This window comes from Microtus oregoni, unplaced genomic scaffold (assembly GCF_018167655.1).
Source record: "Microtus oregoni isolate MIOR12 unplaced genomic scaffold, Mior012 000002F_ref0000024, whole genome shotgun sequence".
Taxonomy (NCBI): Eukaryota; Metazoa; Chordata; class Mammalia; order Rodentia; family Cricetidae; genus Microtus; species Microtus oregoni.
Genome location: NW_024543061.1, coordinates 86,513,674 through 86,585,602, shown reverse-complemented (window position 1 = coordinate 86,585,602; position 71,929 = coordinate 86,513,674). Strand labels below are relative to the sequence as shown.

Sequence of the window (71,929 nt, the reverse complement as noted above, 5' to 3'; positions counted from 1 at the left end):
GCTGGCCTCAGGAAGTCTCTGGTAGCAGGGAGCACTCCTGACTAGGCGGGTCCCCAGGAGCACTCCTGCGAGATCAGCCCGTACTCCCTCCACACCTTCAGTCACACAGACATTTTGGAGAAAGTCGTTGCCCTTCTCGGTCCGTTGTTGTTCCTCCGCAACCGTCCTCATCTGCAGAGACTGCTCGTGACTGAGGGTTGTGGGTGTGAGAACCATTACTTCAGCATAGCAGGGACGATGGCAGGAGGTCTGTCAACAGGATCAGCCGTGACTCTCACATGGGGCTAATTCTTTTTCAGAGAATGTGGCCTGTTCCCCACACTGCCAAGCTGTCCATTCTAAGAGACCCCAAGCAAGCTCTTGAGAGTCTCTGCTCAAGTAGACAGAGGAAGGATTTGTGTGTGATTGTCCTCAGGGTGCAGCTCATGTCAAAGTCTGTAAATCACCCGTGCATAGGGACATCAAAGAGAAATACAGAACAGCCATTCTGGGGGCAGAACCCTGTTCATAAGTTATTTCTGGTTATATAATGTGCACATTGCAAAAATCTAGAAAAAAAAAGAATACAAAATCACGAGTATTTCAGGCCCAAATAATCAGAGACGGTCTCCAAGAGACAGCCGGATTTAAGCCCCTCACCACTAAGGTGATTTTTTTATGACTTTGTGTCTCTAGACCTGGTGTTTGTTTGGTGGTTCCCAATGCTGACAACTGTGCCGTTTCTAATTCCTCCCTAATATAGTGTAGTAATGAGCATGCTGGTTAGCACGGCCAGTGCAATGCTGTGAGTGGAACCCAAATCCTTCCCAAGAGCAGCAAGTGCTAACAACTCAGCCATTTCCCAGTCACTACCCCTAGACTGAACTTCTAAAGGCTCAACCAACAGACCCCACTGGCAGCTGTGTGTGAGCCCCGCCCTTCCCTCCAGTCAGATGAGCTCACTGGAGAGCAGAGCATCATGGGAGGGGAAGGGTTCAAGTACTCTAGCCATAAGAATAACAAAGGGGAAAAAAGGCAAAGAAGCTACAGGTGGTTCATATCTAGAGTCCCAGCACTTGGGAAGCTGTGGCAGGGGGATTACCATCAGTTTGAGGCCAGCTCAGGCTACATAGTGAGTTCCTGGCTAGCCAGGGCTACAGCGTGAGACCTTGTCTTATGTTAAACAACCAACAATCAACAAAACAAACAGGCAGAGAAGGATGAGACAGAAACACGTGTGAAAAGCTGTAGCAAGGTGATGTGGAGATGGTTCTGTTGGCATGGAGACGCAGATTTCTGGGTCTCGTTGGCCGGTCAGCCTAGGCTCCTGCATCCAGAGCTCCAGATCAGTGAGAAACTGTCTCAAAAAAATAGTGGGGACCATCGTCTTAGTTAGGGGTTCAACTGCTGTGAAGAGACACCATGACCATGGCAGCTCTTGTAAAGGAAAACGGCTTACCTTCTCAGAGATTCAGTCCATTATCATCATGATGGGACATGGTGGTGTACAGATAGCCATGGAGTTGGAGAAGTAGCTGAAAGTCCTACATTTTGGCTTGCAGGCAACAGGAGGTGGGCTCTGTCTACTGGGTGTGGCTTGAGCATATATGAGACCTCAAAGCCTGCCTCCACAGTGACACACTTCCTCCAACAAGACCACACCTTCTCCAACAAGGCCACACCTCCTGATAGGGTCACTCCCTCTGTGGGTCATTTTCTTTCAAAACACCCCAGCCATCAAGAGGACTCCACAGATAAAGGCTGCCCAGCCTGGTGATCTGAGTTTGATCCCTAGAACCCACATGGTTGAAGGAGAGGACCGATTCCCACTTGCCCTTTGACCTCCGCATGCACACCAGAGAAAATGTGCACGCACCTAAATATTAACTGATTGATTTTAAAGAACCAAAACCAAAGCAGGTGGCAGACACACATCTGCACACTCACGCGTGCACACGCAGAAAAGGAGAGGTGTCTTTAACTTCACATAGTACAGCAGAGGTGAAACAGAGCTGCTTACACACTTGGAGCACTTCGGCTAATGGGGCTCGTTTGCTACATTGTTTCATTCAGTCCTTACCACCACCCTGTGGGCGGACAGTCGCCAAGGGTCCTCACCATTTCTACTTTTTAAATCAGGAAGCTGAGGGTGAGCAAGGACACATGATTTGCCCTGAGTCTCATTGCTAAGATGGGGTAGAAGCAGGATGTAAACTTTCCACATCACGGCTTCACCGATATCTGTGAACAGAAACCTGGTACCCATCCTGCTTTCACAGGCTTGACAACAGCCTGCTGAGCTCCAAGGCAGCCCACTTTCTGAAGCTAATTTCGGAGTCTCACATACAGCGGGAAGACACACGCCACACTAAGCGTGGTCTGCACCACAGCTCACGAGCTTCGTGCTTGCTGGACACACAGAACCTCCTATACTCAGTGATGTAGGAGTGTCTTCTAGCTATCTGTTGCTTTCATTGGTTAATTAATAAAGAAAAATGCTTGGCCTGATAGGTCAGAACATAGGTAGGCGGGGAAGACAGAACAGAATTCTGGGAGGAAGAAGGCAGTGAGGCAGACGCCATCGTTCTTCGACCTGAGATGAATGTAGGCTAGAATCTTTCCCGGTAAGCCACCACCTCGTGGTGCTACACAGATTATTAGAAATGGGTTAACAAGATGTGAGAATTAGCCAATAAGAGGCTAGAACTAATGGGCCAGGCAGTATTTAAATGAATATAATTTGTGTGTTGTTATTTCTGGGGCTAAGCTAGCCGTGTGGGAGCTGAGCCAGACAAAAAGCAGCCTACTGCTCCTGCTCCCTCATCACTACAAGGCAGAACACTTTGGAAGTGCTCATTCTTATTCAAAAGCACCCCCTTCTTCTCCTTGTACCCCATTATTTGTTTTTACTTTTTACCTCCAGGGCTGTTTGGAACTAATCTTCCTTTCTCCACACCCTGCCAAAAAAAATTTGGAATTATCACTAAATGTGCCTTAGTCCAAAGGAACTGATCAACAGCTTCAGAAGAGAGTTGGCTCATGGGATGGATTCACTAGCCCGCTTCCTCCCAGCCCAAACCACCGTCCTCAGAGCTGCTCGCTGGGTAATTTGGGATCTCAAAAATTCACCAAGCATGATCTGAACAATCAGGGATTCCCTTAGCCAGCACAGCTACGAACCAGCGCATGGAGCGGCTGTAGCCTTGTCCTCCCCAATCTTGCTATGGTATACCTCAGAGTCCTGGCAGGCAGCACTTGCTTCCCTGGGCTGTTTGGTAGAGTCAGTGTTCCCTAGCACCCAAGCTAGACAAGGCCTGTGGCTTGTCCTCACCTGGGCAGGAAGGCTTGCAGTTGGGCCTGCTCCTTCTGACATTCTACTTGGAACCCTGCAAGCAAAGCTCCCAACTCCCTCTCCTGGGCGGGAAGACAGCAGTGTGCTGGCCTGTCTCTAACCTGTGCCGCCAGCTTACCTTTTAGCCTCTTGGATTCTCTTCTAGAGCTAGAGCTGGCTCCCATCCCGCTATCTCCTCCTCCGTCAGCTGACCTCAACACCTGGGATGCTGTCTGACCTCAGCTCCTCCCAGCACACTCAACTTTACTGGGGAGCCTCTCTCTGACTTCCTCACAGGAGCACAGACAACGGAGCTACAGCTCTGCACTCAGCAGAAAGGCTGACCTTGCAAGCCATGGTTGCAAGCTATGGTTCTGTTCCCTCCAGTTCCTCAAAGCCTGCTTCCTCGTACTACAAACAACACCCTTCCCTTTCCCAGGACCTCAGTGCCAAGTTTACATTTCCTTCTGTCATTTCCAGCTTCGTTTACGGGAAGCCGAGCGTCCACAGAAAGACCTCACGCCTTTACGCCTCTCAACTCCCAAGCCTTCTCTCCTCCCTTACCCAAATCATCGAGCAGGATGGAGATGAAAGTGGACCGGTTTCTAAGCCTAACATTTTGGTTCCCATCCAGGTTTGATGCCTGATTTTGTCACGTGTCTTCTCTTTTGTTTGGGGGCCAGAGTTACTTTGTCTGGAAGCAGGGTTTGGTAATGGCTACCTAATGACATATTGAGAGGGGAAGGCGATGATGGGGAAGGCACTGGGGGCTGGGCAGTTGCTGGAGCTGCTGGTAGAACCTGGAGCCCACGGGGGCAGAAGTAGTTACTGACTTCTTGGCTTCCCCAGCTGGAGAAGGGGCGGGCTCTCTGCAGACACCCAGAAGTCTCAGCAAAGGAAACCGATGAATGCTTGACGAGGAGCCTCATGTTAACAGGGTGTTTTGAGGATGGCGCTCATTACTTCCTCCACTGGAAGCTTCAAAAGGGCAACTCTTTCCCTGTAGGCTTTACTTTATCCTACCTGGTTCAGAGGTCAGATCCTGTCCCCGGCACCCGACAGTGCCTGCTGGGGCAAACTTTAGTCTTCAGGTTCTTGTTTCACTGTTATACGCTTGTCTTTGGTGGTCTCAGGACTGCTTGTTTCTTTAGGGGAAAAAAGTCTTCTAGTTCAATCGTCACTATAATAGTGGATACTTTTTGATTGTTCACTAATATGCCAGATATTCTTGTATGTATTTTATATCTATAAGTTAATTTTTAAAAAACAATTAACTGGAGAGGGATCTGTGATTCATATCCAAACCCAGATAGTCTGACCTCAAGGCCCATGCCCTTATGCATCACTGAATTGTGGCTGCTTCACACTGAGATCTCATGACGGTGGTGGTGGTGGTGGTGGTGGTGGTGGTGGTGGTGGTGGTTGCAGTCATGGCGATGATAATGATGACTTAGGTTTAGGTTTTTTTGGAAACAGTTTCTCATGTAGCCCAGGCTGGCCTCAAAACCTGTTTGGTCAAGGCTGGTTTTGAATTCCTGATCCTCCTGCCTCTGCCTTTCAAGGTTACTGTTATAGATGTGTGCCACCACACCCAGCAAATAGAATTCCCTCATTTGTGTTCTGTTTTTCTGAGTAAAAGTGACCTTGAACTCATGGCAATCCTCCTGCCTCTACCTCTCAAGCACTAACTGAGATTGCAGGCATGAGCCACCACATCCAGTTTCTCACTGTTACTCAGCAAAACTTTTTGGCATCTCTTGTTGACTCTAAAACATGCAAGCCCCAGCAGCTGGCTTCTTTCCTGCTGGGCCTGGCTCCCAAACGCCTCTGCCTCTGGCTCCCTCTGTGATCCTCTGCTCAGCTACAGCACTGATCAGGGCCAGCTGAGGGGGCTCTACACTACCCAGCAGCAACTTGGAAACTTTCCTCTTTTCAGAACGTGAGTGTTTACCCTCTTCATTTTCCTCCTCAGAGAAGGAACTTTCCACCTCTCACACAAGGACTCCTTTAGACAGACCCTGGTTTGGGGAGATCCCGGTGCTTTAATAATTAGGTCACAACATTGGAAAGTCTGCTCTGGCATCCTACAAGATGGACATGGATGGATGTGGACCACCACAGGCACTGAGAAATGAGTACCTGACCCCCAGGTAGAGTGGATTCTCCCTCCACATCTGGGAAGACCCTGTTTTCATCCCTTCGGTAAAAAAGATCACTGTTTTTAAGGAAACTGGGTTCTGAGAAAGGAATAACAGAGAATGGGGGAGACCGTCTCAGGAGTCTCCCCTAAAATGTGGAAGTCCCTTTACAGAATCAGCTCTAAGAAGAGCCGTGTCAGGGTCAGAACTACGGACATTTCTAGCACATAGGAGAAAATCAGGGTAGACGGTGCCTACAGCATCACGTATTGAGGTTCCCTCAGTTGGTGGCAATCCACCCCTCATCTCTGTTTTCAGAAACCACTGTGCTTCCTGGCTCTAAGGACAGACGCTGAGTAAGGTAGGAGACAATCTGGTGGCACGGCTGCCCACCGCCTAGGAAGACAGGACTGGGGTTGCGGAATGTGAAGGTGGCCTCCAAATGCTGCAGGAAAGTAGGGGGCGGTCAACTGCGCGGGACTGGTGGTAGACTGAAGACTTTCACACGGTGAACGGGACTTAAGTCAGAGAACAGATTGAGTAACTGAATATGGAGGATACGCCAAGGTCAGAAGTCGTAACTTAGGCAGGGCTTGATGAAGAGATGTAGAGGTTTTTGGGGTTGGGTTTTTTTGTTGTTCTAGTTTGTTTTTCTGACAAATTCTGTGCCTTTTACTCATTTGTAAGTCAGTTATCACTTTAACTTAAACAGGAATGAAAGTCATGGGGGACAGAGTTACATAGCTATGGATTAATGCCCGTATGTTTGTCTTTACATACATAATGCATAGCATGTTCTTGTATGTTCTTTCGAGATTAAAAATGACCACTGTGGGCAGCGGCTCAGCGGTTAAGAGCACTGGCTACTCTTCCAGAGGACCTAGGTTCAATTCCCAGCACACACATGGCAGCTCACAACTGTCTGTGACTCCATTTCCAGGGAATACAATACCCTCACACAGACACAGGTACAGGCAAAACAACAACACAATGAAATAAAAATAAATAAAAATTTTAAAGTGGCTATGGGGGGCAGCTGGGGAGATGGCTCAGTGGGTAAGAGCCCTAGCTGTGGGGGCATGAGGGCCTGAGTTCAAATCCCAGCACCCGTGTGAAAAGTCATTCGTAGTTTTGTATACCAGTAACCAGTATTGTAAGGGGCAGAGCCAGGAAGGTCACTGGGCTTCCTTCCCGCCAGGCTCTCTCTAGGTTCAGTGAGAGACCCTGTCTCAGGGAAACAAGGCAGAGAGCGGTAGAGCAGGAAACCCCGACATTCTCCTCTAGCCCCCTCTCGCCTATTCATGCACACATCTACACACCCCAACACACACACACACACACACACACACACACACACACACGAGGAGCTTTTAGGGTGGTTGAAATTTTTATGATTTTCTCTATAGTCCAGATTTTAGAAGGGAAGGGTCAGGAAGACAGCCAAGACACCATAGTGTAAGCAAAGGGTTCTGCACAAGGCACGGCTGACCACGGCAAGCGGCAGGACCTGGTCTAGACAAGGAAGCTGCTGGGAAAGGCAGCAGAAATCCCTGGGCACAGAGGTCGGTTTTCCCAGGCAAGCCCCGGGAGACTCATTTTATTTTCTTTTGTGTGTTTTTTTTTTTTTTTTTGATGTACCAGGGAACTCTAGTGACAGCATGTATCAGGATCTCAAAGGCCATATGACAAGGTCTTATATGACCTCAGGGTTACCCTGGAGAAACACAAGCTTGAAGATAAATGAATACTTGAACGGACGCATAGCGAAATCACTGCATTTCAACTATTCGGGTTTTTGTCTGGATGAACTGCCCATTGGTGAGAGTGGGGTATCAAACTCTCCAAAATTTAAGCTTTAGTAATATTTCTTTTACAAATGTGGGTGCCCTTGCATTTGGGGCATAGATGTTAAGAACTGAAACATCATCTTGGTGGATTTTTCCTTTGATGAATATGAAATGTCTTTCTCTGTCACTTTTAATTAATTTTGGTTTGAAATCTATTTTGTTAGATATTAGGATGGCATACCAGCTTGCTTCTTGGGTCCTTTTGCAACCCTTTACTCTGAGGTGCTACCCATCTTTGATATAGGTGTGTTTCCTGTATGCAGCAGAAGGATGGATCCTGATTTTGCATCTATTCTGTTGGCCCTTGTCTTTTTATTGGGGAATTGAGTCCATTGATATCAAGAAATATTAATGACCAATGATTGTTCATTCCTGTTATTTGGGTGGTGGTGGAGTGCCGTGCACCGCGGCCCTGGTCTGCACTCTATGCGCTAGACCCCAGTTCGCGAGCTTCGGGCAAAGGGCTGGAGGTTGAGAATACACACACAGAGACAGACAGACGCACAGACCTTCAAACACTGATACCAAAGCCCCTCTTTATTAGCACCATGTAGGCTTAAATACACTGCAGTCAATGGCCAACAGGTGAAAACCCCATCCTTTGATCCTCTAAGCTAGGCACAGCTTCTAGTAACTTCAATTAGAAGGTTCTAGACAGGGAAGGGCAGCTGAAGGCCAGGACTCAATTGGTCCCAACAGTGGAGGAGGAGGAGGAGGAGGAGGAGGAGGAGGAGGAGGAGGTGGTGCTGGGTGTGTATTTCCCTATTTTGGGTTTTGATGGTGTGAGATTATTTACTACCTGTGTTCAGGCAACCTTTAATCGTTAGATCACAAGCAAAATATCAAAGCAGCAGTGGGGGTGGGGAGTGGGACATGGTGGGGGGCAGTGGAATGTATCTTTGAGACCTGATCTAGGGAGAAGGGCAGTTCAGCCAGCAGGCAGGTCACTCACCTATTCTTCTGAGTGGTGTGGTCTGCACACCACACACGTGACTGCAGGTTTAGAAGTTCCTACCCTTACAGTGTTGCTCCTGAGAGGCTGTAGTGTAACGGTTTCTTCAAGGCTGGACACAACTATTATCCTCCTGGATCAAAGCAGCTGTTAGCAAATGAGGCCTTTTAGCTCTCCTTCACAGAGCAGAGGAGGCTCTCTCACAAGGCCTCTCTCCCTGAGGCCAGGTGAGTGTTTTTGATTTGCCTCTTCAAGGTGCGGCTTTCTGTGAGCTGCACGTGGGGGGTACAGGACTCCTTGGTGGTACAGCTGCCTGAGAATTGCCCGTGCTACCAAAGTGACATGAATGAGCTCGCTGGTTCACCAAGGTGTACTTGGATGGCATCCTCCTGGTCTGTTGGTGCCCTCTTTATCTTGGATGACTAGACCTGGGTATTTTGATTCCCCTGGGCAGAAGTCACACAGCAAATATCACGTGGTCTCCCGTCTCTTTCCTTCTCCTTTGTCTCATGCTGTGGATGCTCCCGTTCCTAAAACCCAGACCTGCCCACACATCTCCTGCCTGTGTCCACAGACAGACGGACAGACAGATAGCTAGTGTGACGGCTGCTTCATTTCATTGTCAGTTCAATGAGGCTTAGCATCACCATGGAAACACATGTCTGGGCATGACTCTGAGGCTGCTTCCAGAAGGGTTTAGAAGAAGGAAGACCCATCCTGTGTGTAGGCGGCACTGTCCTACGGGCTAAGGACTGCATAAAAAGAAGCAAGCTAAGTATGGCTCATCTCTTTCTGATCCCTAAATAAAGATGCAGTGTGGCCAGAGGCCTCGCAGTCCTGCCATGCCTTCATCGTGAAGGACGGTATTTTCTCAAACTGTAACTCAAAATAAGCCCAGTCATTCTGTTGTCTCTCGCTAGGTATTTGAACACAGCAATAAGTAATGAATTCAACAGCTAAGTGTAGGCAGATGACAGATAGACAATAGATAGATAGGCAGGTCTACGACAGATGGGTAAGACATGCCATCTCTAGGTGTGGTGGCTCATATCACTTGAGAGGTCGAGGTGAACTTAAAAGCTAGTCTCAACTACAGCTTGACTCTTTCTCAAAGTAAAAAACAACAGCATAAATGTCCCAGCCCCTCTCCATTCTCAGGGTGTGGACTACGAGACAAGATTACAACAGTGAATTGGTCTTCTTGGGAAGGCCACTGCCAAGGAGAAGATCCCAGCGAGGGTACCAGGAGCCACTGTACCGTGATGCTGACAGTGAACAGGGAGACTGAGAACAAAGAACTCTCGGAGGATGGATCTCACATTGGGCACAGTCGCTCAGGCCCAGGTGTCCCTGCCTTATCTAGAGTTTAGCCACTGCTAACCCACAGTCCTCCAAGAAGGGTGCTCTTGTGTGTGCCTGCGGCTAAGACATGTTTCTTCCTTATTTTCTTCACGAAGGCCCTGAACTCTCCATCCAGCCCTGTCTCCAGAAGCTTCCAAACATTTTCCCGTAGGAATCCCTCTGCATCTTCTTTTGGGGCAACTCCAGCTGTGACAACTGGAACAGAATAACCTGCAGTAGATGTGGTTCAGAGAGGAACCGGCCACACAGACTTACCCTGGCTGAGCGTGGGAGTACATGACCTCCTAGCACTCAGAGGGCTGAAGGAGGGAGACCGAAAGTGAATCCAGCCTGGGCTCTACCGTGACCTCTTTGAGGTCACCCTGGTCACATGTCAAAACCATGCCTTAAAAAGACAAAACAAAACAAACAAACAAAAAATAACAACAAACAAAACCAACAACAACCCCTACCCAGTGCTGTGGAATATTAATTTAAGATGTGTTGCAATTGCTTTTGCTGTGGGACATTTGTTTAATGATGCAAAGATGTGTTGCATTCCTTCATGCTGCATTTGTGTAACTCTGTGAAGCTCTGCTGCTGTGCCTGTCTAAACCCCTGACCCATCTAATAAAGAGATGAACAGCCAATAGCAAGGCAGGAGCAAGGACAGGTGGGGTTGGCAAGCAGAAAGAATAAATAGGAGAAATCTGGAGGGAAAAAGATCAAGTAACTAGAAAAGGAAGAGAGGGAGGAGTGAGAAAAGAAGGGACCAGCTATCCAGCCACACAGTCATACAGTGATGGAGGAAGGTCATTGGTTAAAAAATAAAGAAACTGCTTGGCCCTCATAGGTTAAAACATAGGTGGGTGGAGTAAGCAGAACAGAATGCTGGGAGGAAGAGGAAGTGAGCTCAGAGGCCATGCTCCCCTCTCCCGGGCAGACAACATAGCTCAGCTCTCAGGGGCAGACGCGATGACGCTCCAACCCAGGATGGACATAGGCTAGAATCTTCCCGGTAAGCGCACCTTGGGGTGCTACACACATTATTAGAAATGGGCTAGTCCAGGTGCGAGAGTTAGCTGAGAAGAGGCTAGATATAATGGACCAGTGTTTAAAAGAATACAGTTTGTGTGTTGTTATTTCGGGGCATAAGCTAGCCAGGCGACCAGGAGCTGGGGCGGCAGGAACACAGCCCACAGCTCCTTCAACAATACAGTCACCCAGTCACCCAGCCACATAGCCACACAGCCACACAGTCACACAGCCACACAGTCACCCAGTCACCCAGTCACACAGTCACACAGTCACACAGCCACACAGCCACACAGCCACACAGCCACACAGTCACACAGTCACACAGTCACACAGTCACACAGACACCCAGCCACACAGCCACACAGTCACACAGTCACCCAGTCACCCAGTCACACAGTCACACAGTCACACAGCCACACAGCCACACAGTCACACAGTCACCCAGTCACCCAGTCACACAGTCACCCAGTCACACAGACACACAGCCACACAGTCACACAGACACACAGTCACACAGACACACAGTCACACAGCCACACAGTCACACAGTCACCCAGTCACACAGTCACACAGTCACCCAGTCACACAGTCACACAGTCACACAGCCACACAGTCACACAGACACACAGTCACACAGTCACACAGTCACACAGTCACACAGACACACAGTCACACAGTCACACAGTCACACAGCCACACAGTCACACAGACACACAGTCACACAGACACACAGACACACAGCCACACAGCCACACAGTCACACAGTCACACAGACACACAGACACACAGTCACACAGTCATACAGTCACACAGACACACAGACACACAGTCACACAGACACACAGACACACAGTCACACAGGCACACAGACACACAGTCACACAGGCACACAGCCACCCAGTCACACAGCCACACAGCCACACAGTCACACAGACACACAGCCACACAGTCACACAGACACACAGCCACACAGTCACACAGACACACAGTCACACAGTCACACAGTCACACAGTCACACAGTCACACGGCCACACGGTCACACAGACACACAGTCACACAGACACACAGACACACAGTCACACAGTCACACAGACACACAGCCACACAGACACACAGCCACACAGACACACAGTCACACAGTCACACAGTCACACAGTCACACAGTCACACAGACACACAGTCACACAGTCACACAGTCACACAGACACACAGACACACAGACACACAGTCACACAGACACACAGACACACAGTCACACAGACACACAGACACACAGTCACACAGTCACACAGACACACAGTCACACAGTCACACAGACACACAGTCACACAGTCACACAGACACACAGACACACAGTCACACAGACACACAGTCACCCAGTCACACAGACACACAGTCACACAGTCACACAGTCACACAGACACACAGTCACACAGTCACACAGTCACACAGACACACAGACACACAGTCACACAGACACAGAGACACACAGTCACACAGACACACAGACACACAGTCACACAGCCACACGGTCACACAGGTACACAGTCACACGGTCACACAGACACACAGGCACAAAGCCACACAGTCACCCAGCCACATGGTCACACAGTCACACAGACACACAGGCACACGGTCACACAGTCACACAGGCACAAAGACACACAGTCACCCAGCCACACGGTCACACAGACTCACAGTCACCCAGCCACACGGTCACACAGTCACACAGTCACACAGTCACACAGACACACAGGCACACAGACACACAGGCACACAGCCACACAGACACACAGGCACACAGTCACACAGTCACACAGACACACAGCCACCCAGACAGACAGTCACACAGACACACAGGCACAAAGCCACACAGTCACACAACCAGACACAAGAGTAAGAAGGAAAGAAAAGATATACAGAAATAGAAAAAAGTAAAAGCCCAAAAGCAAAAGGTAGGTTTGATAATTTAAGTTAAAAAAAGCTGGCTAGAAATAAGCTAAACTAAGGCTGGGCATTTATAAGAATTATAAGACTCCACATGTTTATTTGGGAGCTGGGTGGCGGGCTCCTAAAAGAGTAAAGAGCCACCAATGACAATCCAGAGCCAGCAAGATGGCTCAGTCAGATAAGGTACTTGCTGCCAAGCCTGATGACCTGAATCCAACTTCCTGCATCCACGTGAAGGAAGAGAGCCAACTCCCGCAGATCGTCCTCTGACCTACACACACACATGCTGTGGACTGTATACTCACACACACACAGCTGTGGACTGTATACTCACATACACACAGCTGTGGCCTGTATGCTCATGCACACACATGCTGTGGACTGTATGCTTACACACACACACACACACACACATACACGTGCTGTAGACTGTACGCTCACACACACATGTGCTGTGGACTGTATGCTCACACACACATGCTGTGACCTATGCTCACACACACACATGCTGTGGCCTATGCTCACACACACATGCTGTGGACTGTATGCTCACACACACACATGCTGTGGACTGTATGCTCACACACACACATGCTGTGGCCTATGCTCACACACACACGTGCTGTGGCCTGTACGCTCACACACACACGTGCTGTGGCCTGTACGCTCACACACGCACATGCTGTGGACTGTACGCTCACACACGCACATGCTGTGGACTGTACGCTCACACACACACATGCCGTGGCCTATGCTCACACACACACGTGCCGTGGCCTGTACGCTCACACACACACATGTGCTGTGGACTGTATACTCACACACACACATGCTGTGGCCTATGCTCACACATACTCACCCATACAAAGTAAACACATGTAATTTAAAACTTGAAAACAAAAAGGTGTGGGGAGTGCTGGAGGGACGGATTAGAAATTAAAAGTGTTTATTGCTCTTCCCAGGGACCAAAGTTCTGTTTCCACCATGTGTTGGGCACCTCACAAGCCCAACACCGCTCAGGGAATTCTGGTGTTCCCTCACGGCCTGGCGCATAGGAAATACACACACACACACACACACACGCACACACGCACGCACACACACGCACGCACACACACACACACACACACAATTTTTTAACCCATTCACATGACACTCAAATTTTAATGGTAAAATGATTGCTATCATCTTGGTGAAAGCATAAATTACGCTAACTACCTGCCTTACCAAAGGCCTAGCACAGGCACTGTGTCTTTGAGCCAGCCGGTGCGCCTCTCGGGAGGCCAGGGGTCTTCATAATGAGATTAACAACTGCAGTAATTGGTGGAAACGGTGCCGAAAATAAGCTAAAATGAACATTAACTAAGACAAAGCAAGCCTTTTCTGGTTCCCTTCAACAGTTGCCACCCTCACTTGGCTGTGTCTCCCTGGGGCGGGAGACAGAGGAGCCCAGAAAGCATGGCTGACCTACAGGGCCTCTGCAGAAGGAAGGGTTTGCAGCCGACCTCACCCGGCTTCCTCTCACGCTTTCTGCTTGTGACTGTTCAGTTCATTTCCACGAGGCCGCAGGCAGGTTTTAAACTCTGGGGGCTGGAGGGCACTGCTGGAGTCAGCATTTCTGCTCTTTGATGTTTGGATATTTGTGTCATTTTTAGGGGCTGTGTGTGAGGGTGTTCCATTCTCTAGCTGAGCTTTAATGTGGAGGTTTTCAGAGCTCACACACAGCCACTGAAGCCCAGAGGGGGAGCAGCTTTTACCTGGGCAGGGTCTGGTTAGAACTCTCTTGCTAAGTCTGTGAACCCCAGATAACATGTTACAGAATCCTGGCCACGTAGGAAGAACGTCATGGGATAACGTGGTACAGAATCCTGGCCATGTAGGAAGGACGTCATGGGATAACGTGGTACAGAATCCTGGCCACGTAGGAAGAACGTCATGGGATAGCGTGGTACAGAATCCTGGCCATGTAGGAAGAACGTCATGGGATAGCGTGGTACAGAATCCTGGCTACGTAGGAAGGACGTCATGGGATAACATGGTACAGAATCCTGGCCACGTAGGAAGGACGTCATGGGATAGCATGGTACAGAATCCTGGCCACGTAGGAAGGACGTCATGGGATAGCATGGTACAGAATCCTGGCCACATATGAAGGACGTCATGGCATACACTTCCCATTCAGTCAGTTCCTAGAAGCTGCGCTCCGAGGTCCCGGGTGGTATTGACAGCTGGAGTTCAGCTCCAGAACCTCACCTGCTCAAGAACCTGCCCCAGACCCCAGGTTTTCTCCTGGGACACTGAGGGATCTAGGCGTCTCCTTGGACATTGAGGGATCAGCCTGAAACACCCAGGGACAGTGGCTCTGAAGCCACTGACATCAAACTCCAGGACCAACCCAGTTCACAACCACAGGCCTAGGAAGAAAGTTTCAAATTCTCAGACTAGTCCATCCCTTCTACGGCACGGTGTGAGGAATATGTTTATCACCGAGGTCCTCCCTGCCCTGCTCTGTCTTCTGCTAACCTGAGCCGTTCCTTATAAACTACAGGCTCCACACCAGCTACGAATTTTTTGTTTGTTGTTTGTTTGGTTTTCAAGACAGGGTTTCTCTGTGTAGCTTTGGAACCTGTCCTGGAACTCACTCCGTAGACCAGGCTGGTCTTGAACTCACAGAGATCCCTCTGCCTCCCAAGTGCTGGGATTAAAGGCGTGTGCCACCACCGCCCGGCCTAGGCCTTCTTTATTAGGACTGCATCTAGTGTATGAATCCAGTTCCTCTTGGCTCACAAATATTCGTCAAGGAGAGGGCCAGATACTAACAGTGGGGAGGAAGAGGTTCCCATTAAGAACACACCAGCTCAGGAAGACAGACCCAAGAAGGTTCTAGAAGAGAAGACTAAGAAAGAGCATTTGGCAGAGTATGGCTGGGCACAAGGACAAGGATGTCCTGTTATTCCTCATTGGCCCTCACTGTTCAGATTCTATATCTGCAAACTGACTCACAGAAGAAAGACCCTGGCTGCTTTAAGGAACAACAGGGGCCACCCTGCTGTACACACCCCTGGCTGTATGCAGCCCACTGACAAGCTGTCTGCCTTCTTCCTTCAGCTTTCCTGCTGGAAACCCGTTTCTCTCCCTGGCCTAATCAGTGCCACGTATTCTTTGTTGTTTTCTGTAGCTTTGTGTCTGGAAGCTCAACGCTGGGCTGCTGGCTAGTGTCCCTGGGGTGAAAAGGCAGAGATAAAGCACCCAGCATTGTTGGCCAAGGCCAGTGAATCCACAAAGTGTGAAGCTGGGCGGGGTGTTGCTGGCCTGTGCTCCCAGCATTTGGGTGGTGGAAACAGGGTGAGAAGAATTCAGAGTCATTCTGGGCTACGTGGTGAGTTCAAGGATAGCCCTAGATACCCATGTACTAACTACATCTTTGAATGATAACTTATGTAAACCAAGGCTATGGGTTGATCTGTAGGTGACAAAGTGAGCAAAGGGACACAGGGGCCCTGACTCCGCAGCTCCTCAGGGACGGACCCTTCTTGGAGGTGGGAAGAACAGGTGAGTGAGAGCTGACTGCTCTCTGACCATCTGGAAGGACAAGTTCTCAAGTGGGATGTCACACGTCAGAAGCCAGGTCACGGCTGCCCCTTGGTCAGCCCAGGGTAAAGAAGCTGGGGTGAGGGGTACTGAGAAATTGTAGTGCTCCCCTCAATCCCAAGGACAGGGTAAGAATGCTGGAGCAGGGGAGAACACCAGTTATGACCCTCAGCACAGGACAAACAGGCTGGCTTCCAGGGCAATGACCTTCGTGGACTTGTGAGACCCAACTTAACCCTGTGTTCCTCCTCGTGGTTCCCAGAGATAATAGCAGCACTTTCGGGAAGGTCAGCTGAGAGGAAGCCGTCCTGGTAGGTGTCAGGACGTGACCTAAAACTGGCCAACGAGCAGAGAGAGAGAGAGAGAGAGAGAGAGAGAGAGAGAAAGCGAAAGAGACAGAGAGGGGCCTTTACACCTTCTCATGTCACCGTGTTATCTAGAACCTTCCACCAACACTTGCCGTCTTGAGCACAACTGATTCCATAACTTACTGCTGGCTGGGAAGTTCTTTGTAACCGAGAGCTGCTGCCTCATCCCCTGCTTTGCTCTCTGGAAGCCGAGAGCGCAGGATACCCTGCTTATCCAAATGTTTATGCAGAGACCCAGATGAAGCATCTGCTTCCATTGAAGTTACAAGAGCTATCTTTATGGCCATCATGACTCATGCAGCAGCCTCTGCCTCTTAGGGCCGAGTGTATGGACACGAATCATAGCGAAATCCTCCAATTAACACGGTGCTTGAGGAGAAATGTGACCAGATGGAGCCATGCAGCTGACTGACCCACACGCAGCTCGCAGGGTGACAGGCCTGGGACAGTCTCAGGGCTTCAAGGTGAAGGGTCAGTAAGACTAGAGAACCTTCCTGCATGCAACCTGACCCTGCAGCTGGCCCTGCTAAGCAGACTCTCCTGTTCAAAGCTTACCTGCCGGCTGTAGCCTGGTCAGCCAGTGCTGGGCTTGCTAGCAAGCATGACGCCCTGGGTTCTAAACCTGTCACCTCATAACCTGGCATGGCGGTGCACACTTGGGAGGTGGAGGAAAGATGAGAGATCAGAAGTCTATGGTCATCTTGGCTACGTAGCCAGCTTCAGGCCAGTCCAGGCTGCATAAATGAAAACAGATAAATGAAGAGTTTGTTTGTTTGCTGATCCACATCATACAAAGGCTGAGGAGAAGATTAAAATATTAATTCCAGAGACCCAGGGCATAACAACTGGCAAAGGTGCCCTTAAAAGAGAGCGTCTGGAGTTCAAGCAGTCTTGTTATTCTGACCCAAAGAGGAAGCATCGAGTTCACTCTCCATGTTTCTCTGGTTTTGCTTTGCTGCAACAAGAGGGAAGCAGGGCAGGGAAAGGCAATCGCTTCAACCCGGCCATAACTCACGAACAGCAGTGGCTGCACTCGGAAGTCTCTCTGCCTTGGAGACCCAAGGGGGTGGACCTTTGTACTTACAGTATACCTGCTTAGGTGTGTTGTTCGGAGTTCCTACTGTTATGTCACTAACTCCAACACTGAGTTTGAACATCACACAAACCACATGTTGAGGTTGAGACTCACTGTCCCTGTAGGGCTCACAAGTGGGGACACTCGTGCAGGCAGCAGAGTGTGGGGTGCACCCTGTTTACTATTAGTGTTGTTGTTTTTAGTCTCTGGCCTCTTTACGCTGTCTTTTTGCGGGGCTTGCCACCCAGCTCCCAAGTAAATCACACACGGAAGCTTATTCTTACTTCTAAATGCCCAGCCTGAGCTTGGCTTTTTTTCTAGCTAAATTCTTATCTTATATTATCCCATCTATATTTTGCCTCTGGGCTTTTATCTTTCTTTATTCTGTATGCCTTTCTTTACTTCTTTCTCTGTGGTTTGCTGGGTGACTAGGTGACCGGTCCCTGACCTCCTCTCCTTGTTCTCTTGCTCATGCCTCATTTTTCCTTCTATTTCCCCTCTCTGCCTGCCAGCCCTGCCTATCCTTTCTTTTCCTCATTATTGGTCATTCAGCTCTTTATTAGACCATCAGGTGTTTTAGACAGGCAAAAAATATCACAGCTTCACAGAGTTAAACAAATACAAGCAACACATCTTTACATCGTTAAACAAATGTTCCAGAGCATAAAGAATGTAACCTTAAAATAATACTCTACAACACACAGTGAGTGTGTTGACCCTCCTGGGTGAGGAGAGTTGGGTCAGGCATAATTGACTTTGACTCTCTTGTTTCTGGGGTCTGGCCCTGATTGTAGCCGTGGTGATGAGAGGCCTGAAGCACTTTGTTCTGTGACCAGTGTGTAGGCTCAGGTGCTTCACAGGGAGAGGATAGGTGGGAGCCATGGCACCCACTCTGTGGGGCTCGCACAAGGCTGTATTAACTCTGTTGGTCAGGCAAGGTAAGGGGTAGGAGGACCTCAAAGGAGCTGGGGAGTGAGACCTACGCTGTTCCTCAAGCTGTTGCTACCTAGGAGGACCTCAGGTGAATTCTGCACCATGATGGCTGAGACTTTTCTCAGCCCAGCTCTTAGAGGTAGCAGAGAGAGAGAGGGGAGAGAGAGAGAGAGAGAGAGAGAGAGAGAGAGGGAGAGAGGGAGGGAGAGAGGGAATAAGAATAAGAACTGGGCAAAGTCTCACAAAACTTCCCCTGGAGGGGCTGGAGAGATGGCTCAGAGGTTAAGAGCACTGACTGCTCTTCCAGAGGTCCTGAGTTCAATTCCCAGCAACCACATGGTGGCTTACAGCCATCTATAATGAGACCTGGCGCCCCCTTCTGGCTTATAGGCACACGTGGAAGGAATGCTATGCACATAATATAATAAATAAATAAATATTTAAAAAAAAAAAAAAGAAACTCAGAAAAACTTCCCCTGGAATGACTTCTCAGGGGTAAAGAGGCAGCCACAGACTTGCTTCCCTCCGCTCCTTCACGGTGTTCAGGGGAAGAGTCACGGTGTTCAGGGGAAGAGTCACGGTGTTCAGGCAAAGAGTCACGGTGTTCAGGGGAAGAGTCACGGTGTTCAGGGGAAGAGTCATAGCAGTGACAGCTGGCTCTATTTATCAGTAAATTGATTGGCTTCTCCGAGACAATGTCCTGCTAAGTAGCTGTGACTGGCCTGGAACTCACTATATAGAACAGGAGACAGTCCTTCGTGGTGAGGAAGTCAAGGCAGGAACTTTAGACAGTCACAGCACATCGACAATCAAGAGCAGAGAAAGATGAGTGTGTGTATGCTGGCCTGTGCTTAGGATGGATTTCTGCGCTCCTACAGTTCATAATCCCCTGCTTTGGGGAAGGGGCTACCCACACTCAGGTGAGCCCTCCTCCTCAGATCACTACGGAAATGCCCATTGGCCAACACAATGAAGACACTCCTTCACGGAGCCCTTCTTCCCAGGCAGTGCTAGGCTGTCAAATCAGCAAAGCTGCCCATCAAGGGGAAGGGGTGTGTGTGCTGGGCGAGAGGGCTGCAAACCTGACCCACTGAGTCTCTAACTGCCACACTGAGCTTTCCCTGGTGTGAGAAGCTTCCTGGCCTCCCTCTCTAGGACTTATTTCATCTGTTTCTTTCTTCCCCAGAGCAGGAGACTCATAACCCCAGGCGCCAGACCAGTAGAAAAAAGAACCAGAGACCATGATCCTAAGGAGTTAACGCACAGGACTGAGGGGGACCAGAGTGGCAGAGGTCTCGATAGAGGATGGAGGTGGGGGTGGGGGGGTTCCACAGAAGAAAGTAAAACCTTCACAGCTGTGGTTCTCTGGTGTGGAATATTAGCTGGAGATGTGTCACACTTGGTATACTGAGGAATATTTGTTTAATGAAGCAAGGGTTGTGTTGTGTTCACGTTGGATTTGTTTAACTCAGTGAAGCTATGTTACTCTGCTGCCTAAAACACCTGATTGGAGCCAGGCGGTGGTGGCACATGCCTTTAATCCCAGTATTTGGTAGGCAGAGGCAGGAGGATCTTGGTGAGTTTGAGGCCTCAAATATAGAATGAGTTCCTGGACAGGCCCCAAAACTAAACAGAGAAACTCTCAAAAAAACAAAAAACCAAACCAAACCAAACCAACAACAACAAAAAACATCTAATTGGTCTAATAAAGAGCTGAATAGCTAGACAGGGCAGAGGACAGGTGGGGCTGACATGCAGAGAGAATAAATAGGAGGAGAAATCCAGGCTTGCTAAAAGGGAGGAGCAAGAAAAGGAGGGGAAAGGTAAAAATCCAGGGGCAAAAGCAAGACCTGATTTAAAAAAAAAAAGAAAAAAAGCTGGTTAGAAACAAGCCAAGCTAAGGTCAGACATTTATAATGTTTTCATGCATTTATTTGGGAGCTGGGTGGTGGCCCCCCTAAAGAGTAAAAAACAAACAAACAAAACAAAACAAAAAAAAAAACCCTAACAGTTCTCAGTTTGGGAGCCCTCAGGGCTCCAGGCCCTGTATAAGGACATTTTGGTCACCACACTGGGTTGCTAGTGGCACCTAGTGGCCAACATCTCTGGTGCACAGGCCAGACTCCCACACCGCACAGCAGGACTGTCTGGGATGCTCACAGTGCAGACACAGAAACCCTAGACATTCATGGGGACTGCAACACTGTGAGGAGTCCCCAAGTGGAAACCTGCCAAGGAGTTTGAGCACGCTGGCCTGGTTCACACCAAACATGGAGGTTCGTGAACAGTGCGGCAGCAGCGGACTGTGGGAGCAGGTGGGTGTGGTAGCTGTGACTAAAATAAGCCACCCACTGATGGCCCGGCGCCAGGCCCCTCCTCCGAACGTCAGGCATCCTGCTGCCGATGTCTGCCTCTGCGCCAGAGTGTAGGATACACCCAAAGCAAGGACATGCTCTTGTCTGGCTGCAGCTAGACCCCACTTCCTAGAAAGCCCTCCTTCTGTTTTTCTACGTTTGGACTGGGAATGGCTGCATTGTTTTTCCCAGTCACTAGTCAGCTCTGTAGTCAACTTCCTAACCCTGCTGGGATTTTAGTGTTATTTATAGGCTAAACATCTAATACTAGAGGTAAAAGAGAATGCAGTTTTAAGCTTGTTTTTCCCAAAACATCAGCCAGTTTTCTTTTTCTTGGTCTGAAAATACAAAGACAACTTGTGTGCATTGGTAACAAGGTCATCCTTTGCTTGTTTAGTGTGTTGTTATTTGTACTGTCACTATATTCTGACCCCCAAATTGTGGGTAATTTTATTGCTTTTAAAAGTATTTGTCTATTTATTTACTGAGGCCAAGCCTTGCAGTGCAGCCCAGGCTAACCTTGAACCCACAAGCCTCCTGCCTTACATCCCAGGCATGAGAGGATTGCATTTCCATAGCAGCTGAGGTCCATCTCCAAGGACCACTGAAACTAACTAACTGAAGCCAATCATTTGGGGGTAGCCTTATTGCTTGAAGCCCACCTTTTCACCATTTCCCTAACAAATGGTGAATGCAAGCCGCAAGACACTATTGCTTGTTTAATTTCTTTTAAATCGTTCTACCTATAGGTTGAATGATTTTACATTCTTTGAATCCTTTTGGGTATTTAGTACTGGGTGGTTTGTCAGAGGAGGTTACAGATTAACTTGTTAAAACCCTGGATAAGTCATCTTTGACAGGTACTGGTGAGGCTAAATCCTGTCCTTGTACCTTTTCTTCCTGCTCATCAGTTCTGATAATTTCCTCAACCATTTCAAATCGTTTTACCACCACCTTTTGTAAAGCCTGAAACTCTTGGCCTGTGTATACTTCTAGTGCTTTCACTGAGTCATGTAGCCTCTGGTCCTTATTCTGCTCATAAGATTCCAAGGTATGAAAATTTTCTAGTAAAGATAACATCTCATTCTTGAACATTATTTGGATAGCGTGCAGATTGCCTTCCTGAAGAGATACTCTATCTGTTAACTTATCACAACTTTTTAACAGATTTCGATTGTTAAATTCAACAGTATGAATTCTTTCAGATAATTTCTCAGCACCCTTTGACATGGATTGAAATTTGTATGTCAAATTAATGCTATCCTTTTCAATGGCATTAACTTTTTCAGGTAACTTTTGATTTAATTGTATAATCCTGGCAGCTGGCTGTTCATTATTAGTCTGTAAAGACTGTATCATTTCTAAAAGTGCCTCATTCTTGGCTCTGTTATCAAACCGTTTTCTTAAGGATATAATATGAAAAAGAAAACTAAGTTGTTTTCTTAAGGATATAACATGAAAAAGAAAACTAAGTCATTTTCTTAAGGATATAACATGAAAAAACAAAGCTAATTTTCAAAACCAAATAAATGGATGTATAAGAAAAAAAATCACATAAGCCTTTCAGAATACCTCCCATAGTATAAGCAAAATGGTTATTAAATTCCTGGATGGTGATATAGTCTGTCATTGTATAACTTTCAAATTTATTAATTTATTTATACTTAACTACATTGTGAGATTTCAGTAAATTATTGTAGGTATAATAATCTTTATTTTCCAGCAGGCATTGCGGTTGTGTGAATAGTCCTGCTCAGTTTACATATTGGTGACTGCTTTAATACTGACAAATATGCTTTTCTTGACAAATTAAGAACAATTATTAAAAGCAATTAAAGTGATTCTGTACATGGTTTTTGGTGGCCAAAATATCAAGGAACCCAAAACTTGCCAGTAGTCGTGGGCCACAAAGGGACCTGTGCGCAACCGGCAGATATGACATGGCAGAGATCGTGGTCCAACCACCGCGACACAGCAAGAATCAATGGTGGGAATAAATCCCAGGATGCTGGAGAGGTTGCAGCAGTGCACTGTGGGTGGGAGGCAATGGCAGGAAGTGATGAACTCATCCTGGTAGGTGCAGGCTTGTACCCATGTTGGGCAGCAGATGTAGGTGAACACTAATAAAGTAATCCCACAGTAGCTCAGAATTGAGTATAATAAGGGGTTCTTTATTTAGGGGTACTCACAGATCACAGTCTATTGCACAAGTAGGGAACAGGAATGGAATCCAGCAGCCAGGCAAGAGAGGAGAGAAAGCGGGCACACAAGGCAAGGCCACACCCAACCTGGCCCAGCCTCCCAAAGGCCATTGGCTGAAGGAGGTTCCCCGGCACATTATTGTCATGGAGCTTCATGGCAACATGCAGGCAGACATGGTGCTGGACCTGAGAGTCCTATATCTTGATATGTACACAACAGGAAGTGGCCTGAAACACAGGGTGTGGCTTGAGCATATATGAGACCTCAAAGGCCACCTCTACAGTGACACACTTCCTCCAACAAGACCACACCACTCCAAGAAGGACACACCTCCTAATAGTGGTACTCCCTTTGTGGGCCATTTTCTTTCAAACCAATGCACCACTGTTTACATGTTCCATAAATAAGTACATATAAAAAATTAAAAATTTAAAAAACTTTTCAGAAAGAAGAGATAATAAAAAGGGACTCACTGTGGCCCAGTAGGAAATTCAGCACCAAATTCTAATCTAAATGGTCAGGCAGTTATTAACGCGTGAATGTGAACAGCTGCTGTGTACTGTTCTGCCCAGAGATTTGAAAGCTAACCCTTTCTTTAAAATGTGCTTCTACGATGAAAGGAGACAGAGACAGAGACCCACATTGGAGCACAGGACTGAAATCTCAAGGTCCAAATCAGGAGCAGAAGGGGAGAGAGCACGAGCAAGGAACTCAGGACTGCGAGGGGTGCACCCACACACTTAGACAATGGGGATGTTCTACTGGGAACTCACCAAGACCAGCTGGCCTGGGTCTGGAAAAGCCTGGGATAAAACCAGACTCTCTGAACATAGCGGACAATGAGGACTACTGAGAACTCAAGAACAATGGCAATGGGTTTCTGATCCTACTGCACGCACTGGCTTTGTGGGAGCCTAGGCAGTTTGGATGCTCAACTTACTAGACCTGGATGGAGGTGGGGGTTCCTGGGACTTCCCACAGGACAGGGAACCCTGATTGCTTTTCGGGCTGAGGGGGGGGGACTTAATTGGGGGAGGGGGAGGGAAATGGGAGGCGGTGGCGGGGAAGAGACAGAAATCTTTAATAAATAAATAAATTAAAAAAAATAAAAAAATATTTAAAAGATTTAAACCATAAAAAAATAAAATAAAAATATTTAAGAGATTTAAACCATAAAAAAAAATGTGCTTCTACATTAGAAACTAGTGCACAACACCAAGGGAGAAAGTTTATTAAATTAGAAAAATCACAAACTAGTTATTAATGTAAAATATAATTTAATTTCACTCTTTTCATTATTTACCACAGAATTAAAAAAACAGTAATATATACAGACAAGAACAAGAGAGTTAGAAAGAGTTGGACATGGGGTAGAACTCATCATTCAAGAAGTTGGATGACAGCAGCTCCCCCAAGGTCAGAGGACACCCCAGCACTGACTGGCACCTCAGTCTCTACAGCTTGAACAGAACCTTCAAGACACCTCTGGCCCATGTGTCTCCCTCAGCTGCCAAAGACCACTGCCTTCCAAGCAGGGAGGGCGAAAGTGCCTCTCCCAGGCCTGAGGGGTAGGAATTAATCCAAAGAAAGCCCTCAGAGAAGGGAGAGAGTAGCCCTCAGTTCTGTTCTACACCAGGCAAACCACGAGGTAGTCAGCTCTCTACCTGGCCTGATGCAGCCCCAGGGACACAGGAGGTTCATAACCCCGTGCTGAGCCCAGAGACCCTGCAGCCTGCGATGCAGTTATTATTGCTTCTGATCTCAGTGAGACACAGAAGCATTACATAACTCAGACCAGCCTCAAACTAACAGTGATTCTCCTGCCTCAACCTCGTGAATACTGGGATTGTAGGTGTGACTTTTTCAGCGGGGACACTACAAACAACTTCCTCCTCCTCACTCCACCGGTTCCTGGTTCTTCTGCATTTCCTGCTGTCTTTGTCTCTCAATAAATTTATGTATTTATTGACCATATGGCATCAATATTGAACCCACATTTTATGTAGCTTGAGGCTATCTTCACGTAATAAAATCCATGGAACTTCAAATTCTCACTCTGTAGCCCAGGTTCGCCCAGATTTTTCAGCCATCTTCTTGACTTGGCTCCTAAGGACTGGGGTAACAAGAGTGGATTACCGCATCCCTCAACCTTTGGTCCATTTTCATAACATCCACCGAGCAAAATACCCTAGCGTGGTGCTGTCCAGTAGACACACACACTCACCACCTTAAAAAGATAAAACAGCAGGGTATACGGGTGCAATCCCAGCACTTAGGAGACCAAGCCAAAACTGTGAGTTTCAGTCAAAAATAACATAAAAGTAAAAAGATATAAGTACAATTAATTTTAATTTTTTTTGTCTTAACTGCATATATTCCAAATAGCATTGAAATAGTGAATGCAAGCTCGTTAGTGCCCAGCCTTGAAAGAGGTAAGATTTCTTTAGTGGCTTGGCTGCTTTGCTTTTCTGGTTTCTGGGTTTAACCCCAGTATCTGTCTCTGGATTTTTATTATTCGAGCTACATCCTTATGGACCCATCACGGCAAAAGGGCATACTAGGAACACTGGCAAGCTGGTGACACTTGTCCCTTGCAGATCTGAGGAAAGTTCTGCTCTGTCAGGTACAGCGGGAATAACAAAAGGACTCTAGGGTGAGGGGCTCAGCGAGCAGTTCGCTGGTAAGATAAACCACCAAAGAAAAGCTAAAAAGTGAGTCTGGGCCTGCGTTAGAGCCCGAGGGTGTCCCGGCTCTTCCCAGCCTGTCTGACTTGCCTCTGAAGAGCACAAAAGGGTCTAAGTGAGCGCGGCAAAGACAGTCCAACACAAGGTGATAAATACCACCACTAGGGCGAGAGAGGGCTCAGTGGTTAAGAGCTTTCGCTGTCTACAGAGGACCCACATGGCAGCTCACAAATGTGCGCAATTCCAGTTCCGGGGGATCTGACGCCCTCTTCTGGCCTCCACGGGCACTGCATGTAAGTGGTACACAGACATGCAGGCAAAACACCCATACACAAAATAAGATAAAGTGGACAATATTCTATATATTTCTGTCAGCACTTTTATGCACAAAACTTGTGAGCACTTTTTTTTTCCAGATCATTCTCATGACCAAAAGGCAAAAGTCAATTTTGGAGCAAGAATCCATATTCTACCTGGAATGTTTCACCCTAGACAGCTGTCCTAGCCTGAATTTCAATTTGGGGCTTAATTCAATGCCCCAATGTTATCAAATAAGTTAAAATAGTTCTATTTAGTTATTTATCCATTCATTTGACTTGTTATTAGAAGATTTAATTAAACACCAATTCTTCTATTCTAAAAAAAATAAGATAAAGTGATTCTTCAGGAAAGCGAATAGATAGCCATTTAAATAATCTTTTCTTTTTATTTATTTTAAAGACAGGGTTTCATGGATCCCAGTCTGACCTTGAACTTCTGACCCTCCTGTCTAACTTCTGAGTGCTGGGATTTACAGTGGGCATCACCACACCTGGTTCACAGTGCTAGGAGCTGAACCCAAGGTTTCCTGCATGCTGGCAAGCACTTTACCCACTGGGCTGCATTGCTAGGCCAGAGTTTCAAATCATCTTAATTCTTACACTCCACTTGAACCATCTCTGGGTTAATCACTGTCTTAAAATGCCTTCTAAAATTTAAATTATTACTAGAATGTTGGCTTTTAAGCGGTTTTCATTGCCTCATGATTTAAAGGACTGTATTTAAGTTAGGAATTGTGATGTTTGGTTTTAATCCCAACACTTGGGAAGCAGTGACAGGTAGATCTCTATAATATCGATATGGGGCCAGCCTGGTCTACACAGTAAGTTCCAGACCAGCCTGGGCTACACAGATCCTCTCTCAACAAACAAAATCATACAACAAAACAATAACAAATAACTATATTTGCCAGTTGCTTCATTCCTTTGGCTGCAGGCAGTGATAACTAACCAATTACCTAGCAGGTTACAGCTGTCTCTAAAGTCAGCTCGGTCACCAGGGGACTAGTGAGTCCTTTGCTACCACAAATGCAACTGGATTATATACATTAAACATTAACAACCTATGGATTTAAGGCAGGACCTCCCACGGGTCATTTAATCTGCCTGGGCCTGTTTTATCCTCCACGCCGAATCTGTCGCTAAGCCAGCTTCAACAGCGGAAACCAGCAGGACAGCTCTAGCTACAGTGAAAACCCTTAGTGGTCATATTGTCTGCTGGCAAGATTCATAGCCAGGGTCAAGGGCTCAGGGTCCATCTTCTTCTGTCAACAAGGCTGGGATGGAAGTCCTCTCCCTTGAAGTCCATCGTAACGTGCACAAGTTGGCCTCAACATCCTAGCAATCCTCGCCAAGTTCCACACAGGCTGTGCACAGTGGTCATCATCAGCACGACCTCATAAGCTGCTCAGCCTCTTTAAATGCTCAAGAGCTCGCCATATCCTAGAAGCACCAAGCTCTTTCATCAGTTAGGGAAAGGCTCAAGGTGCGGGAATATGTCACAGCACACAAGCCTATGTTCTCAGTCTCTTAGGCGATAGACAAGGAAAATGTCAATATGTTAATACTCAAAAACAAAACTATACAAAAAAAAAAGAAGCAAAGTAAAGCCCAAACAATATGGTTGGCAGCATTTTTTTTTTGGTCAGAACGTTTTAGCAAAAATATGGCAGCCTGATCCCAGGCTAGTTCACTGAATAAAGAGAATTGGATGAACTTGACTGTTTCGCTGTGGAGGAAAACATCTTGTTCTCCCACAACCGTGTGAGAGTAAGGTTTAGATGTATAAAAATCGATAGACGATTAATAAAAGATAAAGACACAGTGCTGGAGAACAGCGTGATCTGTAGATGGGACACTCCGCAGGGATCCTCCCTTGAGTTCACTGTCTCCTGTGGATCAAGCGCTAGAGGATCCACTGGACATCGCCAAAGTCCCCAGGGTCACCCAGACCCGCCTCTGCTTCCAGGTAATTCATGAACGCAGACATGGCCCTGTCATCGTTGTCACTCAGGGCATCCACATGCAGCTGGGCACCATCACCTGGAAGGTAAAACACAGGCTACGTAAGCCCGGGGAGCCGTGAAGGAAGCCGTGTGTGACAATTACTGTAGGCAGAGTCTGGAGAAACGGCTGAAGGGCACTGGCTGCTCTCGCAGAGGCTGCACATGGCGGCTCACAAACATCTGTAACTCCAGTTCCTGGGGATCCAGCAACGCTTCTGGTCTCCGTGGACACTAGACAGGCCTGTGTGCACAGACATTCATGCAGGCCCATCTCTCATATACGATTAAATGAATTAAAAATAAAATAGTCAAAGTCAAGAACAGGAATGTCAATAGCAAGGGCTGAGGTTCTCTTGGTGAAGGGCTTGCCTAGCACACATGCAGCCCTGGTTTGACACCCGGCACTGTATAAATCAGGCGTGGGCGTGCACACCTGTAATCCCAGCATGAGGCAGGAGGACAAGAAGATCAAGGTGACCCTTAGCTACATACGTATTTGAGCCCAATCTGAGATACAAGAGGTCCCGGGTGATGCTTACCTTTAAAATTGTCAACTAGTTACAATCTAGAACCTAGGAGTAGCCTCTGTCTGTCTGGACCTGCGGGAAGGCCGTGGGGACCTGTGGGAAGGCCTGTGAAGACTTTAAAAGGAGCCACCCTGACTGAGGTGGGTTACCATTTCATGGACTGGATTGAAATTGTGTATGCGTGGAAAAGCAAGCTGAGGAAGTGAGCACACAACAATTTCTCTTGGCTCCTGACTGTAGATTTGGCTGAAGACTTCAAGCTCTTGCCTTGTCTTGTCCCACAGTGACAGACATGACCTGGGACTGTGAACTAAAATAGACCCCTTTCTCCTAAGTTGCTTCCTGCTAGGGTGTCTTATCACTGTGGCAGGAATGACATTAGATAAAGCCAGCAGGGGCCACCCGGTACAATTTGGGAAGGAGAAATACATGTCTTAAATTGAAGAGCTGGATATATTTTATATTATTTTATTTCACGTGTGTGGGTGTTTTGTCCACATGTATGTGTGTGCGCCATGTGCGGTCAGTGCCAGACGAGCTGCTGTGCAGGTGCTGGGAACTGAGCTTGGGTCCTGGGCAAGAGCAGCCAGTGTTCCTGACCACCGAGCCGTCTCTCCAGTGTTCCTGACCACCGAGCCATCTCTCCAGTGCCCCCGACCACTGAGCCGTCTCTCCAATGCTCCTGACCACCAAGCCATCTCTCCAGTGCCCCCGACCACTGAGCCGTCTCTCCAGTGTTCCTGACCACTGAGCCGTCTCTCCAGTGCTCCTGACCACTGAGCCATCTCTCCAGTGCCCCTGACCACTGAGCCGTCTCTCCAGTGCCCCTGACCACCATCTCTCCAGTGCCCCTGACCACCGAGCCATCTCTCCAATGCTCCTGACCACCGAGCCATCTCTCCAGTGCCCCCGACCACCGAGCCGTCTCTCCAGTGTTCCTGACCACCGAGCCGTCTCTCCAGTGTTCCTGACCACTGAGCCATCTCTCCAGTGCCCTGACCACCGAGCCATCTCTCCAGTGTTCCTGACCACCGAGCCATCTCTCCAATGCTCCTGACCACCGAGCCATCTCTCCAGTGTTCCTGACCACCGAGCCGTCTCTCCAGTGCCCTGACCACCGAGCCGTCTCTCCAGTGTTCCTGACCACCGAGTCATCTCTCCAGTGCCCCCGACCACCGAGCCATCTCTCCAGTGCCCTTGACCACCGAGCCATCTCTCCAGTGCCCCGACCACCGAGCCGTCTCTCCGGTGCCCCAACCACCAAGCCATCTCTCCAGTGTTCCTGACCACCGAGCCATCTCTCCAGTGCTCCTGACCACGGAGCCATCTCTCCGGTGCCCCAACCACCAAGCCATCTTTCCAGTGCCCCCGACCACCGAGCCATCTCTCCAGTGTTCCTGACCACCGAGCCATCTCTCCAATGCTCCTGACCACGGAGCCATCTCTCCGGTGCCCCAACCACTAAGCCATCTCTCCAGTGCTCCTGATCACCGAGCCATCTCTCCGGTGCCCTGACGTGTTTCTAGATGAGCTGGACCTGTGCATTCTGTAGAAGATATTCACACTGCTAGGTGAGGGCACACACTCCCAGGCTGTGGGGTGTTAGAGACTGCGTATCCAGACACCCAGAAGATATTTGATTCATCTACACTATAAGCAAAGTTCTACTTGTTTATTGCTAAAATCAGAGGCTGTTGAGAAAGCCCCACATCCCAGAACACTGACAAACATTTTCATGAGAGAAGTCGGGGATTGGAAAAGAAAATGAGGATGGGGCTGAGGTGAGATCTAAGTTTGAGATGCGGCAAGGTTCTGAACAACAGAGACTAAAAGACTAGAGAGTAGTGCAAGTTTTCCGGGTGTTTTCAAAGTCGGCAGAACCTGAGAGGAGTGGGCAGCAGTGTCAGCAGGAGGTGTGAACCGAGCTTCTGCATTCGGGGCAGTAGTACCGTCAGGAAGTGTGAACTGAGCTTCTGCATTTGGGGCAGCAGTGCCGTCAGGAAGTGTGAACTGAGCTTCTGCATTTGGGGCAGCAGTGCTGTCAGGAAGTGTGAACTGAGCTTCTGCATTTGGGGCAGCAGTGCTGTCAGGAGGTGTGAACTGAGCTTCTGCATTTGGGGCAGCAGTGCTGTCAGGAGGTGTGAACTGAGCTTCTGCATTTGGGGCAGTAGTACCGTCAGGAGGTGTGAACTGAGCTTCTGCATTCGGGGCAGCAGTGCCAGCAGGAGGTGTGAACCGAGCTTCTGCATTTGCATGGTTTGAATCTTGCATGAACATCTTAAAGTGAGTGGTTAAATCTTACACTTTATGTATTTTATACACTTGAGTGTTTTGCCCACATGTATATATGAGCATTATGTGCATGCCTAGTGACTGAGAAGGCCAGAAGAGGGGTTTCGATTCCCCTGAAACTGGAATTAGATGATTATGGGCCACCATGTAGGTGCTGGGATGGAACCAGGTCCTCTGCAAAAGCAATAAGTGTTCTTAACCATTGAGCCGCCTCTCCAAGGCCCCCTACCCTTTTATTTTATTTTACTTTTTAGCACGAGTATTTTTAAATTTCTTGATAATTCTTGAGCATGGACTTTTTTTCCTAGATGGAAATGCTCTTAAGTTGCAGCCAAGGCCTAAACTGGCTCAGCTGATAACTGGGTCCTTCATGAGAGGTTCAGTGAATGACAAACATCTTACTATCAAGAATAGCGGACTGGAGCTGCAGAGAGTGCTCAACCATTAAGAGCAATGGCTGCTTTTCCAGACGACCCTTGTTTGATTCCCGGCACCTACATGTCAGCTCACAACCTGTAACTCCAGCCTAGGGGAGACAACACTCTTTCTGAGGGGACTGAATGCATGTGGGGCTCAGACATGCACGCATGCAAGGCAAAACATGTACACATAATATAAAATTAAATAAATCTTTAAAAAAATAATACCTGCTGATTACGAAGGTATTAGGTATTAGGATTCCGAGTGGGGGGATCTTGCGGATATTTCTGACGGGGCGGAGCTTTCTTTCTACGTAGCCCTGGCTGGCCTAGTACTCACTATGTAGCCCAAGACGGTATTGAATTCACAGGAATCCTCTGCCCCAGCCACCCATGTTTTGGGATTAATAGGTATGTGCCACCATGCCTGGTGGAAAAAAAATGTTATTTTATAAAGCATTCGTTTTTTTCAAAAATCTCCTGTGTCTAAGACTACGGTGACAAAGAGGAGGCTTGGGAAAGTTCATACGGTGACGGGTGACAGGGACAACTTACTGAGGAGTGGCCTGTGACTGTGGGCAGCTTCAGGGCTCTTGTGTTGCCCGGCAGCGTCCAGGGTCCCAGTTCCAGGACTCGGCGTGGACACCTGGAAAGACAGGACAGGGGCGGTCAGCAAGCCTTGAGCACAGCGAGGACCTCTGGGCGGCTTCGGAGTGGGTCAGCACCAGAACCTCCTGCAGCGGTTCACGAGTACCCACCCCACGCTGTACGTCCTGCCCTGCACACACCGCATCTTCCATAGCGGAAGCTTAAAGAGCCTATCCCTACCGTCAGCCGCTCCCTGTCGCCACGAGATTCCAAACTAAGGCACCTACGGCAAAGCTGAGGTCCTTTTATGGGATGCATGTATGCGCATGTGTGTATGTGTGCATGCGTGTATGTGTGCATGTGTGTATGTGTGCATGCGTGTACACGTACATGTTTGCACAGCTATGCACATGCGGAGGCTGAAAGATTTTATTACAATGGTTTATATGTTCATTTCTGTAAGATCACTTTATTTGCTAAACGTGTGAATAAGTGAATAACTTAATAGGAAGACCAGCTATATTTCATACAAGTATTATGTGATGTTTGTGCTTTCGGGCCCTTGGTCCCCGGTCACACATGGCCGTCATTCCGTATTCTCAGGGCACAGAGCTGACTCATGGAATGTCTCAGTGCCACACCAGGACTTCCAGAAAGCACGAGGTTTAGCGTCCCCAGTTACAGGGATCAAACCCAGGCCTTTCCATACGCCAGGCGAGGGCTCTCCACTAAGCTATATATCCATCCTTCAAGTCTTTTTAATCTTTAAACCTTTTTATTTTGAGACAGGGCCTAAGTTGTCTAAGCTGGCTTTGAAGTCACTCTTCATTCCAGCTCTCGAGTTGCTGGAAGACGGGTGTGTACAACCAGCCCAGGGGCGTGCAACACGCATTTCCTTTAGCTGGAGTATGTCGGTGTTTGTAGAGTCTGTAGCAATCATAACAGCTATTATCCACTGAGCACCTAGGAGGAGCGCAAAGAGTGTTTGGTTTTGTCTGGCATCGTGGCACACGCCTGTAATCCCAGCACTTGGGAGGTGGAGGTAGGAAAATCAGGAGTTCAAAGTCAACTTCAGCTACACAGTGAGTTTGGGGTCAGCCTGGGCTACATGGGATGCTGTCTCAAAAAGTGTTTTTGGTTTATATTTCATCCCTTAATTCTCATATTCATCTAGGGGGGATGTTATTATCATACCTGCCCCACAAGTGAGGAAACTGAGGCAGAGTTCAAATTCTGAACCCAACCTTCCAAAGGTATCTGAGTCACAACCTGGGACCCTTCTGTGTCCTTCTAACTATGCCTCCTGTAACCACCAACCTGTACTGCACCCTCAGGCCACCAAGTCAGCAGAAATTCCATTTATTTTAATGGGGTGGTCTCTTTCTCACAATGAACACTTACACCACTCACGGGCACACTGGCGTTCCTGCAGTTCACACTGAGGCGATCTCTAGCTCTTTCTGAAGGATCTGAATCTTCTGGGGATGAGGAGTATAACCTGAGAAGGGAGACAACAGAAGTTTATCCCTCTGATGGGATTTTAGAGGGAGCCTTTCTCCCCTGAGTGCTTCTTTACACAAGCGACCGACAGATAAACGACAGCAAGGAACTCCAGACTGAATACCCACGCCTTCATAGCCAGATTTAATTTTGACTCTGGAGTGCTGAAGCTACCCAAGGAAGGAGGAATAGGACACAGGAGGGGGCTGGGGCCGTGGGAGAGCAGATCGGGAGTGGGAGGGTTAAATGAAGGACCCTCGGGGAAGCGTGGTGATGGCACAGCACAGTACTGAGTGATGCTGATGCTAAGCTGTGCATTTTAAGATTTTGTTTATATTTAGGTATGTGTATGCGTGTATGCACATGTGTGTGCAAGTGCCTGCAGAGACCCGAAGAGGGTGCTAGATTTCCTGGAACTGGAGTTACTGCTGCTTGTGAGCTGCCTGGTGTGGGTGGGGGAACTGAATTCGGGTCCTCCAGATGATCACCAACCACCCTAACCAGCGAGCTGCGGCTCCAGCTCAGTGTATATTAAGATAGCAAACGCTCGAGAAAGGCAGGCAAGTGAGATGAGCAAGTGGATGTAGGCTGCGGCCTCAGGCTTGACGACCTGAGCTTGATCCTGGGACTCCAGGAGAACTGACTTCCTCAAGGAGCCCTCTGACCCCGACACAGGCTGTGGCGTGCACTCACCCACAAAGGCACATACACAAAAATAAGTAAACAGATGTCATTTTTTAAAAAGTAAGACACATAAGCAGATCCACTATTATCTAGATCCCTGGTTCACACCTTCAACAGGAGGAAATATAGACCTTGAAATTGAGGCTAAGATGCCAAACAAGTAAGGTGTGGGCTCACATGTGAAGTAATAAGGGCAGCGGCGAGGCTGCGTCCCCAACACCCCAGCCGCCTGCCTGGCTAGCTTATGCCCCGAAATAATTACACGGACACTGTATTCTTTTAAACACTGCTTGGCCCATTCTCTTCTAGGCTAATTCTCACATATTAATTTAGCCCATCTCTAATCATCTGTGTATGGCACCCCAAGGTGCGCTTACCAGGAAGATTCTAGCCTAGTCCATCCTGGGTCGGAGCTTCATCCCAGGAGCGGGGCATGGCGTCTCTCTCTGAGGCGTCTGCTCCCGAGAGAGCTGTGGAGTCTCTGACCTCACTTCCTCTTCCTCCCAGTGTTCTGTCCTGTTTACTCCTCCCACCTATCCTCTAACCAATAAAATGGGCCAGGGCAGTGCCTTTATTAGCCAATGACCTTCCTCCATCACACATGCACTATCCTTTTTTCCCTATTCTGTATGTATGTATGTATGTATGTATGTATATTGTGTGTATGAGTGGTTCCCTTGTATGTATTCCCTTGCATGCCTGTGCACCACGGGCATGTGTGGTGACTTTGGAGCCCAGAAGAGGGCATCAGATACCCCAGGGCTGGAGGTATAAATGGCTGTGAGCTGCCATGTGAGTCCTGGGAATTGAACTTGCCCCCTCCCCTGCGCTAACTGCTGAGCCCTCACTCCTGCCCCTGCCATACGCTGCAGCACATTCTACTATATGGACACACCGGAGGGAATTGCTTAGCTGTTTAAGGTCCCACTTCAGAGCGCAGCCATCAACAGTCTTATTCTTTCGCTGAGACAGCTTGTTCTGAGCCTCAGATTAAACTTGCTTTTTATTGAGACAAGTTCTCAACAACGTAGCACTGGCTAGCCTAGAACTCACTATGTAGACCAGGCCACCTTTGAACTCATAGATCTCCTCTTGCCTCTATTTCTCAAGTGCTGGGATTATAGGCTTGTACCACTATGCCACACCTGAATACATTTTGTTTTAAAGATAAGGTCTCTGCATGCAGCACAGGCTGGCCCCAAACTCAGAAGGATCAACTTGCCGAGTGCACAGCCACACCTGGTTTATACTTATATTTGTAATGCATTTTGTCTAATTTCCATCCGAAGTTATTTCAGTAATTTATACTTTATAAAGAATTAGGGACTTTTTTCATACTCTCCCCAATATAGAAGATTACCAAACTTTCAAATCTTGGATAATCTAAGTGAAAAAGTGCTAACCCACTGCTTCATTATGTACATATTTAAATATGAGTGGAAATGAATAATTTTAAAGTTTCTTGGTGATTTCTCTTGCATTTTTCTTTCATGCCCACTATTTAGCCTCAATACAATTTGGCTATTCTAAGACATTGTTTTATTTTATTTATTTTAAGATTATGAGTGTTTGCCTGCATATGTGCAGCACAGATGTGCAGAGCCCTTGGCAGCCAGAAGAGGGAGCTGGATCTCCTAGAACTGGAGTTACACACCTTTGTGAGCCTTTAAGTGGATGCTGGGAACGGAACAGGGTTTTCCCACAAGGGCAGTAAGTGCTCCTAACTGCTGAGCCATCTCTCCAGTCACCTACAAAATTATTGAATAGCTCACCTTTATGCTATACATTAAGTTTAACATATAACTATATAAAACTTACATATTTAATATATTTATGGTATACAATATTTATAAGTTAAAGTTAGTCTATTTTATCATACAAAATACACACATTTTCCAGTTTATGTTTTCAACCTTATTGTAATGGTATAGTTTATGCTTCAATTTCGAACTTTTATGCAATTAAAGTTATCAATTCCTTCTTCCTGAATTCTGTATTTGGTATGATGTTCAGAAACAATCTGACAAATTAAGATTATAAAAGTCCTTATTTGGGTGGGTCCCAGCTGCTTGTGGCTCCAGTTCCAGGGGATCTGATGCTTCTGACCTCCGTAGGTACGGCATCCATATGCACATACCCACCCACCCTCTGTCCTACCCTCCCGAATGCTTACACACACACACACACACAAGCACTCACACACTCACACTCTCTCTCACACACACACATGAACAATCTGTGTGCCGGTTAGTGACTAAGGCAGCCATTTATACAAGAATATTTGCAGTGATAATACTTCACCTCTGTAAACGCAGAACCTCGTTTGCAATGTCTGTCCCCGTGGGTATTCCAGGCACACAGACACAGGACTGTCTAAACGAGTCTAGGCAACAGCACAGGAGAAAACACAATCAAGGATGTTAAGGAGCACACAGCCCAAGTCAGTGGCTTTCTTTCTATTGAAATAGCTTCTTGGTTTCTCCTGAAAAGAAACAGTTGAGCCACCCCTTAAAACGCCAGGAAACATCTAACCTTTCATTACACAGTTCCCAATGCTAGAGACACTGTGGGTTGTGGTTATAGACAGTGTAGTCCAAGGGCACAGTCACCACCCACGCCCTTCAGCATGGCCTTTTCCCCTTTGACCTTTCACCTTTACAGCAGAGCCAGGCGATGCCACTTTACAGTTCATAGTTCCTTTTGTGCTGTTTTTATTTTATTTATTTTCTGTGTATGAGTGTTTGCTTGCATGCACAAGGGTGCATACAATGCACGCAGTGTCGTGGACGCCAGGAGTTACAGGGAGGTGTGAGCTACCAGCATGAGACCCAAACCCAGGTCCTCTACAACTCACTCTGTAGACCAGGCTGGCCTTGAACTCAGAGACCTGCCTGCCTCTGCCTCCTGGAGTTTTTGTTTAGTTTTGTTGTTTAATCAGGTCTTAAGTACCTGAGAGAGGTAACTCCTAATCTTCCTGACTCTGCCCCCCAAGTGCTGGGATTACATGTATGTGCTATCACCATATCCAGATACTTAAACAAATATTTTGCATAAAATACAGGAGTACAGCCCCGTGGATAAAAAAAGAGAGGGAGATTCAAAACACACCCTTCATGATTGTCTCTCATTGTCTACTGGTGTGCAATGAGCACAGTAGACAGGGAGGAACGCATTTGTGTAGTGGTGTGTAACACACTCAGTAGACAGAGAGGAACGCATTTGTGTAGTGGTGTGTAACACACTCAGTAGACAGGGAGGAACGCATTTGTGTAGTGGTGTGTAACACACTCAGTAGACAGGGAGGAACACATTTGTGTAGTGGTGTGTAACACACTCAGTAGATAGGGAGGAACGCATTTGTGTAGTGGTGTGTAACACACTCAGTAGATAGGGAGGAACGCATTTGTCTAGTGGTGTGTAACACACTCAGTAGACAGGGAGGAATGCATTTGTCTAGTGGTGTGTAACACACTCAGTAGACAGGGAGGAACGCATTTGTGTAGTGGTGTGTAACACACTCAGTAGACAGGGAGGAACGCATTTGTGTAGTGGTGTGTAACACACTCAGTAGACAGGGAGGAACGCATTTGTGTAGTGGTGTGTAACACACTCAGTAGACAGGGAGGAACACATTTGTGTAGTGGTGTGTAACACACTCAGTAGACAGGGAGGAACACATTTGTGTAGTGGTGTGTAACACACATAGTAGATAGGGAGGAATGCATTTGTGTAGTGGTGTGTAACACACTCAGTAGATAGGGAGGAACGCATTTGTGTAGTGGTGTGTAACACACATAGTAGATAGGGAGGAATGCATTTGTGTAGTGGTGTGTAACACACTCAGTAGATAGGGAGGAACACATTTGTCTAGTGGTGTGTAACACACAGTAGTCAGGGAAGAATACTGGCTGCAGGGAGATCACGTGAAAACACCAGGCCTGCTTGTGAGGAACTCCATCCAGCAGGAAACCAGTCACGTGGGCAACTGCTTATGTGTGGTGCCATGCTACACTCTAGTGGAGGTGTGTGCATATGTATGTGTGTGTGGTGATTGTGTACATGTGTATAATGTATGTGTGCATGTGTGTTTGATGTGTATGTGTATGATGGTGTATATGTGTATGTGTGTGTATGATGCATGTATGTGGTGGTGGAGTTCAGAGGACAACACTGTGGTGTTCGTCCTCTCCTTCCCCTTTGTGTGCGTTTTGGGAGCTGAACTCAGGTCATTATGTGTGCATGACAAATGCTGGACTCGCCGAGTCACCTTTGCTGCCTTGGCCTCCTTCTATAACAAATGTCTGTCCAGTCGGAACGTCTTCCACCCTCCCCTGGACAGACAACCGCACCTTCATAAAACACATGCTGGGTGACGCGTCTGAGCTAAACCCCCATCTGAAACGCTTACCTTCTGAGGACTGGCTGCTGCCGTAAAGGAAGGGGGGTGCTCCAGTCTCACTGCGCCCCCTGGAAACCAGAAACAACATGGGTGATGTTCTCTGAAGTGAGGGGAACCTATGAATGCGTCTACACTGACTCCATGTGTGTGGTCTGCCCGTTCCCACTCACTGATGTGTTATTGTTCACATTATCAGCTGAGATTGGATCTGTGCCCAATGCCCCACTGGTCGGTCTCATTCTCACAGCGAAGGTGATCGGCTCCCAACCTAGCTAAGGTCCACTGCTGTACTGGGATGGCTGATGGGGAACACACGCACACTTGTCTCCTAGTGCTATTTAAACTAAATGTTACAGACAAGCAAATGGAACTGGTATGACGTGAAGTAGTTACCTAATTATTCTTTATCAACAAAATCTCAGAAGTGAGATATCAGGGTAAGAACCTGATTGATCAGAGAAACAATGGAGAAGCAGCCAATGACCCCCCCCCCCTCTCTCTCTCTCTCTTCCCTTCCCCCATCCAAAGGGCCTTGTCTTTATCTCAGCCCCTCCCTACTACTTCCTGTATCTCTCCATCTGTCCTCAGTCCTCCAAAACCTCTATGGCTAACTTTGGTCAGCTAGTAGCTAGCTCCACCTTCTGATTCAACGTGAACTTTACTGGCAGCCTTGGGAGTGTCAGAGTGTGATCAAACACATCACAGCAATGACGGCACCGCATAAACTTAGCAAAGCAAAGCTCAGGCTGGGCTCAGCTGGCTGGGCTCAGCTGGCTGGGCTCAGCTGGCTGGGCTCAGCTGGCTGGAGGTGGACGCTTCCACTGAAGACATGGGCTGGATTTCTGCTCACTCTGTGGCTGTGCTGGCTACAGTTCTATGTGGTACAGTCATAAAAGATAGAGCTTTCTTTTCTTTTTTATTTTGTTTTTGTTTCAAGACCGGGTCTCTCTTTGTAGCCCTGGCTGTGTAGACCAGGCTAGCCTCAGACTCAGAGATCTGCCTGCCTCTTCTTCCTTAGTACCGTTATTAAACATGTGTGCCCGACCTCCCTCCTCTCCCCACCAATGCTGGGGAGACAGAACCAAGGGTCATGTCCACGTTAGGCAAGTCCTCTACCATTGAGCTCTATCCCCAATGTAAAATCAGTGCTTCTTCTTCCTCTTCTCCTTCTCTTCCTTCTCCTTGTTTTTTTGTTTTGTTTTGTTTTGTTTTTGTTTTGCTTTGTTTTGTTGTTGTTTTGAGACAAGGTTTCATGTAGTCTAGACTGGCCTCAAGCTCCCTACATAACCAAGAACGATTCTGAGTTTCTCATCTTCCTGCCTCCACCTCCCAAGCACCAGGATCATATGTGTGCACCGCCAGACTTTATACCAAGCAAATTACAAAGGGTGAACATGCAGCTTAACTTGAGCAACTAACATCAATGAAGAATAAAAAAAATTCTCAGACACTACTGGTCACCGCAGACACAGGATTGGGACCAAAAACAATTGAAGGGAATAACTTTCATCTTTCCCAAACTCATTGAGGCTTTTTTCTTGTTATTATTCCTATACAGTCTGGTACAACAACCATTTACATGACTTTACGTTGTCCCAGGGGTTGCAACTAATGATGACAAGCTCTGGGGATGGATACGGGAGAAGCCCACAAGGATTCTGTCATCTGTACTAGCTCCTGGCATCCATCCCCAAACTAAGCTTCCATACAGCCAGAGGACCAGGCGATTTTAATGGCTTCTTAGGAAAAGCAGAGATACTCATTTGAAATGAATACAAAGGTCTTAAGAAGACAGAGAAGTACTCACAAAACCAGTGTGTTGACAGACACAATGTATTCCAGCTCTTTGGTCCAAGGGTTAGTGAAGCTGAACCACTGGCTCTTGAGGGTTACGAAGGAGCCATCCTTCACTCTGAATTTGTACGAGTCTGTAAGTATTTTCTCCTTACTCTGCAGAACTTCACAAGAAAAGTTGTGATCAACAGAGCAGCCTTTAAAGTCAAAAGCCTTCAGGCCGAGTGTGGTGGCTCCTGCCCGGAATTCCAGTATCAGGGAGGCTGAGAAGAGGGTAGCTACCGGTTCCAGGCCAGCCAGGGGCCCCTACAGAATTCTAGGCCAAAAGTAGACACCAAACCAAAAGCCAGTGTCTTGAGAATCAATTTGAATTTTGAATTTAATAAGGAATGAGAAATCGAAAGTCAATGCTATAATCATTTATTTATTTATTTAGACAGGGTTTTGCCATGTAGTCCAGGCTAGCCCGGAACTCCTGATTCTTTACTTCTGCCTCCCAAGTACTGAGATTTTGAGTGCGATCCACCGACCCCTGACTGAAGTTGTGATTTTAAATTACCCTCAGAGCACCACACTCGATGAACCACCCACCTGCTTTGTGCTTGTCAGTCAAACTACTATGGTCATCTTGATGAAAATATTCATAACAGGAAGTCCCCAAGAGTTCCTGAGGCAGATATCCTAAAATCGCTGTTGCCCTGGTTGTGAAACAGAAAACAAACGTGGCATTTGCTGAAGATGGTGACGGCTCCCAGGCTACCGCAAGTCCAGGACAGGTGAGACTTCAGGGCAGCAGCCTGGGGGAAGAGCTAGTCACAGGGACCACTGGGCTCCTAAGGGATGCCCTGGTCCTCCCCAGCCCCAGACCAGAGCCACGGTGTAGCAAGCCACCAGGTGAGGTCCCACGGAGTCCAGATGATGCGCTTACAAGGCTACCGCCAACAGCATGGCCGCGGAGCGGGTCTGAACTCAGCACCAGGACTAAGAAACACCTTTCCAGGTTTGTCCTCTGTCTTGACCAAAATCACCAACACAGCCCTATCCTTATGTTGTTTAAACTGTGCTTCCGATTCCCAAGCCCTAATAGAAGAAACCTCCCGCAGAGCTATGGAGTCGGAGTTGCTCCCCCAACAACCTCAGCGACCCCAGCGGCTTCCTATAGCCACAGCGTGCGCGTGCACCTTTGATCCACGTAGACGAATTTCCCATTCATGGCAAAGCGGGTCACGAACTCAGTTGGCCTCACTTTGATCTTGCCGCTTTTCGGAGGGACGTTGTATGGATGCAACCGTCCCATGGCTACCAGGCAGGTAAGAGGACCACTGTCTTTCTCACTGTCCCTCTCCTTCTCCACACCAACAACACTTGGGGGCCAGCTTCTCAAGTATCCGGTGCAATGGACGGTATAGAATTTTCTGTGGTCTAACGAAAAGCCATAGAAATACACTTAGAACACAAATACCAATGTTACCACCACTTCCTCTTTCCCTCCTTCCACCTCCCCTTTTTTTGAGACAAATTCATCTGGTAGCTCAAGCTACCCCCCAGATCCCTATGTATAAGAGGCTATCCCCTAACTCCTGATATTATTGCCTCAGTCTCCCAAGCTGTTACGTATCTGTAGCACTATATCTATTATGAAGAGAATCTCTTACTGTTGGCTGTGAGGATGATTAATCAACACATATGATCCTATTGAACCACAGACATATTTGATGAGCACTTGGAAACAGATTAAAAGGTATTTTAAAAAAAACTCAAAAGCTTGAGTTTTCAGAAAAATTCTAAGCAATTCATTCCCATGAAAAAGCTCATCAAACCAGCCCAACAAATGAAAAACGAGAAAAAAATCATATGCTCAACTATGGGAAAAGTTTACAAAAACAATGAGCCATCACATAGGCTCAGAAGACGGGTGGTGCACACATTGCACACACCTAGAAAAGCAGAGAGAGCCCTCAGACACGCTATTTGGAAAGTTCAGCTGTGATTGGGCTTGCAGAAGACCAGCACAGACATTGTTTTAACTTGCAGTATCCAGGAAGACCGACAGGACAACAGATTTCATTATCACTATTGGTGTGTGTGTGACATCTGAGTGCACACGTGCAGAAGCCTGCATTGGAGCTCAGCGGACAGCTTTCAGAGTTGATTCTCGCTCCATCTTTATGTGGGATTAAACTCAGGTCACTGTGTGTCCCTCAAATGCCATCACATCTTGTTGGTCCCCAACAACAAATCTTTAAAAAAAAAATCATTTGTTTCTCTTTTAACAGTAAATTCTGTAGGTTGTCCTAAGTGTTCCAGTCAGCAGAGGCATAGAGGTGAAGAGGGTGAGCCTCAGGCCAGACGGTCTTACGTCCGTGAATGTATAACTCGTCTAACAGCCTTAATAGTTCTGTGAGGTGTTCTAATAGTCTCCGCTTGTCTTTGGAAACAGGCGGGGCCTACAGTGTGGCTGAGGGCCAGGTGTAGACAGGCTGGCTCGGCCTCTGAGCCTCTGCACGACTCACAGTCTTCTCATCTCTTCATCACGTATGGAATTGTCTCTCGAGTAGACAAAACAAGTGTTAACAAATTCATGCAGAATTAAATCCTATCCTGTACCTTTGCTGGTCACAATGGGATGGAGTCAATAAGTCAATTAAGAAAATTAAATCCTGTGTGTCTGCGTGGAGGGGGGACAGTGCACGTCCACCCAAGGGGAATTTAAGATTTCTTGAAACAGACAGAAATGGAAACACCTGTGATGAGGAAAAGGAAGAGGAAGAGGACAGACAGGAGGAAGGAAGGAACCTAGGACAGGGAGGGGCATGCGGAGGAGAGCAAATGAGAACAGCCAATGTATAGTGTATACACATATAAAGATGTCACAATGAGAACAGTCAATGTACAGTGTATACACACATAAAGATGTCACAATGAGAACAGTCAATGTATAGTGTATACACACATAAAGATGTCACAATGAGAACAGTCAATGTATAGTGTATACACACATAAAGATGTCACAATGAGAGCAGCCAATGTATAGTGTATACACAATAAAGATGTCACATGAGTACAGTCAATGTATAGTGTATACACACATAAAGATGTCACAATGAGAACAGTCAATATATAGTGTATACACACATAAAGATGTCACTTATAAAGATGTCACAAAGAGAACAGTCAATGTATAGTGTATGCACACATAAAGATGTCACAATGAAAACAGTCAATGTATAGTGTATACACACATAAAGATGTCACTTATAAGAGAACAGTCAATGTATAGTGTATACACACATAAAGATGTCACAATGAGAACAGTCAATGTATAGTGTATACACACATAAAGATGTCACTTATAAAGATGTCACAAAGAGAACAGTCAATGTATAGTGTATACACACATAAAGATGTCACAATGAAAACAGTCAATGTATAGTGTATACACACATAAAGATGTCACTTATAAGAGAACAGTCAATGTATAGTGTATACACAAAGATGTCACTTATAAAGACGTCACAATGAGAGCAGACAATGTATAGAGTATACACACATAAAGATGTCACTTATAAGGACACCACATGAAAGCAGCCAATGTATAATGTATACACTTATAAAGATGTCACAGTGGTACCAGGTTCCTTCTATGTTAACTTAAGGATTCTTTAAGATATAAAAAAAAACCACAACAGGCTAAAATCTTTGGCATAAAGCAAAAAGTACTAAGAAGGAAGTTTATAGCAATGAGCGCTTTCATAAAAATAATAATGTCAAGAAGACAGAATTTGAATATGCAACCTAATGATTCCTCTTAGAAAGCAGGAACAAAGCAAACCCCAAATCAGAATAGTTCCAGGTTTGTTCTTTTGGCTCAGCTCATTGCAGTCTACAGATTCGATGCAGTCCCTATCAGAAAAACAATGACATCCTTAACAGAGCTGAGAAAAACCTAAAACTCACATGGGAGCACAGAGGAGCCCAAACTGCAAAGCTGGAGGTGCCTAACTTCAAAGTACAGCCCTGAGCCATAATACCAAAAATGCATGGTAACGGCACAGGAACATATACACAGTCCAAAGGAGCAAGCGAGGAACCCAGAGACAAACCACAGGTCCGCAGACAGCTGATTCTCAACACTGGTGTGGGAAAGCCTGCCTGGGAGAAATGACAGCTCCCTCAACACACAGTGCTGGGGAAACCGGATATCCATTCACAGACCCGAAACTGAAGCCCCATCTCTCACCCTCCACAGAAGTCAATGGAAACATGAATGAAGACCTCAGTGTAGATATCAGACTTATGAAGTTACAAAGAGGAAACAGAGCAGCTACCTCAGATGCTGGGACAGGCAAGCTTTTCCTAGATGGGATTCCCAGGCTCAAAATCTATTCCACAGCACACAGTCAACAACAGAAAAACACAACCCAGAACTAGGAGAGACTTGCTGGTGACTCATCAGGCAAAGGGTCAATATTCACCATTTAAAGAATGAACACACAAACTTCACAGGACAGACATCAATCCAAAGACTCTCCACTTAGGCTGGCTGGTTTTGTGTCGACTTGACACGAGCTAAAGTCATCTGAGAGGTGGGAACCTCAGCTGAGACTGGGCCGCAGGCAGGCTATGAGCCACATTTTTAAACTGGCAATTGCTTGGGGAAGAGCCCAGCTCCTCGTGGGTGGTGCCCTCCCTGGGCTGGTGATTCTGGGTTCTATAAGAAAGCAGGCTGAGCAAGCCACGAGGAGGAAGTCAGTAGGCAGGTCCCCTCCATGGCCTCTAAATCAGCTCCTGCACCCAGGTTCCTGCCCTGCTTGCATTCCTGCCTCCACTTCCCTGGATGATGAACTACAGGAGGAAGCGTAAGCCAAATGAACAAAAGCTGGGGAAGCTATAGAGAAAGAGGGAGCCACACAGACAGCCAAGGGGAGCCATTGTTAGCAGCTACTGTAGGAAACAGTATGGGAATTCTCCAAAAGGCTACAGTATCATGACATCCAGCTACCCCACTTCTGGGCCTATCCCAAGAAGCAAAATCAAGGTACAAAGAGACCCCTAAAATTCCCATATTTAAAGCACATGGTCACACCAGCTATGACAGGAATCAGCCTAAGGAGCCTGCCAACAGGCAGACAGGTCTAAAGGGATATGGTGTATAAGCAACAGAGTGTGGTTCACACACAGAGGAAAATGGAATCCCGTTGTTTGTGGCAAAATGAAAGAGAAAAGAGGACACCAGTAACACAAGAATTCAGAAAGACAAGCACCAGGTATTCACGCTCCATGAAAACAAGAAATAACTGGTCTACCTAGGGACAGCCCCTACCCGAGACTCTGTACCACGCAGAGTCACGGGCAGAGGGAGGTGACTGAGTGTTCATTAAGCATCTCAAGTGTTTCCTTTTTAGCCAGGTGGTGGTGGCACATGCCTTTAATCCCAGCACTTGGGAGGCAGAGGCAGGCAGATCTCTGTGAGTTCGAGGCCAGTCTGGTCTACAAGAGCTAGTGCCAGGACAGGCTCCAAAGCTACAGCAAAACCCTGTCTAGAAAACAAACAAACAAACAAACAAACAAAAAGTGTCTCCTCCTTGATTCTAAGACAGACATAAGACAACTTTCATGAGAATTAAAATGTTCTTTGCAGCATCAGGAACAGACTAAATGTTTACTATATCATCAACAAGTGTGATTTTCTTCATGTGTGGTTATAAAAACAATTTGTACCAAAATTTATAAAAAAAAAAAAAAAGAATCCTGCAGTCCTATATAAAGACCACTTTTTAGTCAGGTGAAGTGCTCCATACCTGAAATCTCAGTACTAGGGAGGTTGAGATGGGGGATGATGCACAGGAGCTCCAGAGCGGCCTGGACTACACAGTAAGACTCTGTCTCAAAAAGAAACAAGCAGGGGCTGGATTCACTACTTAAGAGTTCCTGCTGATCCTCCAGAGGGCCCAAGTTCAGTCCTCAGCATCCTCATCAGGCAGCCCACAGCTGAGTGTAATTCCAGTTCCAGGGGTCTAATGGCCTCTTCTGGCCTCTGTGGGCATTATACACACACACTTACACTTAAAAACTAAGATTAAAAACATTGCTTTAGGGCTGCCACTCAGGAGGCAGAGGCAGGTGGATCTCTGTGACTTTGAAGCCAGCCTGGTCAACATAATGAACTCCTGGCCAGGGCTACAAAGTGAGGCCCTGTCTCAAAAACAAAAACAAACAAACTTTAAAAAGATGTCAAACTTTGTTGTCATTTGAGTTTTTATTTTATTATTGAGACAGGGTCTGGCTATGTAGTCCTGGCTGGCCTTAAACTCACAGAGATCCACCTGCCTCTGTTTCTTAAGTGCTGAGGTTCAAGGCTTGATGTAGGAGGGTCTTCTATCTATCTGTTGCTTCCATTGGTTAATTAATAAAGAAAACTGCTTGGCCTGATAGGTCAGAACATAGGTAGGTGGGGAAGACAAAACAGAATTGTGGGAGGAAGAAAGCAGAGACAGGCAGACGCCATGAAGCTCCAGCCTGATATGGATGTAAGTTAGAATCTTCCCGGTAAGCCAGCACCTCTTGGTGCTACACAGATTAATAGAAATGGGTTAATCAAGATGTGAGAGTTAGCCAGTAAGAAGCTAGAACTAATGGGCCAGGCAATGTTTAAATGAATACAGTTTCTGTGTAATTATTTCGGGCATAAGCTAGCCAGGCGGCAGGGAGCCGGGTGGTGGGAAGCGGCCCACTGCTCCTTCTACAAGTGGTGCTCCAACATGGTAACTAACTCCACATAAAACCTGAAAAGGCTTAAAAAGGAGAGAGAGAGAGAGTTTAACACAGCTTTTTGCTGTTTGCGGGTGGTGTGCCGCAGAGAGATTTCCTGATTCAGCAACAGCACCATAAAAAAAGCCAGGCCATTTTAAAACGCGGCTTCTTGGGCCCTGCCGCTGGTGCAAACTCTGGCTATGGTGCATTTGTGGGCCTGGGTGTTTGTGTGTCCAGTTGGGATCAGGAGAAAAGCAGCTGAGACTATGCCAATGGTTCAGCTCTTCCTGCCTGGGCAGACAACAGAATCAGGCTTGGTCAGGCGGGAGAGCATGGTGGATTTCTGCTGCCATACACAGAGAGGTTTCCAGGCTGCGCACTGGTCTGCCTGGCAGATTAGGCTATAACTGAGATAAAAATTCTCAGAGTTAAAGTGCTGATTGTGGCTCCTACCTAGAGGTGTAAAAAAAAAAAACATGTAGTATTAAAATGCTAGCTTTCTGGGCTATGCTCCTACCACGAGCCCTGACTCTTGCGGGAGACAGAGAATTTGGATGGGGTTTTGTGAGTAAAATGCTTGCTTGCTTTATGGCAACGTGGACTTGCTGTGTGCCTGGAACTGTGCGCGGCTCAGGGGCACCAAATGGCTGAGGCAGGAATGGCTCCTCCACGCTGAACTGTGCTGATCTCAGGCAGGAACTACCATAATTATCATAATAAAAGCACAGTTAAGGTTTAGACTGGGCAGGAAACAGGCAGTACCGTGTTACTTCTACATGGCACAAGTTAAGTTTTTAAGAAGTGCTTAGCATTTTAAGAAGTACTCCTGGATAGTAAAAAAAATTACAGGTTCACAATAGGACAGATTCAGACATAAAAGACCACTAAATGGGTCACAGTGTTGGATGAGTGTACATAGGCTTGGGAGAGAGAAGAAAAAGAATATAGAGAATAAAGTTAATGCGTTAAAAAATGTAAAGTCTTTAAAGAGACAGAGTACAGATAGTTATAGATTAAAAGAAATAAAAATAAGCCACGTAAAAATGGAAAATTCACAGAGAGTTTGTATTCTGTATGTTATTGTATTTTCTTCCAATTTTTTGACTGTGAAGGAGCTAAGTACAAAGAGACATTTCATTGTGTGGATCTGCTAAGCTAATCCAACATGTGTATTATAAAGCTATCTTGACTTCAGAATTTGGATCTAAGGATATGATGCTTTGGTGAGGGTCTTCTTTTGTTTTCACAGAGGATGAGACCCTGTGGATTGCTTCTATCCCAATATGGTATGATAGACCACGCCCTCCTGAAAGATTGCTGTGAACACCTTAAGAAAATTACTTCACTCAACTGCCAACTAAGATGAACCTGGCACACAAGTTACACCATGAAAGACCTGATTAACAGCACCCCTATACAGCAGGAAGAAGTTTGGAGAGAAATAACTACGTCCATATTCCCAAATATTGTCTATAAATGTTCTTTCACATTTAAAGGGGGATATGATATAGATATGAATAATTTACATTGGTATAAATTTTGCTTTATTGGTATAAAGTTAAGGTCAATTTTGTTATACGTATATGTATTTCTGATCTTGATTAAGGTATTGTGGTTGTGTAGTTCATTGAAAAATGTAATGTATAATTAGGAAATGTAGGTTGTTAATGGATAATCATCAATAATAGTCAAGCTTGTAGTCATGTTAGATTTTCTAGATGTGTATAGATATATTTCAGACAGGCATTCTTCATATCTTTCAAAGACTACAGAATATGGCATTTAATGTTTTAAAAACTTAGGGCTTTTCATGACAATGAGACACTTCTGATCCTGGCAGCACCAGCTACTTCAAGAGGAAGATGGGCATCAAAGAGGCTCCTTATGGAGTTGGTTAGCCATTTGGACAAGAAACTGCTCTTGCCTGGACTATTGCTTAAACTAGACACAGAGAACCCACAGAAAGAGGACTGCTGAACCTGCCTAAAGGTGAGATGGTCTTTTGGGGTTCCTGATTCATGAAAGAGTCTGTGAGACATTCTGCAGGACACAGAAAAAAGTGACTGAACTGCCTTTGAAATCTCCTGCTTCATGGAAATGTCTGCTGGATATTATGGGCCTATAGGCTGAAGATGGATGCCCCAATGGTACAAAAGAACTTTGGGTGACTATACAGGCAGCAAGATGTTTCTGTCATTTCTAGAGTTTTGGAAGTTGCTTACTTCTTGTTTACTTAGGTAATATTATATACTTCTGGAGTCTTTGATGGAGTTGAAGAATGGATAGTTAAAGTTTTCCTTGGTTGTGATAAAAGATAAAATAGATATAAATATTATAACTGTAATTCTTGCTTGATAACTGTTTCGTTATATGTATTTTTGCTATGTTAAAATAAAAGCCTTCTTTTTTGTTTAAACAGAAAAAGGGGAAATGATGTAGGAGGGTCTTCTATCCGTGGGCTGCTTCACACCACCTGGCTAGCTTATGCCTGAAATAATTACATGGAAACTGTATTCATTTAAACACTGCCTGGCCCATTAGTTCTAGCCTCTTACTGGCTAACTCTCACATCTTGATTAACCCATTTCTATTAATCTGTGTAGCACCAAGAGGTGCTGGCTTACCAGGAAGATTCTAACCTACATCCATCTCGGGCCAGAGCTTCATGGCGTCTGCCTGTCTCTGCTTTCTTTCTCCCAGCATTCTGTTCTGTCTTCCCGATCTACCTATGTTCTGACCTATCAGGCCAAGCAGTTTTCTTTATTAATTAACCAATGGAAGCAACAGATAAATAGAAGACCCTCCTACATCAAAGGCCGCCAGATCTGGCCCCAAATCGAACTTCAGCTTTCTCTGCTACAAGTTCAGCAGCACCATGGAAATCCCAGACAGCAGAATGCGCACTGCTGAAGTGACAGAATGAACAACCTTGGTTTAACACAATTCCACTTAGACACTTTGTATCCTATTTCTTGCCTTGACTGTGGAATTTACTTTTTCTCTTACAGAAACTAATTAGGACCTCTTGTTCCACACCAGGCACTGAACCCCATGCTCGCATGCTCTCCTGGGAGTCCCACCTTTCTTCTTTGAGCAGGGTGAACATTGAAGCTCTTCCTTGACGGGGATTTTACAGCTCTTCATTCTAAAGAAGAAAGATCGTCTGGAGCCAGAATGCATGTGTGGTCGTCGAGTGTGCCCGGGACTGTAAAGCTGCAGAGAGGCTTTCACAGTGGTGGGAAGGAGAACAGAAAGGTCACAGGCATGCTTAAAACCCACTTCCTTCATCCTCTCTTCTTCCCTTCTCTTAAAAAAGGAAATAATCGCAGTGTACGCCTTTAAACCCAGCACAAGGAAGCAGAGGTAGGCAGATCTCCATGAGTTCAAGGCCAGCCTGATCTATGTAGGGGGCTCTAGATCAGCCAAAGCTGCATAGTGAAACTCTGTCTCAACAAACAAACAAGCAAACAAATATATAAACAAATAAAACCAAAATTATAAACTGCTGAGATAATTTTCTCCCCTTAATTTTAAAAAACAATTTATTTGTATTTTATGTGTGTGTGTTTACCTGAGTGGATGTGCGTGCCCATGGAGGCCAAGAGAGGGCATCGGACCTCTGGAGCTGGAGTTACAAACAGGTGTGGGCAGCACTGCATGTTGGGAGCAGAACCTGGTCCTCTGCAAGAGCTCTTAACTGCTGAGTCACCTCTCTGGCCCCCAAATCACTGTTTCTATGTCATAAGTAACTGCTTGGCACTAGGCATTTTCACAAGTCAAGTATCTTGGGATAATGAATACATATATTTCCCAAGCCCAGTGGTACAAGATCTTTCATACCCTAAAATCTTGGTCATATACAAAAGAGAATAAAACTACAGCAACTTTTTACCCTCAAATAATACTGTCTTATAAAAGTTTCATTTGGATTGAAAACTATAAGCAATCATATATTCCCACATATCATCTTCATGTGAATATATGTATTGCATATGTCTGTAAAGGAATTCTCTTTCTCTCTCTCTTTTTCCTTCCCTCCCTTCCTCCTCCATCCCTCTCTCTATTTCCTGTGTGTGGATAAAACCATAACCAACCGTTTTCTGTCCCTGCCCCCATGCTATGTCATTCCCACCGTGATAGACTCTATCCTTCTGAAAGAGTAAACTAAAAATAAATAAATAAACAAATAGAAGCCCTTTCTGGTGTTCATGGGGATTTATCACAGCAATGGAAGGTGACCAGTCAGGAAGTAGGGACAGTGGTAAGAACCCCGAAAGGAGAACTCACTTTTGGTGTTCACAGGTTTCTCTCTTGGGGAGACATCATAAGAAAGTTGTTCCTTTACTTTGGCAACATCTTTTGGGTGTAAAAAGTCAAACAGATTCTGTCCCATCAAGCTGCCCTGTTGAGAAAGTGGATATACACTTATATCAATGAAGTCACCTTTGGACATTTCTTCACACACACAAGATAAATGTTCCTTGTTAGAGATTGGTATTTTTCTCCCCAGTGCTGGGGCTCAAACCTGGGGCCTTGTGTGTACCAGGAGAGTGCTCTACCACTGAGTTACACCCCAAGAGGTAAACCTTCCTTGAACTTAAATAAAGATACATCATATCATGAGGCATTTACTTGGGGTTCTGGGTGACATTTGTAAATATAAACAAAAGTGCATTCTGAGGGGCTGGAGAAATGGCTCAGTAGTTAAGGGGCACATGCTTTTCTTCTGGAAGACTCAGGACCTACAGGGCAGCTCACAGCCATCTGTATTCTCGTCTCAGAAGATCTGACAGTTTCTTTGGCTTCTGTGGTACACACGCATGTATGCGGTACACAGATACATGAGCAGGAAAACCAGCACTGGGGAACATGTGCTCAACTATGTTCATAGCAGCATTATTTGTACTAGCCAGAACCTGGAAACAACCTAGAAGCCCCTCAACCAAAGGATATACCTGGGCCCTGCACAGAATAGCATCACACAATCACAGAATTTTTCTGGAATCTTTAAGATTTTCAATAGTGGCAATAAGAACCAGAAGGACACTGCATTTATTCTTGCTCATCCAACCTCATTTTTCTACAACTGATGTTGGTAGGGACCGAAACACAGTCTTCTCAAATACTAAGGACTTAGAGGATTGTTCTCTAAGATGAAAGGCCTTACTTCTCTGAGGTTTCATAATAAATTCAAATACTCTTTCTAAGAAAGAATTCACCCTTCTACTGTCTTCCTTCTCTCTCAAAGCTCTGACTTAGCGGCAAAGGGAAGGATGGGGTCAGACACAGCTTCAAGTTAGGATTTGTTTACAATAATCAGGACCACGTGAAAACACCATGGTTTGATACCTGATCATACTGCAGCGTTTTGGAGATGGACTTAGATACGAAGAGAATCCTCCCTCTTTCACATCCGACCACGAACAGGAAACCTTCTGCTGTCTAGGATCAATACAAAACCCAGACTGAGTCATTTCTCCTGCACCTAGTCAGCGTCGGAGGAGAGACGTGGCTCTGAAACTCTCAGAGCTGTGAAGACAGCCGGCAAACCCCAGTCTAAAATTATCATATGACATACAGAGAACGTCAAATTCAATTCTAAAATGTTAGCTATAGACTATTTTGTTGGTATCTGATCATCAAGCTACTTTACATGTGTGCAGGGTCATGGAACACGGTCCATGATGGGGAAGAAGAGACATCACGGGGTTAAAGGAGAAAAGGAGAAGGTAACGGAACACATGTGATGTGAAAACAGAAGTGGGGACCATTTGGGGCAAGAAAGGGAACAGGGGAGGGTGGGAAAGGCTAAACCAAGTACGAACATACATGTGTGAAAATGTTACAGTAAAGTCCATCACATTATATGACAACATTCCAACATAAAATCACCTTCGCCAGAGTTCAGTCTGCTACACAGAGAACCCTGTGAAGTTCTTAGAACACATCACTTGCTACTGCTGCTACGGCCGTGCTATGCAAACCGGGAGAGGAAGGGTTGACTCTGTGTATGTGTGTGTGCGTGTGTGTGTGTGGTCAGCATGTAAGTCTGTGCATCGAGTATATGTCTGTTGTCCATGGAAGCAGAAGAGGGCATCAGATCACCTGGAACTGGAATTATAGATGGTTGTGAACCATCAGGTTGGTGCTGGGATTTGAACCTGGATCATCTGGAAGAGCAGCCAGTGCTTTTAACCTCTAAACCATTTCTCCAGGCTGGTACCCCCCAGGGAAGCATTCTCTCTCTTTTGTAATAGTCTTGTGTGGCTCAGGCTGGACTCAGACTTGCTATGCCGTCTAGGACAACTTTGAATTTCCTCCAGTCCGGACGCCTGCCTTCATCACCCGAGCGCTGGGGTTCCAGGCATTCACCACCACACCTGTTTATGCAGAGCTGGGGTCCGGAGCCCAGAGTTGTGTGCAGCTAGGCAGGAACTCTGCCAACTGAGCTACCTTCCTGCACTCCGACTCGTTCTTAAAACAATCAACAGGAAGAGTTAGATGACGTGTGCTGGGGAGAGCTGAGGTAACAGGAAGCAGCGGGTGAGAAAAGCGCCCCATGACTATTGGCTGGGCCTCCAAAGCCCTCTGCATGATTATCTAACATCGCCCTGTATCCCCAAAACCCATTGTCAGGGCAAGCGAGATGGCTCCGTGGGAAAAGACGCTGGCTGCCAAGTCAGATGCCTGAATTTGAATCCTGGGACCCACATGGTGGAAAGAGAGAACCAACTCCCCCACTGCTCTCTGATCTACACATACACGCACATGCCATGACATAGTCCCCTCCCCCTGACTGTTCTCTGATCTACACACACATGCCCATGCTATGACATGCATCCCCCTCCCCTTCAGGTCAGTGTAATAAAATGATTTAGATTAACCCTCCAGGAGCTAGGGTGCAGTTCAGAAGTTCAGGATACTTGCTGTTCTCTCAGAGGGCCTGAGTTACTTTCCAGCTCCGACAGCAGGCAATTCAAATGACCTATTACCCATGCTCCAAGAGAGCCTTCTGTCCTCAGGGTGTACCACACACACAGAGAGAGGGAGACACAATTCAACCCACCTATAACCCATGATCCAAGAGAGCTCCTGTTCTCAGGGTGCACCCCCCCCACACACACACACAGAGGGAGACGCAATTCAACCTGCCTATAACCCATGATCCAAGGGACCCTTCTGTCCTCAGGGTGCACCCCACACACACAGAGGGAGACACAAACACATATGCGTGAATAAAAAGTAAATCTTAAAGATTAAGTTAAAATAAGAGTAACTTTTTTAAAGTTAAAGAAAAATTAACAAAACTATAACATGCACCTATGTCATAGTACGAGGCAAGACTGTCAATCAGACACCAAATTTTCTGCTGTGGAGCCTAGAAAGCCCCACCTGTGAGAAAATGAGGCCATGACAGCAGCCCTCGGAAGGCTCTGAGGAGGTGGTGACCAGAGCTGAGGGGGTGTCTCAGGTGTGAGGGGGTGTCTCAGGTGTGAGAGGGTTGTCTCAGGTGTGAGAGGGGTGTCTCAGGTGTGAGGAGAGTGTCTCAGGTGTGAGGAGGATGTCTCAGGTGTGAGAGGGGTGTCTCAGGTGTGAGGAGGGTGTCTCAAGTGTGAGAGGGGTGTCTCAGGTGTGAGAGGGGTGTCTCAGGTGTGAGGAGTGTGGAGTCACTTACTTTGAGGATCAAGTGACTGAGCTCCTTATCCTGAATAAATGAAGGTCTAGAATTATCTCCTAAGAAAGACTCTGTCACACCTAAAAATAAATAGGCCAAAATTACTGAAAATACAGAGAAAGAAATTTAGTAATTGCTCAGTGTGCACTGTGCACAAGCGGCTGCTGTCACAATACAGTGACCCCTCCCTCTTTCCTCTTCCTTCTCCCTCCCTCTTTCCTTCCTTTCCTCCCTTCCTTCCTTCCTCCTTCCCTTCCTTTCTCCTTCCTCCTCATTCCCTTCCTCCTCCCTCCCTCCCTTCCTTTTCTCCTCTTCCTTTTTTTTATTGTTATCTAGGGCCTCCTGTATTCTGGGCTGGCCTTGAGTTCACTATGTACCCCAGGCTGGCCTTGAACTCCTGATCTTGCCTCCACTTTCCGAGAGCCAGGACCACAGGTGACCGCCACCACACTCAGGTTATGTGGTGCCGAGAACCCAACCTGAGGCTTCCTAGGCTCTAAGCAAACACTCCAGCAACTGAGCTGCCTCCCTGGAGTGTCTCTGCAGTCCAGGGTGACCTTGTACTCATGACAATTCTCCTGCTTCTGACTCCAGATTGCTGAGATTATAGGCGTGAACCACTAAACCTAACTATTGATTTAATATCCAAATAATACATAGAGAGTAAGAGCTTGAGAGAATAAAATGTACACAAGCCTCAGGAGTGGGTAAAAGAGACTCTCATTTCTCAACAGACTCATGGAACCCAGATCTCCAAGCACAGAAAAGGAAGTCCCAGCAACCGCAGTCTGGCAAGGTTGCTGCAGGGTCCACAGAACACCCCTTTCTCCGAAACCCGTGCTCTGGGCTCGGCTTTACAGGCAGAGATCTAAGCAGGAACCACTAGGTGGCAGTGTGCATCCGAATCATACTTTGTTTGCTTTGAGACCAGGTCTCTGGAGCCCAGGCTGGCCTTGAACTACTACTAGTCGGCCAGTCCCGGCCTCCATACTGGGATTTTCGGTGTCTGACAGCCTGTCTTCTCACATGAAGCCAAGGGGTACAATTCTGCAAGGGCGTGGTCAGGTGGACAGACATCACAGCCAGGACCAACCCCAGACTGACAGAGTGCTCTGTATGGAGACCATGATGCCCAGCCTGGAGCAGCCCTGTCCTTACCTCTCAGAGACCGCAAGTACTGCACTGCCCTCCTCAGGACAGTGAGCTTGTCCAGTTTCCGGGCCGCGGGGCTGAGTGGAGGGATCATAGAGGACAGCTCCCGAATTAGATGGTTCATCTTGTCTCTCCGCCGCTTTTCCATCTGTCTGTGAGCGTCCCTGACGGGGAGGAAGAACCTCCTTGGCTAATGTTCACCCCTTCGCCCAGAGGCACTTAGGGTGCTGGGGCCCACTGCACTCAGGGTGTGGCTGCATTTACACGGAAGTCCCCCTCCCTCCTGTGGAACAGCATGTGGCCTCCACACATCAGAGCTGACCAGACACTACTGTCATCCTCACTTTATTATCCAGCTCCCGATTGTGTCTAGAAAGTGCTCGAGCCCTGCGCTGACAGACACCAGTACTGATTCTAGTGTTGTTGCTGTGGTTTTTGACCCTAAGTCTTCTGTTCTGAGAATATCATCATCACCATTATCATCACCATCATCATTATCATCACCATCACCATCACCATCATCATCACCACCATCATCATCATCATCACCATCATCATCATCATCACCATCATCATCATCATCATCACCATCACCACCACCATCATCATCATCATCATCATCATCACCATCATCATCACCATCATCACCACCATCATCATCATCATCATCATCACCACCATCATCATCACCACCATCATCACCATCATCATCATCATCATCATCATCATCATCACCATCATCATCATCATCATCATCATCATCATCATCATCATCACCATCACCACCATCATCATCACCACCATCATCATCATCATCACCATCATCATCACCATCACCACCACCATCATCATCATCACCATTATCATCACTATGGGGTGCCTGCCGCAGCACACAGACGGGGTTCAGATGACAGCTCTGTGGAGTTGGGGCCTTTCCAGCTTTCACAGGATCTAAAACTCAGGTTGTCAGGTTGAAGTCTTTGCCCCTGAACACCCCGCCATCTTGGAGGTCTTCACTCCCCTCTGGCTTCTGTGGTCCTGCTTCTCATCCTGCTTGGTTCTCCTTGCTCAGCCCAGCACCTTAGACTCAGCTTCCCTTCTCCCTAAATATTGGTGTCATCACAATCCTCTGCTTGGTCCCTGTCTCCCAAGATGCAGAGCACCCTAGCAGAACGCCCCCTTCCTAGGTTCCGTGGTTCCCAGAGGCAGAGCGCCCTAGGAGAACGCCCCCTTCCTAGGCTCCATGGTTCCCAGAGGCAGAGCACCCTAGGAGAACGCCCCCTTCCTAAGGCTCTGTGGCTCCCTGGTTTGTCCTTACCTTCTCCCTCCAGCCTTTGGAAGCAGTTCAGCCCCTGAACACTTCCCAAGAAATCTGCAACTAAAGAAAATCCAAACCAGAGTCATCCCTCATCTGTCCTGTCAGACTCCTCCTCCAGTCCTGCAAGCTCCTCCCTCCATGTGGTGGTCCTTGGCTGGTGGCACATGGAGATTTATCCTCAACCTGTTCTTTTCCTCAAAGGGTCAAACAGTCATGAAACTTGGTAGAATATATATATCATTCCATAGTTGCATTTCTTTCTCTTCAACCCCCACCAGCCCCACTCTGGGGCCCTGCGCTGCCCACAAAGCCCTTTAAACAGAGCTTCCTCTTGATGTTTTCCTCAGCTAGTTTGTGCTATCTACACTTGCAGAATTGCCATTCAACAATCTTCACCCATTGGATATTGCTCTCCTTCTAAAACACAACTGGTCTCATCTGCTTCTCCATCTCTTAACTCCACGAGTTGTCACATAGTAGGTTTTGTTTTCTTGCGGGGGGGTTGTTTCTTTGAGGACTAGAGAAATGGCTCAGTGATTAAGACCTTTGCTGTTCTTGTTCACAGGTGACTCACAACTGCCTATAACTCCAGTTCCATGGATCTGACACCCTCTTCTGGCCTCTGTGGGAACTGCACACATGGGGTGCACATATATACATCCAGACAAACACTCATATACATAAATATTTTTTAAAAATATTATATTATTTGTTTCTGTGAGTGTGTGTGTGTGTGTGTGTTGTGTGTACGTGCAGGTTGGAGGCCAGGAAGAGGACATCAGATTCCTTGGAACTGGAGTTACAGGCAGCTGTGACTCACTTGTGGGTTCTAAGATCCAAACTTGGATCCTTAGAAAAAGCAACAAGTATTCTTAACTGCTGAGATATCTCTTTATCCTACATAGTGGGTTCTTAATAAATGTTGAGTGACTACATAGCACAAGACCTTGGCCACAGCCCCTTTGAGAGAATCATCTCTCCATCCAAAGCTGGAAGTGTTCTTGATGAAAGAAGACAGGTGAAGGGGCTCGGGGGAAGGTTTCCCACCGTGGTTCCTGCCATGGATTCTGACCAGGAAGGAAGGAGGCCTTGGCTCACCCCTGGGATGGTGCAGCTCACTGTCACCTGACAGGACTTGGAATAACCTAGGAGACACCCTCCAGCTCGTCTACAAGACTATTCCTGGAAAGGGTTAACTGAGGAAGGAAATCCCTCTCTGAATTATGCAATTCAAGGCCAGCCTGAACTACAAGGGCCATATAGTAAGTTCTAGCCTAGATAGTGTTACATATAGAAATTGAGTCTCAAAAAGCAAAAAAGACCAAAAACCAAAACAAAACAAAAAAGCTACACACATACACACACTCACGCACACTCTCAGACACGCACACACACTCACGCACACACTCACGCACAGACTCACACACACACACACACTCTCACACACTCTCATACACACACTCACGCACACACATACTCTCAGACACGCACACACACTCTCACACACACACTCTCACACACGCACACCTAGTAGGAACTCTCATTTGTTATCAGCTGATATCTCCAGATGAAGGTAACTGTCCTTGGCCAGCTGCCCTTATCCTGTACATCTTGTTAACGGGGAGAAGTAGAGAATACAGAGTCAAACCAGGAAGAAATCTCCCAGTCATATGCAACTGACCGGAGAACTTCTTTGAGGCTTTTGGTTGAACCACACCAGTATCACTGTCCTGGGGACCGAAGCTAAAAGATGGAGGATCCTGGTGAGAACCAATTTAAACAGACCTGGGAAGTTTGCTTGTATTCTCCTCTCTAACTCAGAATCTGCCCTTCTGGGAGGGTGGGAAACTGACCCCAGCTTGCCCACTCCCACACAGCCAGCGCTATCCCAAGAGTTGTCTAACCGGTTTTACTGTATAAACCTAGCTTTGGGGGGCTAATGAAAGCATCTTAGGCTACAAGGTGCATAGGAGAGAGGGGCAGGTTGAAGAATGGCTCAGTGGTAGAGCCCCTGCAGTGAGGAGAGGGGTGTGGCTCAGTGGTAGAGCCCCTGCAGTGAGGATAGGGGTGTGGCTCAGTGGTAGAGCCCCTGCAGTGAGGAGAGGGGTGTGGCTCAGTGGTAGAGCTCCTGCAGTGAGGAGAGGGGTGTGGCTCAGTGGTAGAGCCCCTGCAGTGAGGAGAGGGGTGTGGCTCAGTGGTAGAGCCCCTCCAGTGAGGATAGGGGTGTGGCTCAGTGGTAGAGCTCCTGCAGTGAGGAGAGGGGTGTGGCTCAGTGGTAGAGCCCCTGCAGTGAGGAGAGGGGTGTGGCTCAGTGGTAGAGCCCCTGCAGTGAGGAGAGGGGTGTGGCTCAGTGGTAGAGCTCCTGCAGTGAGGAGAGGGGTGTGGCTCAGTGGTAGAGCCCCTGCAGTGAGGAGAGGGGTGTGGCTCAGTGGTAGAGCCCCTCCAGTGAGGATAGGGGTGTGGCTCAGTGGTAGAGCTCCTGCAGTGAGGAGAGGGGTGTGGCTCAGTGGTAGAGCCCCTGCAGTGAGGAGAGGGGTGTGGCTCAGTGGTAGAGCTCCTGCAGTGAGGAGAGGGGTGTGGCTCAGAGACACACATCTTACCTAGCTCGCTTGGGGTCCTGGGTTTATTCCCAGCAACACACAAACAAGCAAACACTGAGATCTTCATTATCTAGCTGGCTTAGTAGCTATGGAAGCAAGAGCTTTATGAGATTAACTGAGTACAGATCACGGGGCTATTCTGTAACCGATGGGTTGGGTGGCCAGTGAACTGACCGGGAGACAAACATGCATGAGTGTTTTGCTCCTGGTGCAGTGTTTTGATAAGGGAAGAGGGGAGTTAGCCGTGACCATGAACATTACATACTGATATAGATATTATACACCGACATCTCATTCAGATTCTGGCTGACCTTCCTGGACAGCCCTCACCACCAGTCCTGGAAGGCAAGATCAGGGACAGGTACAGTAGGCAGTGACCAGCCGCCACGCAGCCACAGACTTGGAAATGACTGAAAGAGTTTATGGGGTTGGAACAAGGCGCACTCACTGGGCCGGGTCCGAGTCACTTCCTTTGCGTTTCCTCGGAACCTCCATGACAAGGGCGCTGGCAGGTCCAGGAGCCGTGAGTTTCATCATGTGACTGGAAACCATAAGAGCATGGCTGTGGCTGTCTACCGGCCCTTTACCTGTGCATGAGGGAGCAAGGAAGAGGGTTTCAGACACTAACTTTCACCTTAGGCATGATTGTATCACACAATTCATACAGTAGCTCTGTCTTGATATCTGAAAACTCAGCTAAGAGAATCATGACGGGAGGAGAAATCTCCTTTATTTGAATTTAGAGAATTCAAACATGAGTTTGAAATGTGTGTGTTCATTCACCTTTGGAAGTTTATTGTGTGACAGTAAAACAAGTACACGGGACCAGATCCCCTAGCATTCTCCTGTAAGCCACGATCTGGCAATGTGTGCACACCAAGAGCAATTGTCACATCACAGAGACAAGATCAAGTGGGAGGAAGTGAGGACAGACCTCACCCAGGGTCTTTGATGTTGAGTGTCAGGGAGGCAGAAGACACGGCCAAGACTGTAGCGGAATTCGTTTCACTGACCTCCTGCAATGACACGGGCCATCCCTCCCATCCACATCACCAGCACGGTGTGCAAGCCGATTTAGGAGCCGGTCAGGTCAGAGACACATCAGGGAGTTTCACGTACACTGAGTCTGGCCAAATACCTCAGAGGAGGCCAAACCTACTGTCCTGTCCGGTGGCCTGCAGCCATGACTAACTGTTATGGGAAGGGGACTTAACTGGTGGCCTGCTGGCAAGCAATCTCCACAGAAATCCTTCCTCAGAAATCTTAAGTCAGTGTACTCCCTTGCCTCGAGCACACCTTTGGCTCAATTCTGCTCTTGTAACCCAATCTTCCCGAAGCAGGCTTAGCAGATCCTGGATAACATCACTTTGTTACCCTCAGTCTCTCCTCGGTTGACCCCACGGGTGCTCACGGCTGCTGACACATGAGAAATAGGCAAAGAGAAATGGAAAAACTCACAGCAATTATATTTTTGTTGTTTGTTTTTGCTATGTCTGCTTGGGTTAGCCACAGTTGTTGTAATAGGAGTGGCGGGCTACGTTCCTGGTATCCGGCCACCTGCACGGCTAGCTTTACCGGAAATAATTACACGGAAACTGTATTCTTTTAAACACTGCCTGGCCCATTAGTTTTAGCCTCTTAACCCATTTCTAATAATCTGTGTAGCATCACGAGGTGCGCTTACCAGGAAAGATCTTAACCTGCATCTGTCTGGAGTGGGAGACCCATGGCGACTCCCTGATCAGCTTCTTTCTCCCAGCATTCTGTTCTGTTTTCTCCGCCCACCTAAGGGTTGGCCTATCAAATGGATCTAGGCAGTTTCTTTATTAATAAAAAATCACTCCCACATCACACAGTTCCCAGCAGCACGATCAAACAATGACCTCTAGATCTGACTAATCCCCATCACGGGTGCACTATGGTCAAGGAAATGCTCCCAGGTAGACTGGAAGGAGCTGATCTACTCCAAAGGGCCTGGGACACACCTGAGGCTTCCCTGGGACAGCGGCGGCAGAGACCCTCAGCCTGCCGGCAGACAGTCACCCTGCAGGTTCCAGGCTGGTCTAGCTCCCTGCATCACCTTGCATGCCAGCTCCCTGCCAGTCACTGTAAGAAGGCTCTGGCATCTCTGCTCCTCTGGCTGTGCCCAGACACGTGCATCTGCCCAACATCACCCCATTGTTAGGTGAAATTGTTCAGAATCCCTCAAAGCCCTGGAGGCCGGCCAGCAGACAGGTTCCGTTTCAGTTATCAGCACAGCGCAGAAATGGCACCATCGGAAGGACTGCAGGTATTGAAGGAATGTAATCCAAGGTCAGGCAGAAAGGTTACGTGTTCTGGAGGCCAGCTGGCCTGGGTTCAGGCTCTGGCTCAGCAGTCTTTCCCTTAGGACGGAACCTAAGTTCTCAGCTCCTCAGCTGTGCATCTGGAACACAGAATAAAACAGGGCTGTCCTCAGGCGGCTACTGCAGAGCTGGCGGCTACAACTCAGGAGGTGTTCAGAGCATCCAGTGAGAGCCTGAAACGGTGTACTGGGTGTTTGTGGAGGTGGGGGGATGCGCGAGCAAGCACCAGCGAGGAGGACTGTAGCCACTGAGTCATGAGAAATCGCTGAGCTGTGATTCAGAATCCAGTCACAGTGACACAGCCCAAAGAACATTTCTCTGACGATGGCTTTAGAAAAAGCATTTTGCCTAACCCCAGGTCAGACGAGAGCAGGACAAAGCAGTTCTCAGAACCTCAGAGAAGCCAACCCGTCCCAGACCTGGTGAGCCCCACACTGAATAGCAGCCTGCAGGTCAACGTCAGCAGGGCTTTCTGAAAGGCCTAGGGCAGATCTCTGAGATAGACAAGAGTCGGGGCTTCACCTGAGAAACCCAGCCCCACAAATACAGTTCCCTCAGGTTCTGAGCAAACAGAGATCACTGTTGGCCAATGGGATAATTAATGTGAGTGAATCAGGCCATGATGGCTCTACCAAGCCAGTTAAACTTGAGAGACAGAAGAGGAATCTATCAGTACTCACAGAAACATTTGCATGCCATTTCAAAGATAGTCAGTTATTATAAAAATATGAAGGAGCCTGAAAAAGAAACAGCAGGAACATCTTTCGCACGCATTTGTTTTGTTTGTTTTCAGGTAGGATTTTGTGTCTAGCAAAACTTGACCTTGACCATGAACTTGAAATCCTCCTGCCTCAGCCTGCTGAGTTCTGCACCTGCCAGTGTGTGTTTGCGGGTTTGTGTCACCAAACCCAGCATAACAAATACTTTAAAAGCAATAAAATAACCCTATCATTTACGTCCTTAATACCACTGTTTCCATAGTAACAGTGATGCCCAGAATCTAAAATTATTGTCAGCTCCTTGAGAAATCAGTAACAAATCATTTCTAAATCTTCCTCTAAATAGCTTGCCCTTGAAACATCTTAAATTCTGAGGTGTGGATTTGACGCCCCCTTCCCATCAGCCCTTTTGCTTCCTGTCACATGTCTCAGAGGTAACTGTGGTGACCATGTACAGGAAGTAATAAGGACCAGACAGATGGCTCAGTGGGTAGAAACACCTGCTGCAGACACCTGAGGTTTGAGCCTGATCCCTGGAACGGTCAGTGAAGAATTGACTCTTGAGAGTTATCCTCTGACCTCTACAAGTGTGCCATGCCATGTGTATACACAAGCGCGTACACACACACACACACATACACATACACAAACATGAAATAAATGAATGAATTAGAAACTTAAAAAAAAAGACGTGCTAACGCTTTAAGGAAATGTTATACGCTAATATCTAGGGAACACCGTGACACAAGGGAATTTGGGTCTGGTCGCTGTCCTTGAAGGCAACGTGGTTGCCTGGGAGACCTTTTAAAGCGGTGGCAGCCTGCTAGGGCGGCAGTCCTGTTTGTCTCCATGGTAACACAATGACCTTTGTCTGCCGCGTAAACTCAAAGAAGTCCAGTTCTCCAGCCGAGGAGCTGGTACACACGCAGAGAACGAAAGCTGGCCTGGAGGCTGGGGTGTCGCACCTGATATTTCACCAGAACACCCCTCGGGCCCCCATAATCTTCTGTCCCTTTAGATGTCTACAGGGTATTCAGCAATGTCACCCGCGTTTACAGCATCCTAGCTTCAAACACCTGTAACGCCAATCACAGTATTGGGGGGGGATGGGTCAGCAGAATCCCGAGTTCAAGGCCAGCGTAGCCTGTGATGCGAACAGACCGGGAGGGGCAGGTACCTGCTTCCCTAAAGGCTGTCATGGGGACAAACTAAGTAGTTCTGAGAAGGCTTTTGAAAGAGGGAGTGGGAAGTAGCCTGAAAGACGTGAGTGTTGCTTTTCCGGAAAACCCAAGGGAATGAGCGGGAGATGCCCGCGGAAGGACGGCCAGGCCAACCCGCCCGCCCTGTGTGAGAGGCACCCCTCTGCTCTCCCGCCTTCGCCCCCAGCCTCAGGTTCAGCTCACTCCTCGTCCAGGGTGATGAACACGCTGCTGCCAACCAGGAACCACACAACAAAAGGTGCACGCGTCTTTCATTCTGGAGAAACCTCTGTCCCTCAAACGGACTTACTGGGTTAACTGTCCACACGGCGGGGACCCTAACGCCACACAGCGAGGCAACTCCAGCAAAGCTGGTTTCCTTTCCAGAAAGAATGCAAATGCTGCATCCTCCTGTCGCCCGCCATTTTCCGTTGTTCCTATTCTGTCCCCTGAACGCGCCGCACCATCTCCTCTCTGCGAGATACCCACTGCAGATACTAAAGTGCTCCCTCTTCATAAACTAGACAATGTCTCCCCAGTTTTGAGAGGGGGCCTTGTTCTCTGTGGTTAGCCTATCGGGTTTTGCTTTGTCTTGTCAATATGATATAACGGCAGCCCATTTCTGCTGTGGTTTGAACGTGAAATGTCCCCATAGGCTCATGTGCTCAAACACTTGGCCCCCAGGTGGTGGCGCTGTTTGTTTGGAAGGTGGTGGACCCTTTGGAGGTGGACTCTCACTGTGGGCGGGCCTTGAGGTTTGATAGCCAGGCCACACTTCCTGTCTGCTCTCTGCTTCCTGTGGACACAGGGTGACCGACCAGTAGCCTCACACTTCTTTGGCCATGCCTTCTCTGCTGTGGTGGGCTGTGTCCCCTAGAACCGAAAGCCAGAACAAACCAGTTTCTGAGTCATTTCTTCTATGACACATTCCTAAGGAGAGAAACCTGGAATGTAAGCTCTCCTCCAGCCTAAGCCACTACTGACGTCTCTAGGCTGAACTCTGGTTTCAACAGTGCATACTTGGTGGGTCTTTCATGAACGAACCAGCCCTGCCCACACCTAGAGCGAAGTTCCATTCACTTAAGAATCTCTGTCGGGCACTGGATAGGAAAAGGGATCAGAGATGGGAAGGACGGGTCAGGACCAACTCTGCCCTCCTAGGACCTGCATGCCGAAGGTGGAGCCATGAAACCAGCACAAGCAACATGCAGCAAACAGGAGAGCAAGACAGAAACACTGCGGTGTGAAAACAGGAATTCGGAGGGGCTTTTGTGGCAGAGACAACGTCCTGGGGTCATGAGGGAACGGGAGATTAGAATGTGTGGAAGCTGGGGCCCTCCACACAGCTTACAGCCGTACCCGGTCACTGCCACCACCCGTGGAGTCAGGGGCTTTAGTCCAATTTTATAAATAAAACTGGAGCTCAGAGAAACAAAATAAGTTAGCCAAAATCACTCAGCTGGTAAAAATGATTTTCCTAAACAGATCTCTACCATAAACAAACAGGAAAGAAACGAAGCTTGTGGCCCAAGATTCAAGTCCAGAAAGAACTCATAGGCCTTGAGAGTGGGCTCTCTTGTGGTGGGGCATGAGCTTGGCAGGCACAAGGTCCTGGGTTTGATCTGCAGCAGCAGCACCACCACCACCACCACCACACATACACAGACACACAAAGACACACATACACACACACATGCACAGACACACACACTGCAAAAACATACCCAGCAGATTCTGCAAGACTGTGTGAGTTTTGTATATGAGTGTTTCGCTTGTATGGATGTCTGTGTATCCCTTGTGTGCCCTCTGTGACCCAAGAGGCCAAGGCACCAGTCTGCCTGGATCTGGAGTTACAGAGGGTGGTGAGACACCACATGAGTGCTGGGATCTGAACTCAGGCCCTCTGCAGGAGCAGCCAGCGCTCCTCACCGTGGAGCTCTTTGTCCAGCCCTTCCCATGCACCTCGACCTCACCTAATTCCGGGGATCTCATGAAGCAGAACCTCCTACTGTCCCCACCTTCCAGAGGCGGTGCTAGATTCTGAAAGCGGGGAGGAGCAGGGCACAGATTGGCACACACCAGGGCAGGGCGGGCAGGTGCCTCAGCTTCCCTTGGGTCAGGCAGGCTAGCACTGAGTCCCCGATAGTGCTGAGTGGGCTCTGGGGCTGACTCATGACCTGGATCCCACGCACCTGAGAAGCTCCTGCTTTCACCATGCTGAGAGCACCCAGCCCATCCTGGAGTAGCTTGTGTGAGTCATTCCTGGAAGAAACTTCGGAGGACGCACCAGGAACAGCAGCTTATGCGAAGCAGAATGGGACACCAGTTTGGGTTTCTGAGTCATGAACATGAACTTGAGCCACTGCAGTTGAGGGCCCTCTCCCTAGCTCCACGGGTTCTGGAACCATCTCCCCGGAAGAAGCGCGCCGCTGGGCAAGCAGGCTCATTCTCAGCATTTACCCCACAAGCTGGTCCCATAAAACGGTAAGGGAGCAAGCAGTTATGTTTGGCTCCTCTTCACTTTTTGTGGACAACTTCAAAGCAGCCCCGTAGTCGTAATTTTTTTCATACAATGTAAGCCGAACTGTATGTTGTCCCACAATCCAGCAGGAGTAGTTTTTAACTTTTGTTTTCCCATGAGCACTTATTTCCAAACGGAGGGGCTTGCAGGCAAAAAGGCAGGACCCTGCTTGGCGTCTGGCATAACGACCTGTTTTGCAAATTTCCGCAGTAGAGCCGAAATGACGACAGACTTAGAAGACTCTCGCATAGTGGGCAAGTGACCCTAAACTAAAAGAAGTGTTTAGTTGGTGCTCACAGACCCTGCTAAGCATCCCAAATGCTGTTGTAGCTTGTTACCCCTCACAGTCACAGGCCCTAGAGGCCGAGGAAGTCGTCAGTCCCATTTTACAGGGAGGAAAATGCACCCAGGGAAGAGTGAGGAAGGGACCCTCTTTCAGCAAAACTGCTTTGAGCTCCACACGAGGCCTCTGAAAGGCCACAGACAGACTCCCCACCGTTTATTAAAATCACAGCAGTCGGGTAGAAACAGGCCTGCAGCCAGCACTTGGAAAGCAGGTCCAGGTTGAGACGGTCTTACAGCAAGTTCCAATCCAGCCAAGGGCTACCCAGCAAGAAACCACTACGTCAGTCAACCCGGAGTCATATCGGCCTCTTGACTTCTGCACCTGCTTTTACTTATTGTTTTGTTTTATTCTTCTGTCTCCCACCTGCCTTAAGTAACAGCTTTTTACGATTATCATCTGTGAAGTAATGGCCGCGGTGTTCCAAGGAAGACACCTCCAAGTTTTACCCAAGAGCGAGAGAGGACAAATGAGGCTAAAACCCCAACAAGACTCACAAAACGAAAAGGAGCAAGTTGAGGTTACAGCGCTGGCCCGGAGTCCTGGGTTCGACCCCTGGCCCCGGAAGATAAAAGGATTTTTAACCCACCCGCCATCCCAAGCCCACTGCCGGCTTTACTACCGAGGCTAAAATGAGATTGCCAGGATGCCGCTCTCCCCGCCAGGATGCCGCTCTCCCCACACTCCCCAGACCAGGACTTGGCACTGGGACGCAGCAAGAGCCTCCTGCAGCATCCTGGAACCCGCTGCTTCTTTCAGAGAGGCGCAATCCGGAGCCGCCGGATGCAGAGGATGCAGACGCCGGGCGCGGGGGACTGTGCACACAGCTCACCCTCTGCAGGGCGCGGCCGGGACCCGACCTCGCACCCGGGACTCAGTCCCCGAGGCGCTGCACCTGAGCTGGGGCTGCGGGCACCCACCGCCTTGACCCACTGCCCTCAGATGAGACCCTGGTGTAGACATGCAGGAACTCCCACCCCACCCCCCCGCATGCAGTAGGGATCCTGGCTTCACTAAACGGGGACTCCCAGCATAGGGGCCGGCCCGCCATCGGGTATACCCCGGCGCTGTCGGGGTCCCTGAAAACCACTCACCTGGAGCCTCAGCCCTGGCTGCAGCCATCGCGAGCCCCGCAGCCCCGCGACTTCCATTTGCGATCCGGGCGCGGGCTCGGCCACCGAGGCTCCGGTAGCCCTCGCCGGCTCGGGGCGGGACCAGGCATCCGCACAGGCGGAGCTTCAGCCGACTGCCCCAGCCAACAGGCTGCAGCCGGCACGCCCTGGGAGGCGGTGGGACCGCTAGCGGGAGGTGGAGGAAAGAGGAGACCCCTGCGTGGTGCCAGGACAGGTCCGCGGGCCCGGCCCTTTTCTGGCTCTAGGCAAGCGCCTAGCTGTGGACTTTCGGGTGTGGGTGTCAACAGCTGTCACGGGGACTCCTGCAACAGTTAGGCACAAATGCAATCAAGGCTTCTTGGAGCGCTCCACCTCCCTTCATCCTACGCTACGCAGGTACCCCCAGCACACACTGGGTCCAGCCCGCTGGTCGCGAGATGGATTCCTTGGGTAGAGTCTGCCTAGGTAAAGCAACAGCAGTGAAAACGACAGGATTTGGCACAGGCCAGCTGGGTCTCCGAGGACTCAGCTGCAGACTCTTGCTGGGTCCAGAGGGCGGAAGGTGTGGCCCTTCTTAGCTACCACAGGGTGCAAGTGAATTCCCTGTCACACGCAGAGACACCGAATTATCAAAACTCTCTCAGTTTCCCAAATGTCAGCAACACGGTCCAGAAAGGACTCCCAGAGCCCGCGAGCTGTCCTAATACCCACCTAAGTCTCCACAACTTGCTTAGATTCCTACTGCCCAGACAAAATGCGTTGTTCAGAGAGGAACCAAGTCTCCACTTCCGCAGTGAGACAGAGCTGTGCCCCCTCTTTACCTCTGTCACTCAGCCACTCCCTCAGCCTCTGCTGGAGCTGAATGAGCACCCGTTCATTCCTGTTTCCTCAGTGCGGGAGAGGCTCAAGCGTGAACACTGTAGAACGGGAGCGAATCTTTACTAACTAAACACCTGATGGGATTAGGATTTATGCCACATAAAGAATCCAAAAGACAAAATGTCAAGAAATCAAAAAACCTAATTCAGGGGCTAGAGGCACAGAGGAAGCAAGATGAGAATGCCTCACTGATAAAAGGTACCAAGCCACATGGCTGACATAGACAAGAATAATGGGTTAAAGATGTAAGAATTAGTTAATAAGAAGCCTGAGCTAACAGGCCAAACAGCTTATAATTAATGTAGGCCTCTGTGTGTTTATTTGGGACTAAACGGCTGTGGGACCTGGTGGGACAGAAACCTCAGTCAACACACCCACATGGAGGTTTACAACCAGAACTCCAGGTTCAGAGAGATCAGCTCTCACCCTCTTCCGACCTCCACAGGCTCCCGTGGTACACATAAATAACACTCAGGCAAAACACTCACACACATAAAGACAAATCTTTTTTAAAAGCCCAAACAATAAGTGAGCTAATGAAATGAACAGCCGGTTCTCAAAAGATGGGGTACAAATGGCCAAGAAAAGTAGAAAAGTGCTCAGAAATGCAAATTCAAACTATGCTGAGATTTCAACTCGGCTAGAACAGAAGGATGTGGCAGAGGGGGCTCCAATACACTTCTGGTGGGAACGTAACTAGCCCAGCCACTGTGGGACTCAGCATAGCGAGGCTTTAAAACTAAAGCATCTAGACGACCAGGGGAACACGTCCCGGAGACGCATCCACCTTTACTGCAGCCCTCATGCAGCTCAGCGCTGCAGCCAGCCTGCGTCTGCCAACGAATGACTGGGTGATGTGGTAATATATGCACAGAGGAATTCTGTCCAACCACAGCGGACAGGATTGTGTCACATGCAGGAAAACCAGACAGAGATAACTGCCCTGGATGGATTGTCAGGCTCAGGAAAACACCGTGAAGCCTAGATTTCAGGACGTGTATCTACAGAGAGAACCTGTGCACAGGGACAAAGGGGACCGGTGGGGGAGGTGAGAGAGCAGTCCGGAGACTGGATGACAATGTTCTTAGGATACCCAGGACTATGCACAATGAACATACTCTAATTTAAAAAAAAAATGAGTGTTTTTGGCAAGGTCCTTCATAGATAACAGCACGGAGATTAATAGTGAGGTCTCCTCAGGAGTTCACGTCCGGCATGGTGCCCAGTGACCTTGAATCACTACAGGCCTCACTTCCTCGAAATGATGATTCACGCCTCTCAGAGCCTGAAAACAAAGGGAAGAATGCAGCCGCTCCCCCAAGAAAGCTGGAGGCTGTGGGCCCAGGCAAGGCCAGGGTCCTTGGGGCCACTGCGCTGTCTAGCGCCCCCAGCCCCACCAGTCAGGTTTACATCCCTACTTGTGTTTATGCCTGGAAGCTTTTTTTCTAGACAAGGATTTTTTTTTTATTTAAATAGCTGGGGTACACACTTGTAATCCTAGCACGTGGGGGTAGAGGTAGAAAGACTGAGTGGTGGACAAGGTTATCCTTGGCTACAAGGTCATTTGGAGGCCAGCCTGGGCTGAGACTGTCTCAGCCCCACAGGTGAGGGTGTGGGGAGGGCTGGGAATGTGATCTTCAGAACCCCACAAAGCCACCCTTGTGGTGCATGGATGCAACCCCAGTGCTGGAGAGCTGAAGGCTGGATGATGGGGGAGGGGAGCTCGAGGTCATCCTCGGCTGTGTTAGCTCAAGGCTAGCCCAGGCTGCATGAGAGCCTATCTTAAGGACAGAAAGGTACTTTCTCGTTTCTAGCCAGTAGTATCCCTTACTTTCCCCTTGGGAAATTTTTGAGAAAATAGTTTTAAAACTCAATTTACAGAATCTTGGCTAGTTCTTTCTGGTCAACATGTGTTGGTCCTGAGCTCAGAGCCCAAGAATGACCTTGTGTGGCAGGAAGCCTTGCTCACCCAAGTGGGCAGTATTCTGCCTCACTGCTAAAGATCCTGTATGATCAACTTCCCGAGTAAAGCTCGTGTTATTTTGCCCACCTGGGAAGGAGTCCTCTTTACAACCATGACTGGGAGGGCTTTCCCAACAGCTAGGATCAAACAACAGCATAGTTAATCACACCTAAGATACTGTCCAAGGTTCATAAAAATAACAAATAGCCAATTTTGAGCTCTCAAGAGGTTGAAGAGAAATAACTCTACCGATAATACTTTGGAGTGAGAGAACACCATTGGAGAAATGGAAGCTCAAATCTTCATCGTGTCTAGATTGACAGACCCAATATGGGCTTCTGGGATAAACAAGGATGGGCTTGGGTTTGGCCTCAGACAGGGAGGTGTGGCAGAGAAGACGCTGGGAGAAAAATATGGTCCAGGGAGAGGGAGAGAAACAGGGATGCAGGATTGGAGGAAGGCCTCTTCAGAGGGCAGTTAGGAAGTTCTACTGGGTAGTTTGAACCTAAACAACTTCAGCAAAGCGTCATTCTGTTTTTCAGTGTTTTTTGGAGTTGTCTCTATTAAAAGCCCATTTTGAAGCAGATTGTCTTTACGAAGTAGGGCCCACAGTGTGGGGCTCTGTGGTGCTTTGGTCTTCACCTAACTGCGCACAGCCTGTGAATTTCTGTAGTTGCTCTCACAGTAACCAACAAGGAACAGATCACACTCTGGAGAGTTTACTGGTAGCCTTTCTAGACTCGCTCAGTAACCCCACATCCTCTCAGGAGAGCCTGGTCTCAGGGTGAAAACTACCAAGTTCTTCCCAGTAAGTCCCATCTGCTCCAGGATGCAGGGCTTCGTTATAAATGGAGATTTTCACCGGGCGGTGGTGGTGCACGCCTTTAATCCCAGCACTTGTGTCAGGAGCCATTTCCCCCCAAAATTATTACAGGAACCATCGCCCTGGAGAGTCTGCAGAGAACCCCACACCCCCAATTGTATTGAGAACTGTTCTATTGACAGAGCCTACCCCACACCCAATTATCTGTTAATAGAGA

General features: G+C 47.8%; 2 protein-coding genes across 5 annotated transcripts in view; both read right to left on the bottom strand.

Annotated features, from left to right (window-relative positions):
* The window catches only part of Smco2 (single-pass membrane protein with coiled-coil domains 2), a 23,757-nt gene extending 23,541 nt beyond the window's left edge, over positions 1-216 (bottom strand). Inside the window, exon 1 of the mRNA XM_041636815.1 lies at positions 85-216. Coding sequence (XP_041492749.1) covers positions 85-216 — 132 coding nt within the window. The remainder of the gene's footprint in view (positions 1-84) is intronic.
* Positions 217-24,411: 24,195 nt separating this feature from the next.
* Positions 24,412-68,134, bottom strand: Arntl2 (aryl hydrocarbon receptor nuclear translocator like 2). Of its 4 annotated transcripts, XM_041640490.1 has the most exons (16): positions 68,030-68,134; positions 61,794-62,233; positions 60,257-60,395; positions 55,897-56,054; positions 54,739-54,818; positions 52,413-52,505; positions 51,351-51,465; positions 50,144-50,287; positions 41,492-41,732; positions 40,902-41,008; positions 40,324-40,474; positions 38,526-38,584; positions 36,419-36,500; positions 33,335-33,431; positions 31,901-31,991; positions 24,412-28,144 (listed from the first exon to the last, which is right to left on the bottom strand). In XM_041640490.1, the coding sequence occupies exons 3-16, from the start codon at positions 60,358-60,360 to the stop codon at positions 28,008-28,010; spliced, it is 1,659 nt and encodes a 552-aa protein (XP_041496424.1). In that variant the 5' UTR covers positions 60,361-60,395; positions 61,794-62,233; positions 68,030-68,134; the 3' UTR covers positions 24,412-28,007. The 4 variants fall into 4 exon arrangements, 3 of the variants coding, with proteins under 3 accessions (XP_041496424.1, XP_041496417.1, XP_041496426.1); XM_041640483.1 differs by lacking the exon at positions 61,794-62,233 and having other exon boundaries at positions 68,030-68,118; XM_041640492.1 differs by lacking the exons at positions 52,413-52,505; positions 61,794-62,233 and having other exon boundaries at positions 68,030-68,118.
* Positions 68,135-71,929: the final 3,795 nt, after the last annotated feature.

Bases quoted from the DNA above. Each gene is read 5' to 3' on its own strand.
- Arntl2 (XM_041640483.1), bottom strand. From the start codon at position 68,057: ATGGCTGCAGCCAGGGCTGAGGCTCCAG. The intron at 54,819-55,896 runs GTAAGGACAGGG...ATTTATTTTTAG, and splicing joins GTACTTGCGGTCTCTGAGAG to GTGTGACAGAGTCTTTCTTA. The intron at 36,501-38,525 runs GTAAGCGTTTCA...GCTGTTGCCTAG, and splicing joins CAGCAGCCAGTCCTCAGAAG to ACTCGTTTAGACAGTCCTGT.